Genomic DNA, 72089 nt, shown 5'->3' with positions numbered 1-72089 from the left:
CATGAACCATATTGTAAAACTCCCTCAGACAGAAGGATCCTCACAGCCTGCGGACTGCAGATGAGTCTGTTGACTTTGACCTTCACTGTAGCGGGTGCCAAGCTAGCTCTGGAGTTGGGGAATGGAGGGTCATACCGGTAGTCAGGAGAACTGTGTTCCTGGGGAAAGCCACTTCACTCTCAGGGCCGAAATGGCCTTGAATGCCCAGGGGATCTCTGAGCTGTAAGGGCTCTCTGGTTTTGGGATTCTGCAAATTTTCTCCCTGCAGATTACCAAAGTAGTCATGATTTTATCTTTTGCAAGAGATCTTTAGCCCTAAAATGAAAACCAATTTAAGAAAATTCTCAAATTTGGGGAACATTTTTTATGTTAGTAAATTCTCGTTTCAGCAAATTAAGTTTAAAAAATTCTCTCTCCCCGGTGGTTTATTAACCAGGAAAAAAAGCCGAGAAGGGGGTCTTGGATCGATCACTGGACAACTGCACTTTCCCCTCTGTAATCCACTCAGGTTAACCTTTGCAAATGCCGCTTTAGAAATACATTGTTTGACTTGACATTTACCCCCTCCCCCACCGCCAAATATTATTAAGGTTTAAAGTTTAGGCATAAGCTAAGCTTTTAGTGATGTTGGGATGTTGACAGCTGGTGAAATTCTTTTTCAAAAAAATTTTTTTGGTAACTGGAAAAAAAAGTTAAATTTTATACCAATTTTTATTTTTTTACTTCAGTACTTCTCTCAGATAATGAAATTAGCATTTTTTTAGCACTTCTGGAGGGCAAGTAGAGGAAATTAATGAATCTTAGTATTTAATGAAAAGTACGCAGCTTTCTCATTTAAAAAAAATGCTATTATATAACTTTCCAAAGGGTTATTTAAAAATATAGCACTTTCTAACTATCCTAAAACTTAAACATGTAGGTACATCATGTATTTTACTTTATTTTAAATGATTGCAATGGTGATTTGTTTATTTATTTTTAAAGATTTTATTGTTTCAAGTAATCTACCCACAAATTGGGGCTCCAACTCAGGACCCAGGGATAAAGAGTTGCATACTTTACTGACTAAGCCAGCCAGGTGCCCTTAAACTGTATATTTTAAATATTTTTAAAAGCTATCTTAACAGTGGACTATCCCCCTCCAACCCGAAAAACAAAAAACAAAAACGAAAACCAGCCAATCAACCAAACAAAATACCACCCAAGTTATATGCAAAATCATTTAAAAGAGAATCAGTCAATAATTTGCCATTTCCAGAAGGAGTATCTGTTTTTCATATTTGAAGTATTAAGATGAACAAATATCATTGATGGAAAATCTCATGTTGCCAGTTATGTCCCCCCAAATTGTTGGCATTGATGGAAGCATGATTCCTTTCAGCTTATTCCAGGGTAACTGAAATTTTTACTGCGGCTTTTGATTTGGAGTTTTAGAGGAAAAAAAATGATTTTTGCACAATTTTTCCAGGTCATGATGTGCTTCTGAGAAATCTCTACAGTTCCCTGAAGTAGTAATTGATTCCACTGAAGTATAGCAGTAATTTCATTAAATGGATCTCTAGTGGCCTAGAGGTGTTAACACATTTTTTTTTCTTTGAAGTTACTGTACAATTGAGTAACTTTAGAATCGTAGCTCCCAAAGTGTGGAACTCCAAGCGCTAGTCCCTCAAGATGTTCCTACAGTAATTCATTCACTGCAGAAAAATTTATTGAGCTCCTACTATATCCCCTGGCTGGGGCCCTAGAAATAATGGTGAAGAACACAGATATATATGTCCTGTTAGAATTTAGTTTGGTTGGGAAAATAAGTTACTAAGCAATTGCAAATAAGATTTATACAAATTTGTTTATGCAAGTAAAATAATATAAATCATGATGAAAACAAAAGACTTTGAGATAAATAATAATAATGTTTTCATTTTAGAGATTCATGATTAATATTAATGGTTTAGAGCCGCAGAATTTCTACTGTAAATACATTTACTTAATTTATTCCCCTAAACCCTCAAATTTGTTTTGAGCAATGAAATTCTGTGAAGAATACTTATTCATAAATTAGAACCATTTTTCGTGAAACTGCTTTTTTGAAACCAAGAGATCCAAAGAAAATACATTTGTCAATGCAGATTCATATATTTTAATAGATTAATAAATATACATAAATGTGTTTGAAATAGGTTTTGTTTGAAGACAAATGATATAGAAACACAAGTATATTCATATATTTTAATAGATTTATAAGAATAAATATATTTTTATGGATATTGTCTGAAAAAAAGAAATTCTTATAAATCTATTAAAGTATATGAATGTGCATCCGTATAAAACAGGTATTTTTGAGTTAACATGGTTTTATAAACATATTTCTATATATCAACATGATCTAGATACTTGTAATTCTTAATCACTCTGTGGTCCATAATATTAATATACAATAATTTTCTATCTTAAGCTTTAGGAAAATACATTTTCTGATGCTTTTACTAGTAAAACTAACACTGCTTTAGTTTCTTTGAATGATTTACTTTTGGGGGTAATAAGTGGAGGGGAGATTTCCTTATTAAACATTTAAAATATGTAATTTTTAAAAAAGATTTTAAAAAAATTTTAAATGATTTTAGTTATTTATTTGAGAGAGAGAGAGAGAGAATGAGAGGAGAGAGGTCAGTGGGAGAAGCAGACTCCCTGCAAAGCAGGGAGTCTGATGTGGGACTCAATCCCAGGACTCCAGGATCATGACCTGAGCCGAAGGCAGTTGATCAACAAACTGAGCCACCCAGGCGCCCCTAAAAAAGATTTTTAAAATTATTTTAAACTTTAAATAAACCTGCCCCAGGGTACAGGTCTGTGAATCATCAGGCTTACACATTTCATAACACTCACCATAGCACATATCCTCCCCAATGTCCATAACCCAACCACCCTACCTCTACCCCTCCATGCCCCAGCAACCCTCAGTTTGTTTTGTGAGCTTAAGAGCCTGTTATGGTTTGTCTCCTCCCGATACCATCTTGTTTCATTTTTTCCTTACCTATTCCCCACAACCCCCCACTCTGCCTCTCAAATTCCATACATCAGGGAGATCATATGATAATTGTCTTTCTCTGATTGCTTTATTTTGCTCAGCGTAATACCCTCTAGTTCCATCCACATCGTTGCAAATGATAAGATTTCATTTCTTTTGGTGGCTGCCTAATATTCCATTGTGTGTGTATGTGTGTGTGTGTATGTATATGTGTGTGTGTGTGTGTGTGTGTGTGTGTACACTCACATATACCACATCTTCTTTATCCATTCATCTGTTGATGGACATCTAGGTCCTTTCTGTAGTTTGGCTGTTGTGGACATTGCTGCTAAACATTTGGGTGCACGTGCCCCTTTGGATCACTACGTTTGTATCGTTAGGGTAAATACACAGTAGTGCGAAAGCTGGGTTGTAAGGTAAGTCTATTTTCAACTTTTTGAGGAACTTCCATACTGTTTTCCAGAGTGGCTGCCCCAGCTTGCATTTCCACCAACAGTGTAGAAGGGTTCCCCTTTCTCCACAACCTTGCTGACATCTGTCATTTTTTGACTTGTTAATTTTAGCCATTCTGACTGGTGTGAGGTGGTATCTCATTATGGTTTTGATTTGTATTTCCCTGATGCTGAGTAATGTGGAGCATTTTTTCATGTGTCTGTTGGCCATCTGGATGTCTTCTTTGCAGAAATGTCTGTTCATGTCTTCTGCCCATATCTTTGATTGGATTATTTGTTCTTTGGGTATTGAGTTTGATAGTTCTTTATAGATTTTGGATACTAGCCCTTTATCTGATATGTCATTAGCAAATATCTTCTCCCATTCTGTCAGTTGTCTTTTTTTGTTTGTTTGTTTGTTTTTAATGTTATTTATTTATTTGACAGAGAGAGAGAAATCACAAGTAGGCAGAGAGACAGGCAGAGAGAGGAGGGGGGAAGCAGTTTCCATGCTGAGCAGAGAACCCGATGTGGGACTCGATCCCAGGACCCTGGGATCATGACCCAAGCCGAAGGCAGAGGTTTAACCCTCTGAGCCACCCAGGCGCCCCTGTCTTTTGGTTTTGTTGACAGTTTCCTTTGCTGTGCAAAAGCTTTTGATCTTGTTGCAGTCCCAATAGTTCATTTTTGCCCTTGCTTCCCTTGCCTTTGGTGATGTTTCTAGGAAGAAGTTGCTGTGGTTGAAGTCAAAGAGGTCACTGCCTGTGTTCTCCCCAAGGATTTTGATGGATTCCTGTCTCACATTGAGGTCTTTCATACATTTTGAGTCTATTTTTGTGTGTGGTGGAAGGAAATGGTCCAGTTTCATTCTTCTGTATGTGGATGTCTATTTTCCCAACACGATTTGTTGAAGAGGCTGTCTTTTTCCCATTGGATATTCTTTCTTGCTTTGTCGAAGACTAGGTGACCATAGAGTTGAGGGTCTATTTCTGGGCTCTCTATTCTGTTCCATTGATCTATGTACCTGTTTTTGTGCTGGAACCATACTGTCTTGATGATGACAGCTTTGTAATGTAGCTTAAAGTCTGGAATTCTGATGCCACCAACTTTGGCTTTCTTTTTCAACATTCCTCTGGCTATTTTGGGTCTTTTCTGGTTCCATATAAATTTTAGGATTATTTGTATTATTTCTTTGAAAAACATTGATGGCATTTTGATAGGGATTGCATTAAATGTGTAGATTGCTTTAGGTAGCATAGAAATTTTCACAGTATTTATTCTTCCAATCCATGAGCATGGAACGTTTTTCCATTTCTTTGTGTCTTCCTCAATTTCTTTCATGAGTACAGTTTCTTTGCCTCTTTGGTTAGGTTTATTCCTAGGGTATCTTATGGTTTGGGGTGCAATTATAAATGGGATCAACTCCTTAATTTCTCTTTCTTCTGTCTTGCTGTTTGTGTATAGAAGTGCAACTGCTTTCTGAGCATTGGTTTTATATCCTGACACTTTATTGAATTTCTGTATGAGTTCTAACAGTTTTGGAGTAGAATCTTTTGGAATTTCCACATTAAGTATCATATCATCTGCAAAGAGTGAGAGTTTGACTTCTTTGCTGATTCAGATGCCTTTTTTGTCTTTTTGTTTTCTGATTGCTGAGGCCAGAACTTCTAGTAGTATGTTGAATAGCAGTGGTGATAGTGGACATCCCTGCTCTGTTCCTGACCTTAGGGGAAAGCTCTCAGTTTTTCTCTATTGAGAATGGTATTCGCTGTGTGTTTTTTTATAGATGGCTTGATGATATTGATGTATGTACCCTCTGTCCCTGCACTTTGAAGAGTTTTGATCATGAAAGGATGCTATGCTTTTTCAGCATCTATTGAGAGTATCATATGGTTCTTGTACTTTCTTTTATTAATATATTGTATCACATTGATTGATCTGCAGATGTTGAACCAACCTTGCAGCCCGGGAATAAATCCCACAGATTGGTTGTGATGAATAATCCTTTTAAGGTACTGTTGTATCCTATTGGCTAGTATTTTGGTGAGAATTTTCACATCCATGTTCATCAAGGGTATTGGTCTGTAATTCTCCTTTTTGGTGGGGTCTTTGTCTGGTTTGGGGATCAAGGTAATGCTGGCCTCATTGAATGAGTTTGGAATTTTCCTTCCATTTCTATTTTTTGGAACAGTTTTAGGAGAATAGGTATTAATTCTTCTTTAACTGTTTGGTAGAATTTTCCTGGGAAGCTGTCTGGCCCAGGGCTCTTGTTTGTTGGGAGATTTTTGATGACTGCTTCAATCTCCTTACTGGTTATGGGTCTGTTCAGGTTTTCTATTTCTTCCTGGTTCAATTGTGTTAGTTTGTGTATCTCTAGAAATGCATCTATTTCTGGCAGATCGCCTAATTTGTTGGCAATGTTGCTCATTGTATGTTCTTATAATTGTTTGTATTTCTTTGGTGTTGGTTGTGATCTCTCCTCTTTCATTCATGATTTTATTTATTTGGGTCCTTTCTCTTTTCTTTTTGATAAGTCGGGCCAGGGGTTTATCAATTTGATTAATTCTTTCAAAAAATTTGATAAATCTGACCAGGGGTTTATCAATCTTATTAATTCTTTCAAAGAACCAGCTCCTAGTTTCATTGATTTGTTCTACTGTTCTTTTTGTTTCTATTTCATTGATTTCTGCTCTGATCTTTATGATTTCTCTTCTCCTGCTAGGTTTAGGCTTTCTTTGCTGTTCTTTCTCTAGCTCCTTTAGGTGTAGGGTTAGGTTATTGTGTACTTGAGACCTTTCTTATTCCTTGAGAAAGGCTTATATCACTATGTACTTTCCTTTCAGGACCACCTTTTCTGTGTCCCAAAGATTCTAAATAGTTATGTTTTCTTTTTCATCCACTTCCATGAATTTTTCAAATTTCCTGGTTGACCCATTCATTCTTTAGTAGGATGCTCTTTAGCCTCCATATATTTGAGTTCTTTTCAACATTCCTCTTGTGGTCGAGTTCTAGTTTCAGAGCATTGTGGTCTGGAAATATGCAGGGAATGAACCCAATATTTTGGTACTGGTTGAGACCTGGTTTGTGACCCAGGATGTGATCTATTCTGGAAAATGTTCCATGTGCGCTAGAGAAGAATTTGTATTCTGTTGCTTTGGGATGGAATGTTCTGAATATATATATCTGTGATGTCCATCTGGTCCAGTGAGTCATTTAAAGCCTTTATTTCCTTGTTAATCTTTTGCTTAGGTAATCTGTCCATTTCAGTGAGGGGGGTGTTAAAGTCCCCTGCTATTATTGTATTATTGTTGATGTGTTTCTTTGATTTTTTTATTATTTGGTTTATATAATTGGCTGCTCCCATGTTAGGGGTATAGGTATTTAAAATTATTAGATCTTCCTGTTGGACAGACCCTTTAAGTATGATATAGTGTCCTTCCTTATCTCTTATTATGGTCTTTGGCTTAAAATCTTATTAATCTGATGTAAGGATTGCCACCCCATCTTTCTTTTGATGTCCATTAGCAAGGAAAAATTGTTTTCCAACTCCTCACTTTAAATCTGGAGGTGTCTTTGGGTCTAAAATGATTTTCTTATTGACAGCATATTGATGGGTTTTGGTTTTTTTGCCCATTCTGATACCCTGTGTTTTTTGATTGGGGCATTTAGCCCATTTATATTCAGGGTAACTATTGAAAGATATGAATTTAGTGCCATTGTATTGCCTGTAAGGTGACTGTTACTGTATATTTTCTCTGTTCCTTTCTGGTCTATTACTTTTAGTCTCTCTCTTTGCTTAGAGGACCCCTTTCAATATTTCCTGTAGGGATGGTTTCATATTTGCAAATTCTTTTAATTTTTGTTTGTCCTGGAAGCTTTTTATCTCTCCTATTTTCAATGACAGCCTAGCTAGATATAGTATTCTTTTTATATAGTATTCATTTTATTCATTTCATATTCATATATAATATTCATTTTTTTCTTGTTTAGTGCTCTGAATATATCATGTCAGTCCATTCTGGACTGCCAGGTCTCTGTGGATAAGACTGATGCCAATCTAATACTTCTACCATTGCATGTTATAGACCTCTTGTCCTGAGCTGCTTTCAGGATTTTCTCTTTGTTACCAAGACTTGTAAGTTTTACTATTATATGACAGGTGTGGACATATTTTTATTGATTTTGTGGTGGTTCTCTGTGTTTCCTGGATTTTGATGCTTGTTCCTTTTCCCATATTGGGAAATTCTCTATTATAATTTGCTCCAATATACCTTCTGCCCCCCTCTCTCTTTCCTCTTGTTCTGGGATCCCAATTATTCTAATATTGTTTTATCTTATGGTATCACTTATCTCTTGAATTCTCCCCTCATTGTCCAGTAGTTGTTTATCTCTCTTTTGCTCAGCTTCTTCATTCTCCATTATTTGGTCTTCTATATCACTAATTCTCTCTTCTGCCTCATTTATCCTAGCAATAAGAGCCTCCATTATTTATTGCACCTCATTACTAGCTTTTTTGATTTCAACTTGGTTAGAGTTTAGTTCTTTTATTTCTCCAGAAAGGAATTCTTTACTATCTTCCGTGCCTTTTTTGAGCCCAGCTAGCACCTTGGTAATTGTCATTCTTTTTTTTTTTTTTTTTTAAGATTTTATTTATTCACTTTACAGACAGAGATCACAAGTAGGCAGACAGGCAGGCAGAGAGAGAGGAAGGGAAGCAGGCTCCCTGCCGAGCAGAGAGCCTGACATGGGCCTTGATCCCAGGACCCTGAGATCTTGACCTGAGCCAAAGGCAGAGGCTCTAACCTACTGAGCCACCCAGGCACCCCGATACTCATCATTATGAACTCTAGTTCTGACATTTAACAAATGACCATATTGATTAGGTACCTAACCATCACTACTGCCTCTAGTTCTTTTATTTTTTAATGAGGAGTTTTTCTACCTTGTCATTTTATCCAGATAAGAATATATAAATGATAGAGTAAAATACTAAAAGGGTAGCAAAGACCTGAGAAAAATACACTCTAACCAAATCAGAAGAGACCCGAAACCAGGGGGAGAAGAAAGGGGAAAAAAATATATATATATATTAGATTAGTGAATAGAACAGGGCCACCCACTTATGGGTGTATTCTGGTTTCTTAGAAGAAACTACCTCCCAAAATTTTAAAGAAATAAAAACTTAAATATATAAAAAAATAAGGGTAAACATGATGAAGGATTGGAATATGACTGTAAATATGGAAATTAAAAAAGATTCTAAAAAAGGAATTGATAAGAGAAGTTGATTGGAAAAAGAAGAAAAAGAGGAGAGAATGTGATCAGGCTGGAGCTAGATTTAGGGTATATTTTGATCTATTTGAAGAAAATATATCCCAAAATTTTAAAGAAAACAAAACTATATGTATACAAAAAATAAGATTAAATACAATGAAAGGATAAAATATAACTATAACAATGAAAATTTAAAAGTATTCTGAAAAGGGTATTGATAAGATAAAATAGTTTAAAAATGTTAAGAGGAAAGAGGAAAAGTTAAAAAAATAGAATAAGAAAAAAATAAAATTAAAAAAATTTAACTTTGCAAGACTAAAGGGTCATGGAGAGAAAGCCATGAGTTCTATGTGTTGCTTTCCCCAGCTCTGGAGTTCCACAGTTCTGGTTGATCAGTGAACTTGGTCTTGGCTGGATGTTTTTGCTGATCTTCTGGGGGAGGGGCTTGTTGCCATGATTCTCAAATGTCTTTGCCCTAGGTGAAATTGCCCCCCTTAACAGGGGGCCGGCTAAGTAATCTGCTTGGGTTTGTTCTCGAGAACTTTTGTTCCCTGAATGCTTTCTGTAGATCTTTGGAGGACTAGAATGAAAATGGCGGCCTCCCAGTCTCCGGCCTAGAGGAGGCAAGAACTTGGGGCCACACTCCTCAGTGCACCCTCAGAGAAAAGCAGTTAATCCCTCCTGTCTCCCGGGTCTCCAGCTGCACTTGGAGCTCACTCAGCCTGTGACCAAGCATTTCTATCTCTGGTGCACAGACGCATTTGGAGTCTCCAAACCCAGGAGATTTCTGCCACAAGCTCCTGCGCCACTCCTTCCAGAGAAGGAAGGAGGGGGTCTCTACGGATCTGCCACTTGTGGGGTCCCTGCATGAAGAGCAGTGGCTTGGATCACAGCTTAAGGTAAGCCCAAGCTGAGAGCCCCCACCTCGGTTCTGTCTCTGTAGCCAGCTTTCCCCCTGGGAAGAAGAGCTCTGGGAGCTCTACTGCACTCAGGCACCCCTGATCTTTCTGTGACCCCATGTCCTGAGATGACACTGTCGCTGTGACGGCTCCACACCTGCTTACCCACTCAAATGACATCCCTCAGTGAAGCAGACTTCTAAAAGTTCGGTTTTTGTGCTCTGCTGCTCCACTGCTTGCCAGGAGCCAATCCCTCCCCGCACAGTTTATCTTCCCATGGCTTTGGATTCACTTTTCTGAATGTCCTACCTTCCCAAAAGTGGTCAATTTTCTGTTCCTAGAACTGCTGCTCTTCTATCTCTGTTGAGTTTATAGGTATTCGGAATGTTTTGATAACTATCTAGCTGAACTCTTGCGACCTAGTGCTATTTTAGTTTCCTACTACTCCCATCTTGCTTCCTTGGCTCCAAAGATTTTATTTTTAAGTAATCTCTGCCCCCAACATAGGGCTTGAACTTATAAGATCAAGAGTTGCATGTTCTACTGACAGATCCAGCCAGGCTCCTCTAAAAATGTGTATTTTTTTAGAAAATGATAAAAAGTTAAGTGTAAGCAGATTTGATTCTGGATCTCATGGATGACCACCTTATAACTGAGTATAGTCATGCAATTTCCAAGTCCATGTTTTCTGCATTTATTATTGCATTAGCATTAGCATCTAGCAATATCACCCTGTCAAACCTTAGTGGGAGAGCTCTCACAGCTGATGAAAAAAGGACAAAAACCCCAATTATAAAATGGATGAAGGATTTCAATATATATTTCTCCAAAGAAGATATGCAAATGACCAAATAAGACCATAGAAAGATGCTCCACATCACTAGTCCTTAGAGAAATACAAATCAAAAGAGATATCATTTCACATCCACTAGGATGGGTATCATAAAAAAAGTCAGTATCACAATATCAAGTGTTGGTGAGGAAGTGGAGAATTTTGAACCCTCTTACATTGCTGGGGGAAATGTAAAATGGTACAGTTATTTTGGAAAACAGTTTGACAACTCCACTTTTTGGTATAGAAAACATGTCTATAGAAACACTTGCATGAGGGGTACCTGAGTCCCTCAGTCCATTAAACATCTGCTTTGGCTCAGGTCATGATCCCACAGTCCTGGGATCAAGTCCTGCATTGGGCTCCCCGCTCGGCGGAGAGCCTGCTTCTCCCACTTCCACTGCCTGCCACTCCACCTGCTTGTGCTCTCTTTCTGTCAAATAAATAAATGAAATCTTAAAAAAAAAAAACACTTGCACACAAATATTTATTTCAGCATTATTTATAATGCTCAAAAGTAGGAACAACACAATGTCTATTAGTTCTATAAATTAAGGAATGTATAAATGAAAGGTAGTATATCCATATAAGGAATGTGATTCAACTGTTATTATAAAAAGGAATGAAGTACTGATACAGACAACATGGATGAATCTTGGAAAAAGTATGCTAAATGAAAGCTGCCAGACATAGAAGCCCAAATGTTTTATGATTCTATTATATAAGATGTCCAGAATAGGCAAATCCATACAAACTGAAAGTAAATTAGCAGTTTCTAAACTTCTGCTTGGTCAGAGTGGGGATGGGGAATTACTGCTTAGTGAGTGAGGGTTTCTTTTTGAAGTGATGAAAATACACTGCAATTAGATAGTAGTGATGGTTGTACAGCTGTGAGAATATACTAAAAACTACTGGATTGTACACTTTATGAGACTGATCCGCTGCCTACTGCACTAAGGAGGCACATTGGATTGTACACTTTATTTTATTTATTTATTTTTAAAGATTTTATTTATTTATTTGACAGACAGAGATCGCAGTAGGCAGAGAGAGAGAAGGAAGCAGGCTCCCCGCTGAGCAGAGAGCCCGATGTGGGGCTCGATACCCAGGACCCTGAGATCATGACCTGAGCTGAAGGCAGAGGCTTTAAGCCACTGAGCCACCCAGGTGCCCCAGATTGTACACTTTAAAAGAGAGGACTTTATGGTATGTGAATTATATGTCAATAATAAAGAAAACAGAGTAATCAGGGATTGTCTCAAAAAAAACCACCCCAAAACCCAAACCTCAATGAATGAGTAAATGTAGACAATTTCTAACAAGCACCCCCTTCAAGTGAAGCCCAAATAATGTTAATCTGTGCACTGCCGTGGTGTATTTCTCAGTTGTCAGAAGAAAAAAAAGTAATGGGAAAAATTAGTCACTTTTCAGCTTATTTTCATGCAGGTATGTTAAAACCTAAAATTCTATAATGTTACTGTCAGTACCATGCCCACATTACAAAGAGTAATTTAATTCCCATCAAATAATATTGTTCTTCATATTCACTTAATTATCTTTGAGCTTTCAGTGAAACCCACTTTTCCCACTTACCAGCTGTGAAACATGGGACACATTGCTCAGTCTGCGGCTGACTGTTACCTCAGTTTGCTCATCTAGTAATGTGTATATTAATAGTGTGCACTTAATATTGGTTGTTGTGAATATTAGAAGAGTCAGTATATGTAAAGAGCCTAGTATTTATTAACTAGGATAAATGCTGGGTATTACTGAACAATTTGCAATTTGTTTTATTTTATCGTTGTGTACATCCTCTAAGCATAAGAAATTTATACCAAGTTTTATGTTTGAATATATTCTTATACTTTTAATAAAAAGCTTAAGTCAACAATAAGGTTATTGAGGGATTTTCCCCCTTCTTTTTTCTTTAAAAAGATTTCATACTTCAAATTTGGAGAACACTGACTGGTCTAGGATAAACTTTAGCATTTTTTCTCTCCATACTTTATCCGCTAGTCTTCCCTATCTTGGTTATTGCTTTTTATTTATTTTTATTTTTAAACAAAGATTTTATTTATTTATTTATTCTTTCATTCATTTAAAGCACACAAGCGGGAGAAGGAACAGAGGGAGAGAGAGAATCTCAAGCAGAGATTCTGTGTTGAGCACAAAACCCAACATTGGGCTCAATCTCACAACCCTGAGATCTTGACCTCAACCAAAATCAAGAGTCATTCCTTAACTGACTGAGCCACCCAGGTTCCCCACAGCTTTTTAAGTCTTAAAATTTGTAAAGGATCAACCATACCCACGTCCAGTTGCCTTGTTCATAACCTAGTGTTTTGATTGTAATACTACCGGATAAGTGAAAATGTCAGCATGTTGCAGTTCAAATTTGTGGACCAGAAGTTAGAATGTCTTCAGTGATTTATGTGAACTTTTGGTAAGTTGCTTAACCACTCTAAGTGTTAGGTAGAGTGTCTTGAAAATAAAGACTGATCCTCAAATCTCCTCAAGGTCTCAAATTCTATGACATTTTTCAGTACTAGCTACTGTTTTGTGATAAATTATCATGCACACCTAGAACTTAATACAGGGATGTGCCTTTCAAAGTGCCTGACTTTCTTGTGGTATCACCCTGTTGGGAGCTGATGGGTGCTCGGCCCTATTCTCATTCTTTGGTATCAGTTTGAATACACAGGTAAATTCTCCAAAGTAGCAGAAGGGAAAATGGTGACAAGTAGGGACTATATGGATTATCTAAAGATTGAAAAATTAACTGGAAAATTCACATTTAGCTGCACAGTAATTAAAGAATCATTTCTGATATTTTTCTATCTTGTTTAACCCATCATATTCTTTTGATGTCATTTTGGGTACCATCTTTACAAGCCGCTGTGTAAAATGTTATAGAACGCCTTTGTGGTAGCTCGTCTCCAAAGATGGCCTCCCAGTGAATTACACCTTCCAGTATTCATGCCTTGGCGTAGTCTTTCCCCACACTGAATCTGGGCTGGCTCCACATAACAAATAGACCTCAGAAGCGGTGATGCTTTGTGATTTCTAAGCATAGAACACAAGAAGCCTTGTAGCTTCCACCCTGGTCTCTTAGAACTCTTGTTCTGGGGGAATCAAGTAGCCATTTGAAATTTACCTTGAGACCACCATGCTATGAGGAAACCCAACCCAGACTCAAAGAGAGCCCATGTGCAGAGATTCATGCCTGACCAGACCACCCATTTGAAATGTAAATCATGATTTTTTCTTAAAGATTTTTAAAATTTATTTGACACAGAGAGAGAAAGCACAAGCAGGGGGAGCAGTAGCGGCAGGAGAGGGAGAAGTGGGCTCCCCGCTAAGCAGAGAGCCTGACACTGGGCTTAATCCCAGGACTTTGGGTTCATGACCTGAGCTGAAGGCAGACGCTTTACCAACTGAGGCACCCAGGTGCCCCGAGGTATAAATCATATGAGTGAAGAAACTATCTTGGATTTCCAACATAAACCTTCCGATGACATCAGCCCCGGCTACCATGTGATGACAAAAGCCTGAAAGACTCCAAATGACAATCACCAAGATGAGGTCAGTGAACTCACAGAACTGTGAAAGGTAGTCAGTTGTTGTTTTAAACCATCAATATTGGGGCAATGTGTTATGCAGGGGTGGATAAACTTGTTTATAGACCAAAATATGTTTACTTTCTTTTTCAATTAATAACACCTATTTCCTGAATCTCTCCTAAGAGCTTTAAAAATACAGCCATTAACAGGGGCACCTCAGTGGCACAGTGGGTTAAGCCTCTGCCTTCGGCTCAGGTCATGATCTCAGGTCCTGGCATCAGGTCCTGGCATCGAGCCCAACAACGAGCCTCACATCAAGCCCCGCATCGGGCTCTCTGCTCAGCAGGGAGCCTGCTTCCTCCCCACCACCCTCCCCCCCACCTCCCCCCCACTCTGCCTACTTGTGATCAGTCTGTCAAATAAATGAATAAAATCTTAAAAAAAAAAAATACAGCCATTAACATTTTTCTTTCCAGGAGACCATTTCCTTTTTTGTTTTATTATTAAAAAAAAAAAAAAAAGTCACAGAGGGACATCTGGGTGGCTCAGTCATTAAGGGACTGCCTTTGGCTCAGGTCATGATCCCAGGGTCCTGGGATGGAGCTCCAAATTGGGCTCCCTGCTCAGCAGGGACCCTGCTTCTCCTTCTCCCTCTGCCACTCCCCCTGCTTGTGTTCCCTTTCTTGCTGTCTCTGAGTCAAATAAATAAATAAATAAATATCTTAAAAAAAAAAGTCACAAAGACATTATTTCATGTCATTTCATCATTTTTTAAATGCCTGGTTTAAGATGTAGTTTCCAGGAATAAATGAATCATCAACATTACAAATCCTGTTGCTAATACCCATGAAAGAAATCAGCTTTAAGACACAAAACCCAAGGGGCGCCTGGGTGGCTCAGTCCCTTAAGCGGTTAAGTGGCTAAGCTTCTGCCTTTGGCTCAGGTCATGATCTCAGGGTCCTGCAATAGAACTCCCTGCTCAGTGGGAAGTCTGCTTCTTCCTCTCCTTCTGCCTCTCCCCTCTGCTCGCTTGTGCACGCTCTCTCTCACTCTCTCTCTCAAATAAATAAATAAGATTTAAAAAAACAAACACACCGAGTGCTAGTTCTATAAACATAATGTTTGACACTATGACTGTAAAGGGATTAGAGAAAATTAGAAAAGGAAGAGATATAAAATAGGAGTCTATTTTAATCAATTTTATTATTTCTAAAGTTATATTTAACCTATTTGATTTATTTTAAAACACATTTAAGTAAAATTGAAATGTTCTACAAAATGGTAAAATTTTATGACTCTAAATCCAACTATCTCTAAAAAAGATATTACCACTCAATTTTATACAAATGTTATCAAAACTGATCAAAACATTTATAAGTAAAGATTATTTTATACTTAATTTCTTACCTACTCCAAAATAAGTTCTGTTTAGGTCAAAAGGTTAAAATTTAAGTCATATGATAAAGACTAAGATAAAAAAAATCAAATAAAACCAAGGGGAATATTTCTAGTCATATTTCTAGTGGGGAAAGGACTTTTAAAGTTTGAATAAATGGAAGCAATCCCAAAATAAGGACAAAAATAAGGATAAAGGTAAGGAATTAAAGTTTTAACCAAATAAAAGTTAAAGGTCTATGTGTTTTAAAAGCATAAACTGAGGGGAAGTATTTCCTGTAAACTTAACAAAAAATTAACATCAAATATTTAAATAGCTCACATAAATTCGGAAGAGAAGCAAAACTCAGGCTCCAAGAAGTGTGCAAAAGAATTAAATGGACATTTTAATAAAGAAGATATAAAATTGTTAATAAACAGAGACAGTGGGAAAGATTCCATCTACAGGCTCTCTGTAATCTCCTTATTCTTTTCCTGTGGGTTAATTTTGAGCAGGATGAGTATTAAGCAAATCACCAAAGGTTTTACCACTTAAAAGAGCTCTTTAAAATTTGCAGGGAATCTTTGTGAAGGCAAAAAGTAAGAATTAGGCCATTGGTTTAAGAATGCTGGGGACAACATTTCTTTTGTTCTAATCTTTATCATGAAATTATATCATAGAGGAGTTCCCAGGCTTTCTAGTCTTCTATGTATATACTGGGCCTTTTTATTTTCCTAAGTTGTTTTACTGTAGTAAATACAGTGTAGTAAATTTGCTGCTGGAAATATACCCATTTTCGGGTGTTATTACTGTTTTGAGGCTATATTTTTCAGGATTATGTCATTTAGTTAAGACATAAATTATATAAATTAATCCTATTCCAGGTGTATTCACTTAGTTAAGAGGGCTCGTGTTTTATTTTAAAACAGTAACTAATAACTTTTACTTTGCGTGTTTTTTTTCCAAACTGTTAATTTATTCTACAAATATTTATTGAGTGTTCTGTGTGTGCCGCTCTAAGGGGCTGGGACATGACAAGAAAAACAGATTTCTGTTTTCCTGAAACACATTGGTACTTGGGGCTGTCAATCCAGTGTGTGATAATGCACTGTTCAAAGACACCTGGCTAAGGGATGCCTGGTCGGCTCAGTTGGTTAAGCCACTGCCTTTGGCAAAGGGCATGATCCCAGCGTCTTGGGATGAGCACTGAGTTGGGCTCCCTGCTCAGTAGGGGATGTGACTTTCCCTCTGTCCCTTTCCCTTGCTTGTGCTCTCTGTTTCTCTCAAATAAATAAATAAAATCTTAGGAAAAAAAAAAAGAGGATACCTGGCTGAGCTCTTGAATGGACAAAAGGCAGAGGAGGGGAGTAAGTAAAATTCTCATTTGCACCAATGTGTTAAAAGCGAGACCCTAATTATACTGGGAGAAAAATGGAAAATAAGATACAAAAAGTCATGTCTGCTGATAGTAAGAGCCAAAGGAAAAACAAAATAAGAAAGGGAAATATGGATTGTGGTCAAGAAGGTCTCCAAGGCAACATTATAATAGTGAAAGAGATGAGTAAGAAAGCCATCCAGCCAGCAAGGGAAAAGTGTCCCAACAAGGAGAAATCAAGTAGAAAGACCCTGAGGACTGACACAGGAGCCATGTCCTGAGAGTGGGCCTGCTAGGCTAGAGCATACTGAATGAAATCAGCAGTGGGTGGTGAGGTCAGAGATCTCCAACAGAGAGTGGGATGTGGGGATGTGGGTGGACCTAGACCATGTAGGTCTTTAAAGGCTAATGAAAGAAACTTGGTTTTTATGAGGAGTGAGGTGAGAAAGCTTGGACTATTTTAACGTACTAACTGTGGCTACCATGTTGAAAATTGACTAAAGGGAGACAAGGATGGAAGTTGGGAAACCAGATGGGGGTTACTGTCATAATCCAGGTGAGAGGTGTTGTTGGTACAGACAGTGATAGGAGAGGAGCTGGGAGAATTGTAGGATTCTTGGTAAAGCAAAAGAATTTGACTGCAGATTGGATGTGGGGTCTGAAAGAAGAAAGATGTCTAGGATAATGCCAAGGATCTAGGCCTAATCAACAGGATCAACAGAGTCACCATTCAGTGACAAGGGTGGGGGGACTGTGTCTAGATCAGATTAGGAAGGGTACAAGATCAGGAGTTCAGTCTGGGAGTGTTACAGGAGGGAGGTCTGGCCTAGAGATATTAACTTGGTAGTTATTGGCAGACAAAATATTTAAACCACGAAGTCACTGATGGAGTAAGTGTTGTTAAAAAGGGAAAGACTTCCAAGGATTGAGCTTTAGCACATTCCAATGTTTGGTGGTGAGAAAGATAAGGAGTAAAGGACAAAGGAATTAAGATGCCTAATGAGGTCAGAGAACAAGGGGGACAGCTGAAAGTCTTGGAAGCCAAGTGGACAGAATAGTTCAAGGAAGGGGGAATACTCTGCTGTGTCAAATGCATTTGTATAATCAAGTAGGATGAGAAATGAGAACAAGATTTAAAACATGATGTCAAAGGTAACTTAGCTCATGTTAATTGGTTCAGAGAATGGGAGAACAGGATCTAGAGGCAACAAGTATGCACAACTTTTTTTTTTTTTTAAAGATTTTATTTATTTTTTTGACAGAGAAAGATCACAGGTAGGCAGAGATGCAGGCAGAGAGAGAAAGAAGCAGGCTCCCTGCTGAGCAAAGAGCCCGATGCAGGGCTTGATCCCAGAACCTCAAGATCATGACCTGAACTGAAGGCAGCGGCTTAACCCACTGAGCCACCCAGGTGCCCCAGGATACACAACTCTTAAGAGTTTTGCTGTGAAATGAAGAAGAGAAGTGGAGTAGGAGCTGGAGGAGGACCTAACGTCCAGAAATAGGAATATTTTAAGATGGGAAAAGAAATCGTGCATACGATTATGGGAAAGATCCTAGAAAGAGCAGAAGATGGATGATATAGGACAGAGTGGAGGATTGCCAGAGCAAAGTCACTGAGAAGGCAAGAAGGGAGGGGATTCAGTCTGTACATGATGGGGCTGGTCTTTGCTCAGAGAATGAACAGTTTATACCAGGTAGAAGAAAAGGCCCATAGATGGGTTCAGATGCATGGAAGTGACTAGAAGCCACGGAAGGCTTGTAGAGGTTCTCTGCTTATTTTTCTCAGTACAGTAGGAAGCAAGATTGTCTGCTGAGAATGAGAATGAGGGAGAAGAGAAATTTGAGGAAAAAGGAAAAGCCATGAAAAATGGACAAATAGAAAATACAGGATAAGAAGCACAATGAAATTTGAATCTACCAGTTATCACCACAGCTTTGAATGGGAGAAACTTTGCAGTCAAAGAGCAGAACTTTCAGACTGTATTGAAACAAATATTTATGCAAGAGTCAGGTGTAAAACACAAGGACATAGAAAAATTAAAAATCAAGGATCCAAAACAGGTACTAGGCAAATATCAAATAAGGAAGACATAATCTAAGTATATTACTACCAGACAAAATGACTTTAAAGAGGGTTATTACACATGATAAGCATTCAGTTCACCAAGAATATAACTCTAAATTTGCATGCCTCCAATACATAGTTTCAAAGCATAATATCACAGAACTACAAGTATACTTTTAAAAACTACCACCACAGTAAGAGATTTTAACACATTTTTTTAAAGTTAGAAATTGAGTCTTTAATAGAAATCTTTCAATAAAGTAAAAACATAAGCTACAAACAAACAAAATCAGACCTCGGAGGCTTTAGTGATGAATTAGTCAAACATTCAAAGAACAGACCAAACCAGTATAACACTAAATCTTGCAGAAAACAGAATGAGAAAGAGTGTTCCTCAATTCATTTTATGAGGTACACACAACCTGGGAGGCAAAATTAGACAACAATAGTACAATTTTGTTTTTGAACATAAAAGCAAAAATAAAAATTTAACAAACTGAATCTAACAGATTAAAAAATGTAATACATTATGGTTAAGTTCATTATAAGAATGTTAGATGATTTAATATTAGCAAATATATTCTGTAATTCATGATAGTAACAATTTAAGGGAGATAATCTATATCTCAAGGGATACAGAGAAAACACCCTGCATGTCTCTATTCATGAAAAAACTCTTAGCAAACATATAATACAAGGGAATTTTCTTAACCTGCCATCAAGTCTGCACAAAAACCCTACAGCACTTCCGAATGTAATGGGGAAAGCATGTCCTTCAATGAAGAACAAGACATAGATGTCTTCTGTTACCATCACTGTTCAATCCTGTTGAACCTATAGTCCTAGATCCTGTAGGAAGGAAGGAAGAAAAAAATAAAAGATATAATGATTAAAAAGGAGGAAACAGAATTGTCATTATTCACAGAAGAACTGACTTTATATAGAAATCCTGAGTTCAAAGATAAATTACAAGATTTAATACGAGAGTTTAGCAAGGTTGTTAAATAAAAACATTGCTATACAAAAGGCAAGTGCGTATGTCTACAGCAGCAACGAGCAGGTAAAATAATGCGATTAGGGCAGATACCTCTGTCACAGAAATCTTACCACCCAGGACCTACTGATAGAGCTAACAAAAGATATGGAGACTCTTTTTAGAGAAAATCACAAGGCATATTGAGAAAATATTAAAGAATATCTAAGTGAGTGTAAAGGTCTTCCATAATCTTGGGTAGAAAGACTGACTCAGTATTGTGAAAATGCAATTGTGCCCAAATCTATCTATAGAGTCATTGTGATTCCAGTGGGTGTCCTGTCAGGGTTTTTCATGGAACTAGACACATTAATTTTAAAATTGTTACAGAAGAGCAAGAGATCAAGAATAGTCATGAAATTCCCAGAAAAGAGGAATATAAGATGGTTTGCGCTTCCAGATACAAGGCTAATATAAAGCTGTGAAAATTGTTTAATGCAGGGTTAAATAAACAGGTCAAGGGAATAGAAAAGACAACATTAAAACTGACCCAGGCACAGAGGAAAAAACAAAACAAAACATGATTTATGACAGAGCAGGTCTTGTATGTCAGTGGGAAGGAAGGGCTCTTGTTTCTATTAACTTATAAAAAACCATTTTGTGGGAAAAAAAAAGAAGTTGTACTTTAGCCCACAAAAATCAGTTCTAGAGGGGACGCCTGGGTGGCTCAGTGGGTTAAAGCCTCTCCCTTTGGCTCAGGTCATGATCCCAGGGTAGGGCTCTCTGCTCAGCAGGGAGCCTGCTTCCTCCCCTCTCTCTTCCTGCTGCTCTGTGACCTCCATCTTTCAAATAAATAAATAAAATCTTAAAAAAAAAATCAGTTCTAGGAAAACAGAACTTACTACAAAATGAAAACTTGAAAACCTAGGAAAATATCTTTACATAAGAAAACACAGGAAAATGTGACCTTTCAGTAGGCTAGATCAATTAAATAAAATGCACATACAAGAATGTGAACCAAAAGAGGAAAAGATCCATCCTTTTGATGCAAAAATTGATCAAAAGAACCATTAAAGGACTGAAAATTACTAGTCACGTTGTAAAAACACACATGCTACACATATAAGCAAATCACTAGCGTCCAAAAATGAAGACTGTACAAATTTTTAAGAGCAACAGCAATCCAAAAGAAAAATGGTCAAAAATGTATGCATAGTACTCAACCTAGCAGCATTATTCCTGTTACCTCCCTCAAATACTTTTGTCTCAGAACCTATTTGTACTCTTAAAAATTATTGAAGAACCTCTAAAAGTTTTGTTTCTGTGGGTCATGTATGTCAATATTTATCAAATTAAAATTGAGAAATTAAATAATGTATTTTTAAATATAAGTAAGCTACAAAAAGTCATGTCTTTCCCCCCCCCCCAATTTTTTATTTAAATTCTAGTTAGTTAACACATAATGCAATATTGGTTTCAGGGGTAGAATTTAGTGATTCCTCACCTACATACAACACCCAGGGCGCATCACAGCAAGTGCCTCCCTTAATCTCTATCCCCCATTTAGCCCTACCCACCCCCAGCCCACCTCCCTCTGTCAACCCTCAGTTTGTTCTCTTGTATATATAGTTAAGAGTCTGTTTTCTGTGGAAAGAACCAAGATGCCCTTCAACGGATGAATGGATAAGGAAGATGTGGTCCATATACACTATGGAGTATTATGCCTCCATCAGAAAGGATGAATACCCAACTTTTGTAGCAACATGGACGGGACTGGAAGAGATTATGCTGTGTGAAATAAGTCAAGCAGAGAGAGTCAATTATCATATGGTTTCACTTATTTGTGGAGCATAACAAATAACATGGAGGACATGGGGAAATGGAGAGGAGAACAGAGTTGAGGGCAATTGGAAGGGGAGGTGAACCATGAGAGACTATGGACTCTGAAAAACCACCTGAGGGTTTTGAAGGGGCGGGGGGGTGGGAGGATGGGGGAATCAGGTGGTGGGTATTAGGGAGGGCATGTATTGCATGGAGCACTGGGTGTGGTGCAAAAACAATGAATACTGATACGCTGAAAAGAAATGAAAAAAAAAAAAGTCTTTTCTGGTTTGCCTCTCTTTTTTTCCCCATGTGTGTTCATCTGTTTTGTTTGTTAAGTTCCACAGGCATGAAATCATATGGTTATTTTTCTTTCTCTGACTGACTTCTTTCACTTAGTGTAATACCCTCTCGTTCCATCCATGTTGTTGCAAAATAACAATACTAGACAAATTACATGTTAACATAAATAACAGATCTTGAAAAATAACCATATTTTCCAAAACAAAGCATGAGAAAAGCGGCATGGTTTTATATATTTTGAAAATTTCTTTGATGCCTGGCTTAATAGGCAACTGGATTGTTACTTGTTTCTGTGTTCAGTCTGTTGCAGTATCAAAGATCATGTAGCCTCTGGAGAACTCCACTGTTCACTTGTGAGAGAATGAAAGTAAAAAAGAAACAATATCTTAGTATTATTTTGAAAGTGGTTTTGATAGGGGTATATACATTGGAGCTAAAATGATAAAGGAAAACAAGGGAATGATTAACCAAAAAATGCAGGTTAGTGTCTATCTCTGAGGGTGGGAGTGGGGAGCCAGCTATAATAAGGAAGGGCACTCGGGGAGCTTCTGAGACACTAATATTTTATTTCTTAAGTGGGATGTCTGCCACATGAGTGTTCATAATCATTATTATTATTATTTTTTAAGATTTTTATTTATTTGAGAGAGAGAGAGAGAGCATGAGCAACTGGTGGTGGGGGTGGGGTGGGAAGGGCGGGGGAAAGGGAGAAGCAGACTTCCCAATGAATAGGGACCCCTGATTCAGGGCTCAATCTCAAGACTAGATCATGACCCATAGAGCTGAAGGCAGACGCTTAACCAACTGAGCCACCCAGGGAAGAGGTCACTTTCCTTCAGAGCACATAGACTCCATTGGGAAAGGTTGAATGCCAAAAGGTTGAATGCCAAAGGTTTGAATGCCAAAAAGAATTACTGGAAAAGAAATTTAAGCAGGAAAAATTAGAATGTGTAGAGCCACAAAATATAAAATAGGTGTGATAAATATTTTAGTTAGTATTTCTCGTCTTACACCAACTTTTAAAATCCTTGTTTTTCCTGTTTGACTTTTGCTAACCTGAATTTCTAGCTGTAACGAACCTATTAAGAAGCATAATGATTTTATTAAATCCCTCAATTATTTTGTATCCATAACATTCTAACCTATGCTTTAACTTTTGGCTGAAAAGAGATTAGGATTCAGTAGGAAGCACTCCTCTTAAGTGGGATGGCATTCTGACTGAGAAGTACTGTTAAAAACTTCTTGCAATAGTGACTTCTGTACCTGTGTCCTTGTATTCCAACGTTTCCACAGGTCATTCTTAGAATCATAGTGACTCTTAATGTAATTGCACTTTCCATGTTATCTTATCATTTACTTTAATATTTTATCTTTTTCTAATTGTTAAAATGTTGTAATAGACAACTTTCCCAAGCTATTATTATCATCACAGCTTATCATTTTAAGGAATTATGAAATTATTTCAGTAATTGGAAATTTCTCTTTTAAGTCCAAAAGTTCTTAAAAAAATTATGCTTGATAGTCATCTCTTGAACTGTAGTAAACATATTAAGTGCTATGTAATTTTACATTTTCTTCATGATGCAAGGTCATTAGGAATGTAAATTACTTTGTTATAATTACAATAATTTTAGACGCAAGTAGCTGTTTGTTTTATACTTAAGGGGACCATGCTATCAAGTTAGTGTAAATTTTTCATGTTTTTTTAATCTCTATTCTCAACATGAGTTTTAATTTTCTGATGTTATTAATACATTAATGCACCCAGCAGTAAAACTCCTCTAAGTTGTTGTTGTTTTAAATATTTAATTAATTTATTTATTTGATGGAGAGAGAGAGAGGGAGAGAGCACAAGCAGTGGGAGTGGCATGCAGAGGGAGAGGGAGAAACAGACTCTGATCTGGGCAAGAGTCCAATACAGGTCTCGATCCTAGGACCCTGGGATCATTACTTGAGCTAAAGGCAGATGCTTAGCTGATTGAGCCACCCAGGCACACTTCCTTTAAGCTGTATCCAAAGTGCTATAAACAGATAAGACTTTGATATAACCATGTCAAAAGTATCTGTAAATAGGTTTTGAATGAAGTTCTCCCAAAAAACAATGTATTTGCGTTTTAGAGCAAAGATTTTTGATACATCCCTTTTATATCACAGAGCTTTTAAATTTTTCCTTTAAATTTTCATTCTTACCAAGTTTCCAGGTATATATTACAGAGTTTAAATGTCCAAGAAATTTTTCTAGGGCATGAATATGGATTGTTTTATAACCAGGAAAAAGCACTAAATGTGAATGAAAGTGCTAAATTATTTAAGTTACATAAAATTATTACTTTTATGGTCCAAACCCTATAATGTTAGAATCTATGCTTCCTACTTATCATGCAGACTCTGACATTTATTATTTTTTTCTAACCTCTCTGTGATTTTTATTTAAAAAGATTCTGTTTTTAGTTATTTCTTTTTCTTCTAAAATTATTTCAGTGATTTAATTATTTCTCACTTTGATATATATATATATATATTTTTAAAGATTTTATTTATTTATTTGACAGACAGAGATCCCAAGTAGGCAGAGAGGCAGGCAGAGAGAGGAGGAAGCAGGCTCCTCGCCAAGCAGAGAGCCCGATGCGGGGCTCTATCCCAGGACCCTGGGACCATGACCTGAGCTGAAGGCAGAGGCTTTAACCCACTGAGCCACCCAGGCGCCCCCTCACTTTGATATTGAAACACTATTTTGCAGGTGCTCCAAAACTTTCAATAATTTCCATATAGGAAATTTCCATATAGGATAAACATAGACCATCAGAACTTCTCTGGCATCCTTCCAAATTCCCTAGCTTCTTTTACTTATTATGCCCTTGTGTAAGCTCTCGTTTTACATCTTCTTGGCCTCATTTGCAGTTCTATCCACTGGTGAGACTCTACTAAATGACCTACCTCTACTAATGATTCACTAGATTGATCCCTTTCCTTTATGAAATCTCTCTTGAGTTCTCCCAGCCCACACAAAATTCTCTTCTCCTCTAATTATGTATGGCACTTATCCTATCACTGATGTAGACCATGCTCGTTATTTGGTATTGCTTCTCTTTCTGGAGTGAGCTTTGGATGACTTTGTAGATCTGCAAACACCTAGCACAGTGTTTGGTGTAATACCTAGAAGAGTGTTTGTCTTTTTTTTTTTTTCTTTAAGATTTATTTATTTATTTGACAGAGAGAGAGAGACAGCAAGTGAGGGAACACAAGCTGGGGTAGTGGGAGAGTCCCACATCGGGTTTTCTGCTCAGCGGGAGAGGAAGAAGCAGGCTTCCTGCGGAATAGAGAGCCCGATACGGGGCTCAATCCCAGCACCCTGGGATCATGACCTGAGCCAAAGGCGGATGCTTAACCAGCTGAACCACCCAGGTACCCCAAGAGTGTCTTGTCTTCTTGTTAGACACTTACTTGGGAAGGATGAAATGAAGAGTAGGTCCACGGCATTTAGAGTTTGTGCCAAAAGTCTACCTGGGAGAGCTCTTGTCCTTTCATGAAGGAGTGCCCGTTTTCTTTTGGTGAGGCATCCTTGGATCCAGGATGCTGTAAGTACATGTTTCTATGGGAAAAGCAAAATAGAGACTGCAAGCCAAAACTCAAATAATTCTGGCCCAAGACATAAACAGACAAATTCCTCCAGAAATGGTTTCCTGGAAGCAATATGCATTGACTGTGCTCTCGTCCAAAGAGGCTCCTTGAAAGGTGATGTAGCAGTATGTAGTAAATCTTATCATTGAAGATAGCTAGATTGGCATAGCAGTATGTGACTGTTCGTTAAAATCATCTAGATTATTGCATCAGTAATTCAATTTGTTTGGGGAAGTTGGGATTCATTTTCTGTAGATATCTAGCAGAAAGTACACATCTTTTAAGAATGCAGTACCTTCCTAATTACTGAACAGCTTTTCTGGGTGTGGACTTTGAAGCTAATGTGTTGAATGGAATATATATAAAAAAATACAAATGAGTGTCAGTGTATGGTAACTGAAGATTCTTGGCACTTTTCCTTAATGTGTACATTGATCAGAGAGTCAAATTCCTAAACTGGGTTAGAGACCTTAATATCTACAAATAGGCAGTGTTATAAGATCAAAATCAAATAAATACAAGCTTATTAATTGTAAGCTAAGCCTTACATTCACTGAAAAGAAATACAAATCATAATCATTGCCTTTAAGAAGTTTGCGATCTAGATAGGTAGATATAGGTAGGTAGTATGTGTTATTTATTGAAATATGAATTCATGATAGAATAAAGCAGTACATCACATTTGTCATACAATAATACAACAAAAATATTATCATGAGAAAGGATAGAGGAGTTACTCTGTACTAGGATGACTATGGAAAACTATATGGAAGTAAGCTTTGAGTTGTACTTTAGAATGAATGGTCTTTGAATAATGGAAGAAGGGAGAAAAAGGCTTTCTTGGATAATAAAAGATGTGAACACTGTGAGCAAGACCATGGAGACAAAGCCATTTTTGGAGGAGAGTGAGTACATTGGTTTTACCAAGAGGTGAAAAATTATAGATTAGACTAAAAAGGAGTTTGGGATAAGATGGTGGAAGACTGTGAATGCCAGATCAAGGATAAGGATTGGTTTTATAAGCAGTGAAGAGCTATTGGGGAAGATTTTGGTAAAAGAAAAAGCTTGATCCAAGTTGAGTTTTAGAAAGAGTGTTTTGTCAGTCTTGTGCCATTTGAAAAGGAGGGCAAAGAGGCAAGGTGGTATGAGAATATTTAGAAGACTTAGTGAAGCATCAGGTGTGAAGTAGAACAGAGGACATAATGATGTTTTTCTGTTTGGCATTCCTTCCTTTCTGATTCAGTGGATCAGGTGGAGATGGCACCATTTTCCCTCAAGAGCCATAGATAGGGACATGACCCTGATCTACTCAAGTAGGAGTCTATTCCAGGTCATAATTATTGGTTCATGGAAGGGCACATGATCTAAATTGAACCAATTAGTGTTATTGCTGGAGTTTTTTCTGCTAGACTTTCCAGGAAAGTTACCTTCTTCCCCAGAGATCCTATTTTTGTCAGTGGTCATTTTTCCTGTCATATTATATGTTAGCTGGATTCCAAGATGGTTCTCAATGTTCCCTCTTGATATTCATATCCTTGTGCAGTCTCCTCCATATTGTATTGGGGTTGGTCTTTGTGATACGTGAGTATACAGCAGCTGTGATGGTGTTTGTTTGTTTGTTTGTTTTGTGGTGGTATTTGATACCTGAAGCTGAAAGCTACCAATTCCAAAATGGAATCAACAAGACTTGGTAATTGATTGGATTTTTAGTTGTAAGAGAACACAAAGTTTTTAAGTGGGACAAAATGGTTATATCATTAACAGATGTAACAGTGTCTGAAAGGAGGATTTGTTATTTTGCAAGACAAAGAGGAGGAGATATGGAACTTATGTCAGGTTGAAAATCCAAATAGCAGTTTTAGGCACAATCACTGGTATTTAGAAAAACAAAGTAGACTGTCTCACAAAATAGTGAGTTCTCTGTCACTGTTTGATTCCTTATTAAGAATGTTGGAGACTGGACTTATTATAATAATACAACATCTACAATCACTTCTTTTTTTTTTTTTCTTTTTTTGAGAGAGAGAGCGAGAGAGCGCAAGTGAGTGCAAACGTGCACTTGAGTTAGTGGGGAGAGGCAGGCAGGGAGGGAGAGGGAGAGACTCTCCAGCAGACTCCCTGGAGGCGGGGCTTGATCTCACGGTCCTAAGATCATAACCTGAGCCCAAATCAAGAGATGATGCTTAACTGAGCTTCTACCATAGAGCGCTTAACAATTTTCTCCTTGTTTTCCACTGTTGCTTCAGGTGAATTACAATCTCTGTTGGAGAACCTACCCAGTTTAGTAGACAGGCTAGAACCAGGATCAGGGGGCTCATGGTCACACCTCTTAACTTGGCAAAATACATTATTTAGCTCTATTCTTGATTCTATGCTGTATAAAATTGGCCTTCTTACAAAATAATAATAATAATAATAAAAGAGGAAACCAAAATGTACTCCAGCAAACTGACAACCTCATATGTATTCTTTCCATCAGAAATGATTTTATGCCCTGTAAGTATCTTTCCTGTAGCATGCAATATGCTTAAATTCCCTTCTCCCTTAATTTTCTTTTCCCTTAAAAAAGATTTATCATCTAGTCCTTGTTTCCAAAAGCATTTCTCCTTTTCTCTAACATAATCCTGAAGCAAATACAATACGTGGCTTGGGGGAAATGAAACAGGAATGTAGAACAAGGAAGTTAGAACTAGACAATTGCTAAGATTCCTCTTAGCTTATAAATTTAAATAGTAAATCCTATGGGCTTTGTATGCAGGATCGCTGAGCAACTTTAGTATAGAAGTATTTGTAGTGATACGATTTAGGCAAGCCTCATTTTTTTCATGCTTTTTCATCAAATTGTTGTAAAATTCTGTGAACATTTATAAACCATTTATGGGCTTGAAAGGGCTAATGTGGTTCTTTATTAAGTGTCTTATTCAGGAGAAGCCAAATCTTGATATTTAATAATGTTTGTGCAGCACAGAAAACAAGGAAGTGGGACAATGCAAAGAAAGCAGGTCCATCAGATTCTTGCCTGCTTCTCCCGTCTCCCTTCACCCACACCTTGGAGTCGCTGAGTGCCTTTTTTCTTCCAGTTCTGGAAAAATCTCTTCTGCTTGAATGATTTGGTAGATGGCCGGCCCTAGAGATTTATTATGTACTTTCCCTACATCTAGTTGAATGTTTGAATGAAAAAGAGAGCCTTTCTTTAAAAATATTTGTTCTGGCAAGCATAGAAGGATTAGCAAAAGCATTGATAATTTCAATGATTTTTCTAAAACCACACAGGAGAATTGTTCGTCACTAGAAACACACTTAACATTTTAAGTTTTTTTTTAATGCCATCTAGGAATATTAAAAAGACCAAGCTAATGCAATATTCATTCATCAATTGTTTAATGAAAGCGGGGGCGCAGGGAGTGGGGGCAGAATTCCTAGTCAGCCATTTTGAACTACACCATACCTGGCTAACAGGGCTATTTGACTTTTTAATTCTATTTGTATTAATAAATGCCAGCCGAGAGAGTATTGTGACTCAGGTGGGTTCATAATTTTCCCTTCCCTCTGTCTCTCCAGCCTCCCTCCTTTTTGTTGACAGTTTGTCTTACCATCAGCTATTATAACACAAAGATATTATCTTTCAGGATAAAGGCAGAATGCCAAACTGGGAGGCAGAATTTTGGCTGTGTTCTGGATGTTCTTAAAGACGAGATGCATTTTTCCTTCTCTATCCCCTCAGAAGTGAGAAATAGATCCCACCAGCTTTTATGGAACAAATTTAGCTTGGCCCTCCACAGACAAAATGTTCTTTTTTTCTATAGTTACCTCAAGGAGAAGATTCCTGAGCATTCATTGTAAGACTTTTAAAAATATTTTGCTGTTTCTTTTGGTAGGATTTGCAGTTTCCTGGTGTCATTTAATAATAAAATTCCAGTTTTCCTGTTGCAAATCTGGTTGTCCTAGTTTAAAATTATTTGTTGAATTATGAAAATCAGGCATTTGGTTGCCAAGGAGGAAAGTGATTTCTATCTTGGAATTGTTTAACTCTACAGGGTTGGTGTATTTCCGACTCATATTTTCTTTCCAGAAAATTGTCTGGAAAGCCATTCCTCTTCTACTGGTGATATTGCACAAATGTAGTGTAAACTTGAAATAACTTTGGTTTTCAGCGACATCTCCTTATAAATTAGTCACAGTTTTTGTCTTATTCTCCAAAAAGAACAAAATGATAGGTTGGTTGTTTTTTTGTTTTGTTTTGCCTTTTCCCCTCAAAGGACTGTTATGAAGAAGGGAACATGGCTTGGGATTGACTAACAGAGATGGGAAGAGCAGGTAAAATACTGGTCTATATTAAAACAATTGGCCTCAAAGAAAATTCAAAAGACTTGTTTAGATAAAGACAAGATGTCATTTTATAGCCTGTGTAATATAGATTTAGGAAACGCTAGTAGGTATTGAAAAGTTAGACATAAATAGGCTATTTTATATTTGAATTTTAGGTTTTTGAAATAGTATTTACTAAATTTCATATTAGATTTGCTTTTTGGAAGATTAGAAAAAACAGATCTTATTTATTTATTTATTTATTTATTGAAGATTTTACTTCTTTATTTGACAGAGGGAGAGAGAGCGAGCACAGCAGGGGGAGCAGCAGGCAGAGGGAGAGGGAGAAGGAGGCTCGCACAGCACTGAGTCCCATGCGGGCCTCTATCCCAGGACCCTGGGATCATGACTTGAGCTGAAGGCAGACGCTTAATGACTGAGCCACCCAGGCACCCCAAAAACGCTTTTTTAAAAGGAAGAAATGGTGCCTCTTAATTTAAACGCATATCTCCCTATTGTGACTAGTCCATGGAATTTTACTATTGATTATTCTAGTTACTTTTGAGGAGGAATGATTGCCAAAGTTATTGTTTAAATTTTACCTACAAGGCCCAGGGATCTGAAAAACCATGATGAGTCAGGAAGTTATGGTGGTGATTAATGGGGGTGTCAGACTGTTTCTAGCCTTCTGTCTCAATAGAAAGAAGAATTTTGCTGCAAAGTATTTATTAGTAGTCCTTGAACAATGCCTGAACATGGGTTTTCAGGTGGGTATTTTCCCAGCACTATTAATGCAACTTGCTCATCTGGTAACCTGAGGGAAACACAGATTTCCTGCCTCTGAGTGGTGAGCTTTGCTGAGCTTTGCTAAGCTTTGCAAAAGACGGAGAAATTTGCTTTGTTTTGAGTTTCTGGACTCTTTGGCAACCCAGTGACACAAATGCCCATCCTTTATCCCAAAGGAGACCAAACACAAGAGTGTAGAAGGATCAGTGCTAAGCTCTTCACATGACCCAGCAGTTACAACGTCAGGAACTCTGGGTGGCAGGCCTTATACAAGCATGTGACTCTGGGAGGGTCTCTTCTCTCTGTCCTCAATGTCATCTGCAAAATGGGGAACTTCATGGAGGATTTATACATGAAATAACGCTGCTTATTAGAATTTATGGAAATTATTTTGGATTGTGGATATGTAGAAATTAGAATGTGATCTTATAAACTACACACTTCTTATGTGAGATGGATGTTGGGCCAAATTTATATAAAAAGTGGGGTGACGGTGCATTGATATTTTGGCACCAGTTCATTTATAGAAGGAACCAGAATTATAATTGTCTTTTTCCTGTCAAAACATGAGACTTTATGAGGAAAGTAATAATTTTAGTATTCTTAGCTCATTATTAATGATACCCCTTCTAGTAATACCATCTACTATCCAGCTTTTGTCTAGAGCCAAATTTTAGGAATGCACATAACCACCTACTCTCTGCTCAATTACTTGGAACTTAGACATGTTTTTTTTCTAAAGTGAATAATCTGTGTGTGTGGTTTCCCCCCCCCCCCCATGGAATTTATTTGGATTTTTTTCCCCCTTATCCTTGGTAGCTTGAAATTTCACCAAGATCATATAGGTGTGCATTCCCATACTCTCCCACCTCCTAATTCTCCTTAACTTAGGGAGCCCTTTGATCTGAAGTCTAGTGCCTTTCTGTAGCTCCAGAAAACTTTCTTTTATTATTTATTTTCTTTTGAATTGTTTCCATGCCATCCTTCTGACACTTACACAAGAAGTATTTGAAATCACCTAGATCCCTTTTCCAAGTCCCTTAACTTTTCTTAAACATTCTCCATTCCATGAAGTTTTTCTTCTGAGCTGCATTCTGGAGAAATTTCTTCAGTTTAGTCGTTTAGTCCTATAAATTAATCTTCAACCATACCTATTTTGGAATCCCGTTTTTCCATTAACATCTAATTCTTTTCCTTTTTGAATCCCTAGTGTAAAGAGTTGGCTTAATTATAACACCTTAGTTCACAGCAAAACATTATCGTTTTTTCATGGAAGTCTTATTTCATTTCTTTTTCAAAATTCCTCTCTGATTTGCATTTCCCTCTCCCCACCACTGTTTCCATTTAAGATGTTTGATATATGTTCTTAACTGTGCATATATTTTTGCATGCCAAAATGTATTTTATTGTCTTCTCTGCATGCTTTCCTTTCCTTACCTGATAAATATACAGTATTGTGCTATGCAGCATATAATTTTTAAAAAATTTTGCAATGAAGATCTGATTCCCAAGAGCATCAGTTGTTTGTTTAGCAGTCATGTTTTTGCTAATAAATGTAGTATCTTCTTAGATCTCACCAAAAATATTACTTATACTTATTTTAAAGCCATATTCTGTTGTCTCTATTAATTTTCTGTAGGTTTGATTTGTTCTGTTATTTAAATCAGATGATCATTTCTACTGGTATTAATTTTCCTCAAATATTTGGTGATGATTGTCTGTTTTTATTGTTGGTGAGGGTCTGTGTCCTTGGCCTGAGACGCCCTGCTTACTTGTCTGTGAATGCAGGTTCCATTTTTGGTGACAAATGGGAAGCACGGTGGAATGTGTGGCCCAGAGGGCTGGAAATTTAGTTTCCTGAGGCTCCCCTAACAAAGTACCACAAATTGAGTGGTTTTTAAAAATGGATTTTTTTTTCTCCACAGTTCTGGAGACTAAACATCCAAAATTAAGGTGTTGGCAAGGCCATGCAATTTCCAAAGCCCCTCCGGGAGAATCTGTCTTTATGTCTTCTGTCTCTGGTGACCCCAGGAGTGTTTTGGCTTATAGTTGTATAACTCTAGTCTCTGTCCCTGTCTTCACATGATGGTCTTCCCCTCTATGTCCAAGTATCTTTATGTCTTCACATGGCCTTCTCGTCTTTGTCTCTCTTCTCTTCTTTAAGGACACTAATCATATTGGATTAAAGGCCCCACCATAGTCCATTACAATTGAATCTTAACTAATTATATCTGCCATGATCTATTTCTAAGTAAGGTCACATTCTGAACTAGTAGGGTCTAGGACCTCAACGTATCTTTTTGAGACACACAATTTAACCTACAACAATAAGTATGTGTCTTGTCCACTTAGTAAAAGTGGACTTCCCCTCTTTACCTTGAATATAGTCCTACTTCTTCAGTGCCAGAAACTACTCTGGGAGTCTCTGATTCCAGAAATCCCAATTTGAAGTTCTGTGCCTGACAATCCCGATACAAAGGCTCAAGTTAAGATGTCTTTTTCTTTCTGTCCTCTGCTGGGATTGTGGATGTCTTGCTGGACTCTGCTTGTCAGGCCCCAGCACTGAAGCCAGGAGCCTTTCCCAGGAAGTCTCCTGAAGCTAGGAGTCTTTTAGTTTTGTTTATAAATGAGGACTACAGCCAGCTGTTTAGATCTTTGGGTGAAAGGGTCACTGGCCAGATTCTCTGATTGGTCTTTCAATGACTCATCCAGTGATTTCTCCAGGACTGATTTGGTTTGGTTAGCTTTGAACATAAAACTCATCTAGGGTTCTCTTAAGAACTTTTGCTTCCTTTTGGAATAGCTTTTATTTGAATCTTGTATTACAGTTTTTCCCACTTGTTTCTCTGTTAATCTGATTTTATCTGCTTCCCCATAATCTCCCCAAAATGTTGCTTGTATTTTGCAAATTCCTTAAATTTCTGCTTCACTGATACCACCTTTTTCTTGTTTTTTTTTGTTATGGATCCTCCTTTAATCGTAGCTTTTCTTTAATTTCAGTGACATTTAGGTGGAAAGGAGCTAGGTATATAGGTAAATGAGTTTACATGGCTATCATTACACATTTAAGGTGCTGATTTAAACTGGAGGTCATCAAACTTTTTCTGGAAAGGGCCAGATAGTAAATATTATAGGTATTTTGGGCAATAAGGTCTCTTTTGCCACTATTTATTACTGCTCTTTTTGTTCAAAATCAGCCTAGACAATATGTAAACATATAGGAGAGACTATGTTTCAATACAACTTTACTCTTAAGAACAGGGAGTGGGCCAGGCTTGGCCTACCCCTGAAATTAGTGGTTCTCACACTGATCACGCAATAGAATCCCTGGAAGGGATTGCTCTCCTCACCTCCAGTTTCTCTCTCAATGGGCTATGGGTTGGAGGGGGTGTCCCAAAATTTGCAGTCTTAATAAACTCCCCAGTGATGGTGATAATATTGGCCTATGGGCCATACTTTGAGAACCACTCTTCTAAATAATTTTTATTTCCTAAGCACCACCATCTCAACCATTTATTGATAATACAACTGTGTTCCTTAGCCATGCATTCATTTGTTAGTTCGTTTAGCAAGTATGTGCCAAGGTCTGTTCTAGGTCATGAGAATATTGTTATGAACAAGACACAATCTCTGTGCTCATGAGTGGGGGAACCAGATGACCAGACAAACACAAGTATTTCTATAAAAGATATAATGTTGGATAGTGAGAAGAACTACACAAATAAAGCCAAACAAAAGGAGAGAGTGGCATGGGGAGAGAAGTACATTCGGCAGGATAGTCAGGGAAGGTCACTCTAAAGAGATGACATAGCAACATAGATGCAATGATATAAAAGAACTAATTACGGGAAAGGGAGAGAATTCCAGGAAGAGGAAAGAGCAAGTGTGACTATAGTGGCTTGGACCGATATGATTTGGTAATGAGACACAGCTGGATGCAGAACATATCTTGATGGTTGAGCCAGTAGAATTTGCTGAAAAATTGCATGTGGAATGTGAGGTAAAGAGCAGTCTTTTTTTGTTTATTTATTTTTTTTATTTTTTAAGATTTTATTTATTCATTTGACAGATGGAAATCACAAGTAGGTGGAGAAGCAGGCAGAGAGAGAGAGGAGGAAGCAGGCTCCCCGCCAAGCAGAGAGCCCAATGCGGGGCTTGATCCCAGGACTCTGGGACCATGACCTGAGCTGAAGGCAGAGGCCTCAACCCACTGAGCCACCCAGGCGCCCCGGTAAAGAGCAGTCTTAAAGATAACTCCTGAGTGTCTATCTTGAGTAAGTGGGTGGAGATGGGGAAGAACTTAAGATTTTACTTTTAGGATTTTATGTTTGAGATGCTTTTTTGAGGTATGAATAAAGTTGTCAAGTAAGTAGTTAGATGTAATAAGTTGGGGATCAGGGAAAAGGTGAAGGCTGGAAATAAAATATAAGTTTGGGACATAGCAACATACATTCAATGTCTTATTGTAAGGCCACAAGTCTGAAGGCCCACATTGTGGGTGTAGATAGAGAGGCGGGCCAAGGAGTTAACCTTGCTAACTGAGATGATGGGGAAAAGAAGAGGAACCAGCCAAATTAACAGAGAAAGCATGTAAGAGAGAGAATATGGTTGCTCAGAAGCCAAGTAAAGAAAATGTTTCAAGAAAGAGAGTCACCAGGGGCGCCTGGGTGGCTCAGTGGGTTAAGCCGCTGCCTTCGGCTCAGGTCATGATCTCGGAGTCCTGGGATCGAGTCCCACATCGGGCTCTCTGCTCAGCAGGGAGCCTGCTTCCTCCTCTCTCTCTGCCTGCCTTGTGATCTCTCTCTCTGTCAAATAAATAAATAAATCTTAAAAAAAAAAAAAAAAAGAAAGAAAGAGAGTCACCAACATCAAACTTGTCAAATGTTACTGGGCGAGTAAATGAGATGAAGACTGAAACTTGGTCATGTGGTGATCTTGACAAGAGAGGATGCAGTGGAACAGTGAGGGATAAAGCCATTCAGAATAAAAGAAAATGAAAGAAGAGGATACAGAAACAGTAAACAATCAACTCTCTCTAGGAATTTCTGCTTCCCGTAGTGCTAGCCTAAGTTATATGTGCCAATCATGAGAACCAGTAGAAAAACAAGTCTCATTATAAAAACTCTTTGCCTGAAGGTATTGGGTATCTAACAAGGTGTTGAAGAATAATAAGTTTTGGAAGTAGAAAGAAGCCCAACAAGTCAATCTCAGCACCAAAGTTGTTATTGCTTGTTTGTTTGTTTTTGAGAATAGGTAGCTGAGAGGTTGAGAAACTCAACAGGATTATTAACAGCCTCAAGAGATTATTTGAACAAAATAGGTAATCCAGAGTATGCTAAGGGAGAGAGCTAGGTAGTCACCCTCCACCAGGCTTTGTGTTGAAATCCCAAAGAACTGACTCTGTGGAAGAAATGTGAATCAGAAATAATCCAAGTCTGGCAGAGAGTGAAAGTCCAGCTTCAAATAAACACAATTATTAAAATAAAATTAAGGAAACCTTGCATTGTTTGTGTCTCTGACTAGTTGCAAGAGGAAACACAAATTTGTTCTGGAATAAGATAACATCAGTTAAGGCCTCAAATTATTTCCATAATGTCTTAACATACCGTGCCTGGCACTCAATAAAATAACCAGTCACATGAGGAGATAAAATGACATGAGTGAAAACCAAGGGGGAAAAACTTCTAAAAATAAAAACATACTCATAGGAGCCTCATGAATTTGTCTTTAGGATTCTTACTTCCCTCAAGGGGATTTGGGACAGATTAGGAAATTTGACAGAAAATTGTAAGCCATGAGAACAAACCAAATTGAAATTCTAAAACTGAATGTACATGGTGACAGAAATGAAAAACTCAGTGGATAGGGGGTGCCTTGCTGCCTCAGTCAGAAAAGCATGTGATTCTTGATCTCAGGGCTGGGAGTTCAAGCTCCATGTTGGGTGTAGGGGTGATTTAAACAAACAAACAAACAAACAAACAAACAAAATAACTAATTAATTAATTTTTAAAAACCTCAAAACTCAATGGAAGGACCTAATAACTAGTTAGAGTTGAAGAGAGAACTAGTAAGCGAGGAGATAGGTAAAAGTGATTACCAGAATAAAGTACAGAGAAAAAAAGGAATGCAAGAAGGTTATGAAATCGGAGATACAGTGAAAACATTGGCTGAGTCACTGGAGCCCAGGAAGAAGTGGAGGAGAGAGAAAATGGGATATAAGAAATATTTGAAAAGATGATGACTAAGAATTTTCCAATCTACTGACGAATATCAAACCACAGTTTGAAGAAGCACTACCAACCTCAACAAAGAGAACTATAAGGAATACCACACTTAGCTTAATTTTAGTACAAGTACTGAAAACTGAGACCAAAAGAAAAAATCATAAAGTAGCCACAGGAACCTCATAAAGCAACAGTTAGAATGAGATTTCCCTTCTGTCATGAGAACAATGGAACATTCTACGAAGTTCTGAAAGAAAATAAATTCCCAACCTAGATTTCTAAACATTAACAATAGAGCCTTCAATAATGAAGATGGTAATCAAGATATTTTCAGACCAAAACTTATAAAAAAATTTTTTTTCTTCCTGTAGGCACGCATTACTAGAAGTAACACTGAAGATTTTTTTTTTTCCGGTGATGGGAAAATGAAATCAAATGGAACCCTGGAGATGCGGGAAAGAATAAAGAGCAACTAAAAAAGGTAAATGCTTATACATCTAAATTACTGTATAAAACAATAGTTATAATTCTTGGTGGGCCTAAATATATATAGAATTAAAATATACAACAGCAATGTCAAGAGAGGGTTAAATGAAGATAAAAAGTTCTAAGTTTCGGGTGCCTGGGTGGCTCAGTGGGTTAAATCCTCTGCCTTCGGCTCAGGTCATGATCCCAGGGTCCTGGAATCGAGCCCCGTATCAGGCTGTCTGCTCAGCAGGGAGCCTGCTTCCTCCTCTCTCTCCCCGCCTGCCTCTTTGCCTACTCTGATCTCTCTCTGTCGAATAAATAAATAAAATCTTAAAAAAAAAAAAAAGGGTTAAGTTTCATACATTGTACAAGAAGAGGTAAAAGTGCCAAGTAATGTTAGATTTTGCAGTAAAAAAAGGCATAACTGCTATAGAGGGGAAAACTGGACTAATGAATAATCTCAGTCTGAAGGAAAGTAATATAATAAAGAAATTTAGAACATAGAACTGGTATGGAAATGGGAGTAAAATGGGAGAACTTCAAATGTTTTAATAAATACATTACATGTATACAGCCTGAATGCCATAGGTTACCAGACTGGATTAAAAAACAGCAATTATGTGTTGCCCTCAAAAGACACAACTAAAAATATGGGAAAACAGAAAAGGTGCAAATCATAGGTTGAGAAAATATATGTCGTACAAATAGTAATCAAAAGAAGAGATAACCTGCTATCAAGCAGGCAAGTCTTTTGAGGAGTTTTAAGTTTGCTGAGGGATGGGTCAAGAGCTAGAGGAGGACGTTGGTTCAAACCACTTTATTTATTTGTTTTTTAATACTGTGTCCTGACAGGAGTACTACAGCAGAGACAGGTAAACTGATGACACAGGAAAGATGTGTATAAGCTCTTTGAGTAGAAAAACGGATGAGATTTGACGCCACAACAGAGGAGTTGGCCTTAGGGACAGGAACAAGGCTTTAACAAGCAGAGGATAAAGGCACCACGTGTGTGTACGTTGGCAGACAGATTTCTTAGAAGATGAGACAGCTGTCTTCTCTGAGTACATCTATTTCCAAAATAAAAGGTACCAGTGGAATGTAGGAGGAGAGGTTATTATTGGTTGCAGCAGAGGGATGGTGTGATACAGTTTTCACAAGAGGAAAAACAGCCTTCCTATGGAAATATACAAAGGTGATAGGCTCAGAGCAGGGTTGAGAGTTCACATAATATTTATCATGATCCACATCAAGCAGGGTTAGTCAGTGTGACCGTTGTGTGTCTCTTCCAGCCAAGTCCAAGTGCGTTGAGGATGCTGAGTAGGTGAGGAGCTTAATCTGTGCTCTGGTGAAGTGAGGTGAGACGTGTGCATAGTTTCCCTTTAGAAACCCACATTTCCCAGACCTAAGGAGACCCTCACCCCTCCCTCTGTCCTGAGAGTTATTGGTGGCACGCTACTGAGGGGTCGAAGGGCTGGTTCTGCTGAAAAGCAAAACCGTCTCGGCAAACCCTATCTGACCAGCTGCTTGTCCACTGAAAGGAGAAGGAGGACCACTTAGCCCTTTTGGTTCTTAGTTGTGGGCCTCGTTGCCGAATTTGAGACAAAAGGAAAGAACCTGCTTTTAACTTCACAATATTGAGACATCTGTCTTCAGAGATGGAGCGAGCAGAGGCACTTAGATCTTGTCTTGTGGGACCAGCTCTAGGGTTGGGAAGGGCAGTTGTCCCCTCTACCTGTGGGTTAGATCAGCGTCCCCTTTATGTTAGCATTATTTTCTTCCTTTACCTGAGCGACTTTGAGTAGGTTTCTGTGCTTTGCAGATAAGTGATCTTCCACAAAAAGATAACTTCCCCTATGTGTATAAATGGGGAGTGGTTTTCAAACTGTGCTCTTGGAACCCAATTTGTCACAGAGGCTCGTGAACCTAATGGAAGAAGAAACAAAAAAGCAGTTTCTGGTCCTACTCTCCGCCTTCAAATCTGACCCCATTACAGGCTGGACTTTTGTGAGGGATTTTGCTTTAAAAATGTTGTATTAAAGAAGCATCTGGGGGCTCAGTAGTGTTAAGCATCCGACTCTTGATTTTGGTTTGGGTCGTGATATCAGGGTCGTGAGATTGAGCCCCACATGGGTCTCTGGGCTGGGCAGGGAGTTGGCTTGGGATTCTCTCTCTCCCTCTCCCTCTGCTCCTCTTTTGCTCTCTCTCTCTCTCTCTAAAAAAAAAAAGTTATATTACAAAAAATGAAAATAGAACCTACTCTTCCGACTCTTACACTGTGAAAACCCTTTATTTATCTTTCGTGGTCACAACTTCAGGTTACAAAACAGGGAAGGTCTGAAGTCATTTCCCATGTTATGGGCCAAGGCATCAGTAATCCCTGAGTTTAGCTTCCTGGTTCTCTGACTCTCAGATCTTGCCCAACCAGCCACTCCTTGATCTGGCTGAGGTGCAGGGGAGCGCTGGTTCTGGGAAGATCAACAGCTTCTTCACATTACAATACCGGTACCCGTGTTTGCTTTCCCTCCTCTCTCTTTAGTATTATCCAGAAATAACTAACATTTTGCTAAGGAAGCCTCATTTCAGTGGGGGTCATGCCTCTGGGCAGGGGATTAGCAGCTCAGGTGATCTCACTGGTCTCTTTCAGGTCAATAATTTTACAGCTACATGAACTGGCAACTTGTTCTTGGCACAGTTAAAATGGGCATCCATTAATAATTCTGGGAATCTCACTACTGAGAAATGTGAGGACCCCCTGACCAGCTGAAGAAGTAGAATTAGCTGAGAAGAAAGGACTGAACTTTAGCCTTGGGTCATGTGTCATGGTCACAAGTCAGTGATTCATTAATTTCTTCCAGTATAGGATTATTTTCTACAAATGGATCAAATAATTTATTACCTCTTCCGAGGGCCACTTGAAAACACCTGGAAAAATTGGCATGAAGAAAGAGAACTAATTAACCAAGGAAAACTTAACATTAAATCCAAGCTGGAACATTTCTAATACTTGTACTTTGAAGACCAGTTTCAGGAAAGGAGCTACAACTTGTTCATTTTCTTGGAAGAAAATTCCAGAGTCCATGTTACCAATGCAAATCACCTATTTTTGTTATTAATTTATATGTTTAATTTTACAGATCTTGTGTTGGCTTTCCCAGATGTGTGGTCTACGGTCTGAAAATCAGATCAGAATCACATATTTCTTTTTTATGGTCTTAAAACATTATTATTTTTAAAACATTATTTTTATTACTATTATTACATCATTTAAATTTTTTTCTTTAATGAAATACTGTAAGATTCCTATAGAGCAAGCAAATGCTTAAAGAAAATAAACTCTACACAAACTTCATTTTAAGTAAAAAAGGAAGCCCCTCGGGAAGGAAGGCTCTGGGCTCCTGGCCGGCAGCTCTCCTAGGTGCTGTTTTTTGTGCTCCAGTGAGAGACCCTGTGTATCCTCCACAATCACATTAATTGTATTAGTAGTTTCATTAAAAATATCACCTTATCAAAGGACCTGAGAAATGCCTATCTTTTTGTTCCCCATTCTATCTGAAGGACTCTTACTTTTGCTTTATTTTAGGTAGTTTTTTGTTTTGTTTTGTTTTGCATCAACCTCACAACTTTCTGACTTTGCCATACTAGGCAGAGCTGGTCATTTCCTCCTGAAGGATACCAGTAAGCCTAGAATCCAATGCTGACCTAAAATTTGTCTTTCCTCTGAGACTGTAGGTGGGACTGGTCCTTCCTTCCTTTCTTTTATTCTTTCTTTCTTTCTTTTTTTTTTTTTTTTAAAGATTTTATTTATGTATTTGACAGACAGAGATCACAAGTAGGCAGAGAGGCAGGCAGAGAGAGAGAGGGGGAAGCAGACTCCCTGCTGAGCAGAGAACCCGATGTGGGGCTTGATCCCAGGACCCTGAGATCATGACCCGAGCTGAAGGCAGCGGCTTAACCCACTGAGCCACCCCAGCGCCTCTTTCTTTTTAAAAAAGATTTTATTTATTTATTTGACACAGGAGAGAGACAGTGGGAGAGGGAACACAAGCAGGGGGAGTGGGGAGGGAGAAGCAGGCTTCCCGCTAAGCAGAGAGCCAGATGGCTGGATTCCAGGACCTGAAGGCAGATGTTTAATGACTGAGCCACCCAGGTGCCCTGGCACTGCTCATTTCTTTCTTGATATATCATCTGTCTAGCATTGGGCCTTATATAGGGAGGTGCTCTCTAAATCCATTGCAAGGAGCTCTAGGTCCTACAGGTAAACAAGGAACCATGGAACATTACATCAAAAACTAATGAGGTTGCGTATGGCGATTAACATAATTTTTAAAAATCCATTGAATAAAAGGAAATCCAAGCTCATATCAGAATATGATATTTGTTCTTTTAAAGACAACTTTTGTTGTTTTCTTCTAATAACAATACTATCCAATCATTGTAAAAAATTCAGAAAAATCACCCAAGTGTGAATGGTCTTGTTTCCAAAACCCTATGAGTGCCAATTGAATCTATATCTTTTTGTGCCTTACTTCTAAGGTCTCATAGACTCTTTTCCTTCTACCATTAGGAATTCCCTAAAGGATACATTCTGTATTTCAAATAGGCCTGTTGTTGTGTATTATCATGGTTAACAGAGACGGGACCCCAGTAACCAAGCCAGAACTCCACTGCTGTCCTTACAGCTTCATGGAAATGCTGCTTGGGGTTGGAACCCTGTTCCCAAGCTGCAGCCTCCATGGTCTTGGTGCCAGGAAGGCTGGAACTTGATCTCTCCCTCTTAGTCCTGGAGATGTTGCCACTCTGCATCATGCAATGCAGCTGAGAGGGCAGGTACTTGACCGAGGCATCTCAGGGCTGGTTGGTAAGGGCACGATACACATCACATGGTTAGTAAAGAAGTACCATTGCTATATCTTCCTGAAGAATCTGCTTTGTAATTTAAGAGCCCTGGATTCCTTCTCTAATGGTGAATTATTTCTCCAGGCACCATTGTCTGCTCTTTCCAATTATGCTACTTGGAACTCTTCACTATCTCCAGACATAGATCTTTCTCTGTAACTCTGAATCTCAATAGTGTGTAGAGCCCAAATTTATACTCCAAAAGGCTCCTTAGCTCCCCCATGTAATAATGAATTGTCATTCATCCATTCATTCATTTAAGAGAGAAAGTCTCGGGAGGAAGGTATGGAAAGAAAGAGAGAGAGAGAGAATCTTTTTTTTTTTTTTTAAGATTTTATTTATTTATTTGACAGAGAGAGATCACAAGCAGACGGAGAAGCAGGCAGAGAGAGAGAGAGAGGGAAGCAGGCTCCCCGCTGAGCAGAGTCCGATGCGGGACTCGATCCCAGGACCCCGAGATCATGACCTGAGCCGAAGGCATCGGCTTAATCCACTGAGCCACCCAGGTGCCCCGGGAGAGAGAGAATCTTAAGCAGGTTCCACACCAATGAGGGGCTCGATCTCACAACCCTGAGCCAAAGTCAAGAGTTGGGACACTTAAGCGACTGAGCCACCCAGGCCTCCCAAAAATGGTCCTTTTTTAACAGAATAAAAAAATTTTTAAAAATGAACACATAATGAATATACTATTTTTCCTTATTTGTATCATTAGCATTAGCTCTATTGTTTTAAATCATAATAAATGGTTTACCTATACAGAAGATATGGTCTGCAGTCAGTTTTGTGAATTATAAGAAACCTCTGAAGTATATAGTCTATTGGGTTAGCGAGTCCTGACAACAGATGTCTACTCGCTCTTTGAAGAAATGGTTCAAGGTATGCTTTCACCAATATATTATTTCCAACTGAGTTGTATGTAACTCATACAGAGAAAAGTGAATTTACTTTTTCTCTTGGATAGCTTGAGTTTTATTTTGCCTGGACATATATCTGATTTTATTCTGTTGCTTTACTCGTGTAGACACAATCTGTGTTTTTTGCAATTGGTGTTTCACGAATAGCACCCAGTTACAGGAAAAGGAAACCCATCTTTAACAACAATCATAAATAATGGATATACTTGAATGGTAGAACCAGATAATGTATTTTTTCATGCTTCCTTATACCTTTTAATGAGTTGTAAGGATGGGGACTACAAGGCATTTTATTTATAATGCTATACAGTCTGACGAATCAGATGTGATTGTTTTGTTATGCTTAGTTCTACTGAACATAGGGGATGTGCTAAAGATTGCTTTGTTTATTGCTTTGAATCAAATCTACAGAGAACCACACATACTTCAAACTCATGACTCAGCTGCAAAGATATGTTAAGACCCTCAAGTGGTCATTTTATTAAACGAATACAAATCTGAAACATTTATGGTAAAATATATCAATCTTGAACCAAAATGCGTGTAAACAACTGATTCTACAACTGGGAAGACATGTCAGTTCTATTAATTTTGGTGACATCTTCCCAACCATGTCTAATCTTCAGAATCTTCTTCCTCAAGCATGGCAGGAATAGTATGGCTTCACAAAACAGGACAATAATCGGAAGGAAAACTGCTATCATAAAAGTTGGAGGTGTATACCATACAAATTGTTTTATATCTACCCATTTATTCCAGGCAAAAATCAATGCGTGTATCGTGCCCAGCAGAAGGGAAACAGTTCCTAGTTTGCTCTGCAAAAGAAAAAAAAAAATTGATCTTGTTGGGATTGGTTGAATAAGAATTTATTCCATCCTATCTCTTCTGTTCTGTTGCTTGGAAATTCCTTCATACATCTGTAATCATTTCCCTATCATATTTCTCAACATTGTCCACTCACATCTTTCCATTTTCCTCACACATTCCCCACCTCCCCTTCCTTACTTTGGGTGGTATTTTGCCCCCAGTTTATTTAAGTTGAGAAAATTCACAATCAGTCTTTCAACCTCAGCTAATCAGTAACACCATCTTTCTTTTCTCCATACTTTGTTCATCTGTCTTATGATGTTTAATTTATGGTGCTTTAGGGGTGCCTGGGTGGCTCAGTGGGTTAAAGCCTCTGCCTTTGGCTCAGGTCGTGATCTCAGGGTCCTGGGATTGAGCCCCGCATCGGGCTCTCTGCTCGGCGGGGAGCCTGCTTCCTCCTCTCTCTGCCTGCCTCTCTGCCTACTTGTGATTTCTGTCAAATAAATAAATAAAATCTTCAAAAAAAAATTATGTTGCTTTGTCTCTTGAGCATTTGCCTTCATTCTGCCTATCAAGAGACATCTAAAATCGGGGACTTTTACTCATCACAGATCCCCTGCAGAATAAACACAATGATTTGTGCATTTTAGGTGCTCAGTAAATATTAGCAGGTTGACGATTAGTGCAAAAATCAATTTGATGTCAGTGATCTTTATCAACTATGAAAGCAACCAAAGTAAGTGACTCTGATTTTGGTACATGAATACTAAGGTGAATGAGCTTGGCCTATGTTAAAAATCAAACATCCTGATAAGGTGGGAAAATGCCAACAGCTATTTCCACTCTTGAAACAACACACAGAGACAGGAAGATGTGAAGAACAACTTCAACATGTACTGGGATACTTGGCATTGTCCAGAAAAAGTTGCTCAAAAATAGTTGTTCACCTGTGTAATTTTATAGCATTCTGACAATGGCTCTTCTAGGTAAGTTTTTACTTCTATTCGCTTTACTGGAAATGGTCATTAGTCTGCCAGAATGAATCCAACTCACAATTATTCAGCAGTAAGCACTCTTAAGCCCCAATGAATACAACCAAACAGCTAAGTTTACATTTTCAAATATCAGTCTCCAAGGTAAATCACAGAACAACTAGTTCTCAGATTGTAAAGGAAAAGTTTCTAGGTTATTAATTGAAAAATCCACATGCTTGGTTGAATATTCCTCTTACCAAATGTTTCCTGTATACTTACTATGGACTAGGTCTTGTGTACATAGCAGCATGGCTGGGTGGTCAAGATGCAGTGCCTGAATTCCTAATTAAATCTAAAAAGTGGTGCTCAGGGGTGCCTGGATGGCTCAGTGGGTTAAGCCTCTGCCTTCAGCTCAGGTCATGATCTCCCAGGGTCCTGGGATCGAGCTCCACATCAGGCTCTCTGCTAGGCAGGGAGCCTGCTTCCCCCCTTCTCTCTCTGCCTGCCTTTCTACTTACTTGTGATCTCGGGCTGTCAAATAAATAAATAAAATCTTTAAAAAAAAAAGTGGTACTCAGCATACATGTGACAGGCAGAGCAAACGTACAAAGAAAGTTATTTAATGAGGAACAGAGAACTCGGCTATCCAGCTAAACCTACACAATCAGCAAGTACTGTGCTTGGAAAATGTGGCACCATTTCCAAGCTCTATTGTAACAATTCAGATGGAGACAGGTTTTCCTGCTTAATCAGATGTCCTGATAAAGAGCCTGTAGGAGGACATGTATAGACGTGTAGAAGGGATAGTGCAGAAATGTCTGACTGTGTGGGAACTTCCAAAAATGTCCACCCGTAGCTAAGGCTAAATGTCCACATAGCTAAGGCTATGTGCTTTAAAAAATCTCAGCAGTGCTTATGATGAAATTAAATTTAGTCCTCTGCCTCCTGCTGTTCTTAGGCTGTAATCTACCATGAGAAGATGAACCTCAGTAAATCTGAGATAATTTTGAATCCCAAGAATACTGAGAAGTCAGTAGGCTACATAAAATACAAGTTGGAAAAAGCAGTCTTTAAAATTAAATATTAGAAAAACTTTGGTAGTCAAAACTCCAAATTTCAAGAAGAGTTGCTTTTTTAAAGGGAGTATACAGCTGTGTAATGTAAAAGGCATTAAGTAAAATCAGAGGCAGGCAGAAGAATATGTTTATTTGGGAACGAATAAACCATGACTATTAAATTCCTAAAATATCACCCATGTTGTTATTAGGTGGCTAGAAAATTGTCTAACAACATTCAAATGTTAGAAATTGTGGGAGATGGAGAAGCCGGCTCTCTGCTGAGCAAGGAGCCCAATGCGGGGCTCCATCCCAAGGATCCTGGGATCATGACCTGAGCCGAAGGCAGCTGCTTAACGGACTGAGCCACCCGGGTGCCCCCAAATGTTAGATATATTTTTCTTTGAGTAATGCTTTTTATTTATGTCTGGAAAACACTTCTACTTAGAAGTGATAGGGAAAAATTATTGGAGAGCACATTATTGTTTGGAACAAGTGTGGGATCTTTGCAACCGGAAAACCATTTGTTATTTTTTATGGGGCAAAGTCAATATACTTGATGATATTATAAGCGCAGAAAAGGTTGGCCTTTTTGAGGGACCAGAGTTATTTGATATATAATTTACCTGAATATAGTGAAATTCTCTCCATGTCAAAGAGTTGCTCACAGATGGAACAGAGGTCACAGCTAATAGAGCCAATATTGCAAGTGCCACAATTCCCAGAGACACATAAATTTCCATTCTCCACACATCATGCTCAATCCAGGCATCTTCTTTATTTTTTTGGACCTACCAGAGGGTGAAAGGGGGAGAGAAGGAATGCAAACAATATTTGTTCCTGGCAGATCAGTCTCCTCCTACGTTCCCTCTGTCTACGATGGAGGGCCTGATAACTAGGAGCCTCCGCAAATTTGTGGCTTTGTTTGTGCATTCTTCTGTGAGAAATGAGTTGGAGCTATCAATCTCTTTCCTGGAAAAAAAATATATATGTAGAATAATATATATATAAAATATATATAAATTATATATATAACTTGTTTACTAATTTATATCATAGTTACTTGATGTTAGGATTGTAATGTGCATGCTTGTGTGGTAGATAAGAACAATGAACATTAAAAAGTCATCTCATGAGGGGGAAGAAGGTTGCTGTGTAACCCTGTCCAGGAACAAAATATGTGTTTAAGTTGTTAAAGTTATAGTTTACTATTTTCAACTTAAAAAAAAATTCTTCCATGTGAAATTATATACAACCAAGCTCCAAAGGAGAATTATACTAAAACACTGAAAAATGCAGATTACCTTCCCGACACAGAGTTTCAAAAGAGGTTTGGGGTATTGATATTAAAATAAGAAAGCCTTAATTTGTTGGAAGATTTAGACATTTTAGTTCAGCGATGTAGGCAGTATGGTCATCCTACCTGTTGATATGCCCAGTTGAGCAACTTGTATCTGTAGGATCGCCTCATTGGATAGGATAAACTATAAATTGCATGCAGCACAGCAAAAAAGAAACTGAGAAGCCCTAGTTGTTTTCTTGTTAACATCCATCTATCCAACCAACGTGGAAATTTCTTATATTTGGTTCCATTACGAAGCTGTACCATGGCTGCTATGACCCCGGGCAAATAGACCAGTGCCAGGAGGGTGATGGACACCATTGGCAAGACTTTGTTGATGACCAGGATTGGGATTTTATAAAAATACTGTTGGTGGGAAGTTACAAAAGGGTGAATTACTTCCCTCAGAAGAGTGTACAGAAAAGTCAGAGATGACACGATAGCAGCGATTTTAACTGGCCAGCGCCACATTGGAAAGAGTTCTTGTTTGTGCTGAAGCTCGGCGGGGCAATCAAATCCATCAATGTGGGTTGTTGGGTGCATGTGAGAAAACACAGTTCTTTTCAGCGTGCTGGTCTCCCCCGAGTCCTTATCCTACAAAGCAAAGAAAATCAACATCTTAGACAAATAATGGGATTTCTCTTCAACACATTACCTACTCTGTTCATGGTGCTTACCAGTAAAAAAGGGCATTCAGAACCTTGTTTTTGGATACTGGTTAGCTGAAGTCACCGTCTATGTAGCACTGATTGAATATGGATTTAGCTATGTTGGGATTCTCCATTAATTTCTGTTATTTGATTTTCTTTTAGACAGAGGAATACACGCTTTTTTCTAAAGACAGAAGATTATCTATTAAAGCTGAGACCATTGTGTTTCTACCTTGAGGCATGAAACAACAGAATAATGTAAGTGGGAAACTAAAATTGAAAACGTAAAAAATAATCCAGTAATCTTTGGCAGAAATAATAAAACTTGTATTTGTAATGGTTGAATTTGTTTTATAATATTCTTATTGGTAATTGGGCAACTCTCCACAAAGAACTGAAGAGCGAATTCTTCATTAATTCAAGTACGAAGGGTCAGGAATAATATACTCAATACAATTATAAAAATATATAATTTCTATCATGCTGTACTTTGATTTTGTATTTCTAAAATATCTCATTTGTGTAAGTAATGATTGACAAACACTCTATCAGAAGGTACAAAAGTTATATACATAGTTAAATCCCATAGAGATGATCTATTTCCCAAGAACATTATACTTCTTTACCCAGTTGCATTTCTGAGCAGTTAACAATTCAAAAAAGGTTACATTGAATATTTTGTCATTTCCCTAGCTGACTGATATACCAGAAAATTAAAAAAAAAAAACCTTCTTAATAAGAACTTAGGATGTTTCATATTCTGATGATTTAATGATTTACTTTTTTACCAACTACCTTTTTAAAAAATAATTTAAAAACATTTTTTAATAAACATATAATGTATTATTAGCCCCAGGCATACATGTCTGTGAATCGCCAGATTTACACACTTCACAGCACTCACCATATCACATACCCTCCCCAATGTCCATAACCCAACCTCTCTCTCCCTACCCCCTTCCCCACTGCCACACTGTTTTGTGACATTAAGAGTCTCTTATGGTTTGTCTCCTTCCCGATCCCATCTTGTTTCATTTATTCTTTTCCTAACCCCCAAGCACCCCATGTTGCATCTCTGCCTCCTCACATCAGGGAGAACATATGATAGTTGTCTTTCTCTGGTTGACTTATTTCGCTAAGCATAATAACCTCTAGTTCCATCCATGTCCTCACAAATGGCAAGATTTCATTTCTTTTAATGGCTGCATAGTATTCCATTGTATATATACCACTTCTTTATCCATTCATCTATTGATGGACATCTAGGTTCTTTCCATAGTTTGGCTATTGTGGACATTGCTGCTATAAACATTCGGGTGCATGTGCCCCTTCGGATCACTACATTTGTATCTTTAGGGTAAATACCCAGTAGTGCAATTGCTGGGTCGTAGGGTAGTTCTATTTCCAACTTTTTGAGGAACCTCCATGTTGTTTTCCCAAGTGGTTGCACCAGCTTGCATTCCCACCAAGAGTGTAGGAGGGCTCCTCTTTCTCCACATCCTCACCAGCATCTGTCATTTCCTTGCTTGTTAATTGTAGCCATTCTGATTGGTGTGAGCTGGTATCTCACAGTGGTTTTGATTTGTATTTCCCTGATGCTCAGTGATTTCAACAACTATCTTATTCTTCATTTCTTACAGCTCTCTATGTAAAAACCATAACATTTTAAAGTTTAATGTGATATATTATATTGTTGATTTCCTCATTTTATGCAGAGTAACCTTAACTCACATAGTTCTTTATAATTTTTAGTGTTCAAAAGTCACCTCTTGCCCTTTGACTTTTACTTTCAGTGATAAATCACTGTTACATCTTTTTTCAGTTGCTCCATTTAGAAGGGAGTTGAGCATGATACAGCTTCTGTCATCTCTACATGTTGAAATAATCTAAGTACAATCAACTGAGATCAATTTTCTGGTTAATGATGAAAAATTATGGAAAAGCAATTATGATGGTTAACTTGAAAAATGAAAATGTTTTTATTTTATGCACAATTATTTTAAAGAATATGTATGTATCATATCTTCTTATTCCTTTTAAAATAATTCAGAAAAATAATTTTAAAAAGTGATGTTATATAAAATTATTGTATAGACTATCTTTCCTATTAAAATAACTAAGATAAAATACTTTCAGTAAGAACTGCAGTTGATATCATTTAGAAAGGCAAAAAGAGTTTGGAACCAAACATTTCTACCAATTTTTCAGTCAAATTATATAAGTAAGAAACATTTAATCTCCTGGTGGCATAAAAGTGGGACAAATGATTCTTATTCCAAAATTGAATTTATTTGTTTAAATGGTGAATCATCAATTAACTTGATGATCTCTTGTTAAGCTGCCATATTGCCTATGGAAAAAATGTATGCTTACATTGTTATATGGGCACTGATGATTCTCTTAAGAAACTTAGACCACAGAGTGTTAGAGGGAATTGGAAGGGCCTTGGAGCTGATCTGGTCCACTTTCTCATTTTATAGATAGACCAAGACCTGGAATTTTCAGTGACTTATTCGAGGTTATTCAGCCAAGTCCATGACCATCATCAAGGTACAATTTCTCTTATCTACCACCCTGAACCTTTCTTTGCCCATCGAGATATCAGTGATAGGAATCAGAGTGAAGATACCTGTTGACTAGGGTGAAAAATCATTGTTTCAACCCTAGGAGATACAGGACAGCACTGAAATTCTGTTTCTAGATTTCAATGAAGTATTATTAACATATTACCAAATAATCATCTTCTTCTGGATTTCTCCTAGGCTTCATTGTCCAAAGTTCTTGGTTTGTAATGTCTTGTCTGCTCTCCATTAGTTCTGTAAAATAGGATAGCGTCAGCCACCGAAGAAAATAAACATCATTATCTTCCTCATGTCTGTACTATTTAAGACATTAATGTTTGATAGGGCAATAGAAGAATTTACTCACACAAGGACTAGAGTGGCCTACAAAGTGCAATTAAAATAGTGACTGATTTACCATTTAACCTCACATAATCTGTCAGAATCTCAAACCAGTGTCCTTGTGTCAATAACAGCTTTGTTTTGTCCAGCTATTGGTGCAATGAATGACAAACATGTCTATAGGGAATTCAAAGGGTCAGATGTTACCTTTTATAAGTTAACTCCAGGTGCCATTTAGAGGAAAGCCAGCTCTGCACAAAGGTAAAATAGAATTAGGAAAGATTTTTTTTTTTTAAGTGGAGTTAGCTGATATAAGATTATACTTTAGGAAGTTATATTTGATAGACTTTTGGGGTTGATACTGGAATCTGAAATACTAATTAAATGATTTTATGGGGAAGTGCATTCTGAGGTTCAGACAATAAACAGAATAGACACTCTCGGTAAAGTGAACCCTGATAGTGGCACAAAGGACCAAAAGGCTGTATATTCAGAGTGTCATTTTCTCATCAGAGTAACAGGCTGGTTTTTGTTGATAAGCAAGAATTTTTAGTATATTTCCAATGGAATTATTGAGTTGTGTTCAGTCACTGATATGCCTATTCTCCTAGTCAAAGCTGTGGAAATTAGTTTTGTCAAATTTACTACCTGACAAAGGAATTTTTGCCTTAACACCCTTCACAGATCCTCCTCAGGCTTGGTGTAGCATTTTTTTTTTTTTTTTTAAAGGAAGGGAACACATGGTATCATAATACTATTTGTTGTTTTTATTAGTTCTAAATTTATTTCTAGAGGAATACCTCGCCAATTTGCACTTTATGAAATTCAATGAGAAAAACACATTAGATATATAACAACTTGATTATGAGAAACATGTGTTTCTTAATTTCAGAACACCTGTAACACTTTACTAAGTGGAGAGTTGTTTCCAGGAGTGGCTTCAAATACTTAAAACATTCTCTAAATTTAAAGGCTTGATTTTCTCAAAAAATAAAGAGAAGCCATCTTTCTGTCATGCCAATCATTTACCTTTGTTCAAGCGCTCTGAGGACATTTGCTATATATTATGTATTTTGACATTTTGCAACATTCATGCTGAGGATATTTGTATTGGTCTGCCCATATTCCCCCCTACTTTTTTTTTTTTTTAAGATTTTATTTATTTATTTGACAAAGAGTGAGATCACAAAAAGGCAGAGAGGCAGGCAGAGAGAGAGGAGGAAGCAGGCTCCCTGCTGAGCAGAAAGCCCAATGCGGGGCTCCATCCCAGGACCCTGAGATCATGACCTGAGCTGAAGGCAGAGGCTTAACCCACTGAGCCACCCAGGCGCCCCTCCCCCCTACTTTTTAATGATCTGAAACATTTCCTCCATTTGGAGAATGGACCCTCCTTTGGCATATGACTCAGTCTTGGCTAATCAGAATTCTCTGTTCCCTTGATGGCACTGACTGGCTTAGGGATGGCATAACCCTCGTTGAACCAATTAGAGTCTTTCTCTAATATTTATATAGAGGAGTGGAAGATAAAGAGATGTCTAACTCTTTGTTAAGTTGGTATGATAGAAGCCTACTGTGCTTTCTTCTACATGCTCTAAGGAGGAAGATGTCTTCAAGAGAACAAAAACAAGCCACCACACTAAAGTACAAGCAAGAGATGAGGAAAGACATAGAAGAGTGCTGGTGGTAATATTTTAAGTATTTACAGTTCCTGAGACCAGATCATGACATTTTCAGTTACACAAGTGAATGTACATTCCCCTTTTTTGCTTGAGTTTGATTTTTGTATCTATCATTGGCATGCAAAAGAGCTCTGAGTAAAGCAAATGCCAATCATCAGGTATTTATGGAGCTCAACTCGAAGACAGACACAGAGGAGGAAAGAGAAATGAGACTATGTGTCTGTTCTGGAGAAGCTTACACTCTATTTCCTTAATAAGTATAATTCCAAATCATTTAGTGATTTAACCAACATTATAAATACAGTAATCTGGGAGGTATGTATGTGTCTAGGAATAGGAATAGAAGGCTTTTTTCCCCCTAAGATTTTATTTATTTGATAGAGAGAGAAAGAGCGTGGTGCATGTACCAGCAGGGGGAGGAGCAGAGGGAGAGGGAGAAGCAGGCTCCTTGCTGAGCAGGGAGCCTGACGAGAGGCTCCATCCCAGGACTCTGGGATCATGACCTGAGCCAGAGGCAGACACTTAATCAACTGAGCCCCCCGAGGGGCCCCAGGAATAGAAATTTTATTTACTGCAACCAAACAAGAAATAATTCTCTATGTTTAGATGGTTTCACTCTGAGTTGTAGCACGGCAAAGATGTTAACATGCAAATCTACACTTATTCAATATTAACTCATTAACTATATTGTGAACAACAGTATCACACAGTGAGAATACGAAGTTAAATGGGATGGAGCCTCTGCTCTCACAAACTCAAAGTCTAGGGGAAAAGGCAGAAATTTCAACAACTAACTGTGTGGTAGTGCAATGGATTCTAAAGAAAAAGTTTTATAGGCAGACTGTGGCATGGAAAGGGTAAGGGTTCTCTTGTAGACCTGGTCCTGGGGCCTCAAGCAAGTTGGCAGTGTTTGCTGATTGAGGGCCACTTTGTACAGAAACTGGGTGAAAAGGCTAAGAGGCCTTGGAGAAGTATCCACCCATTCATCTGCGTGGTAGGGAGACCATGCTAGAGAGCAAGGCCATGGAAGAACCCAGAGCAGTGAGAGAGCCTGTTGGCTCTGTGGTCCGCAGTCCAATTTGTGCCAGAAGGTGAGAAAATAAAATATCCGTCAAATAAAATATGTTGGTTTCCATCAGACATTAACCAAATATATAATTTAAATTCCACAGTAACATCTTTTCATGAAAAAAAAAAGAAAGAAAGAAAGAAAGAAACAACACAGTGTTCAGATTTTAGGAACTCCAGATTTGACCCAAAGTTCTCTAACTCTCATCCCTTTAAAAAAAGCAAAACATATTTCTGATGTGACTGTTCCGTTTTGTTGAATGAGGATGGCTGACCTGATGTTCCTGCTAAATATTGACACGGCCCAAGTGACTCATATTTTTGTCAGAGAGTTTCGAATATGAAGAAACTCAATGACCGGAGCACAATATGGATTGCACTGCATTTCCAAACCTTCTACACTTCAAAGTGTATACTCGCTTCCCCACATTTAACTATGTATATATAGGTTAAGATGTTTTTCTTCACTGGGCTGTTTTTTTGTTTTGTTTTGTTTTTAAAGCATTGCTTAATATCTGTGTTAAATCTAAGTAATTGTCAGGATGTCGTGGGGATTTTTTTTTTTTTTTTAAAGACCAAGAAATTTAGAAGTGTTTGTAAATTTTGTGTCTACAAACCCATGACATATACGAAGCCTTCCTTGATCGCCTGTTTGGAGAGAACTTGAACCCCAAACCCGAGCCTGAAAGAGCAGGACTAACGTTCCCAGAACTTAAAACGAAAACTCCCTGTTACTAGGAAACCCGAAGGCAAGTCACACGATTTTAAGCACTGTGTACCAATCATTCCTCAATGCTATGCAAACTCGCTGCGATTGCTGCCAAGTTGGAAAAACCTGCCGGCAGAATCCAACCGAAGGGCAAACTTAACAACCCATCCTATCCACCGGGCTCCCAGCGAAAAGACTTCCTTAGGAGTCCCTGGCTCCCAGCCCCTGGACCGGCCACAACGGAGCAGTGTGCTTGGGCCGAGAACTGGGCTGGAGGGCAGCGCGCGCTGGAGCCGCGCATAAGGGGCGAATTGAGCTGCTCTCGCCTCGGAACGCCGCCGCCCCGGGACTGGGGAGGCTTGCAAGCCGCTCCACCCCTCCCGCGGCTGCGAGCCCGCGCCCGCTCTCGCAGGGGCACACCGAGGCGGGGAGCAAGCAGCGAGCCGGGACGATTCAAGGGACTCACCCGCTCCTCGACGCGACCAGACGGTAAGTTGCGGCACAGCTTCTGCGAAGACGCGCCAGCCCCACGCGGCGTCTGAGCCCCGGAGCGCGGAGCCTGCTCCCCCGCGGCAGACCCCGCCTCTTGGTCAAGGGCCTGTCCAGCGCCACCTGCAGGTGCCGGGCGTCCTCAGGGCTCCTGCCTCAGAGGGGCAGCCCTCGGGGCGTCCCAGCGGCCAAACCGAGCGTTTCCCCACATCGCAAGCAGGTGTTCTTTCGGATGGCCCTGTCTCCCCCGGAGGCCTGCCCCTCCCGCTTTCGCTAATCTCCCGAGGAGCGAACGTTCGTGCAATTCCTCGGAGCGGTGGTTCTCAAACTTGAACGTGTACCACCTGTGGGCCTTATTAAACTAACGGATTGGTGGTCTTCCCCCTCACGGTTTCCTGATCCTCAAGTCTGGGCCTGAGATTCTGCATTTCTAGCAAGTTCCCGGTGATGCTGGAGCACCCTCAGATCACACTTTGAGACGGACTGCTTTAGAGCTTCGCCAGCCCGCTTTACACTGAGCAGTAACTCGATGAAGTGACTGCTGTTTACAGTTGAGGAATCCGAATGTGAAGATCTGAGAGTGACTTGCCCCCTGAATGGTACAAATCTTGTACCCTAAACCGCATGAACCCTGTCCCCTGGCTGAACAGGCCCTTCAACCCCACGTTGCCTTTGCCTCTTCCTTGCCTCTGATATACTAAAGCCAGCTTCCCGTACCCTAGCCCATTACGCAGTCCAACCTGAAAATAAAGCTACTGTCGCTATTTCAGAGTTTTTTTTTTTTTTTTTTGGGGGGGGGGTGTCTTTAAAGCATAAGGGGTACGGAGAAAGAGAACGTATGCGCGGGTGCGGGTGGGGGTGGGGAAGTGGGGTGGGGTGGGTCTTACTCCTCAGAGTTGGAACCAGCCTCAGGGTAGAGAGAGTCTGAGACCTGAATTGCAAGAGGGTTTTGCAACATCCTCAGAGCTAATCTGATTAGAAAAACAAAGGAAAATGCTCGCTCAACCGCAATTTCTGTGATTGTTCTTTAATCAAAGCTAAGGCAACTAGGGACTGTTCATGTTTTAACATGTATTTTTTGGTGTAGTCATTGACTTTGCGCAGGGTCGCATAAAGCCTTTTGAAGATTAACTTACCATGGCCTGACGCCTTGTGGTAGAAACAGAATCTTACACTTTTTAATTCTAGTGAAACTAGAAAATAATCATTTTAAAAAGTTTTAGGGAGTCTGCTTCTCCCTCTCATTCTCCCTCTGTGCTTCCCCCCCAAATAAATAACTGAATAAAATCTTTAAAAAAAAGTTTTAGAAAAAATAGTCTGTGTTTATAGCACAAACCACAAAGAATTAAGAGAGATTTTTAAATGAGTCTAAGCATTGTTGAATTTTTAAAATGACCTTGGGTCTTAAAGGATCCAACAAAGCAATATGCTTTCATATTTTAAGCTTTCGTAGAACAAAGGACATTTTCTTTTTCATAATCTATTTGGCTCATGAAGAGCGCAAGGTCATGATTATATTAATGTAAGTTGGTTAATTTTAGCCAACTCCAATTAAGACTGTTTTTCTTCTTCTAATTAACATTTAAAATCAAGGCCCAGATATTTTGTTTTATAATTAAACTAAGAATTTTATTTCTTCATTTCTTCTGAAAATTTTTTTGTTCAGTATTTTAGTGTGGTGAATAAAGTATGTTTCTAAGTAAAAAGATTGAAAATATGAGGCTGTTTACAAATTAGTTTGTAGATATTTTAAAGGCAGCATAATATTGGATTAAAAACTGTGGTATTAAAGAACTTTTATTAAGTTGTCAGGAGTTAATATTACAGATGAAATTTCTGCAATTTTGCATGCAGATGGCCAAAATGACCTGCGCTTTGGATATGACCAGATTTTTTTCTTTTTTCTTTTTTTTTCCTTCTTCTTCTTCTTCTTCTTATTTTATTATTATTATTTTTTTAGAAACACAAAGCCAAAGCATCTAAAAATGTTCTGAGTCATCTTTTCAAAACCAGTATGATTTGTGGAAAACAGTGTTAGACTATTACACATTTTGAAAACCAGATTGCTGGTTTTGTCATGACTCATAAGAACTACAGGATTTTAAAAGAGGAATTCAACAGTGAGCTACAAGATACAGAGTATTTTGTAACAAACTTAAAGTATAGTGAGAGAGCATATTAACAAAACAGTTCTTCAATGTTATTTGGGATCAGATTCTGAACTAGTGATTTCACATGAACACAGCACAGGGGAAATATAATAATTTAGAATCTATGAATACCTCTCCCTGACCAATAAGCAACCTAATCTTAGAACTCGATGGGACTGCCATTTAAGAAGAATGGAGTATGATGGTGTAAAACATAAGATAAAAATGATCATACCATGAAAAAATAATCACAATGAGCAAAACATAGCAAATTATAAGTTGATGACAGGAACTTTAGTTTATCTCCTTGGGAAATCAAACTAACTCCTAAGGGCACAGTAATTCAAATTATGATCAACATAATTGCGAGTCTACTTCTTACCCTGTAAGAATAGCCAGGTCTATTTTATTATTTTATTTTATTTTTTTAAAGATTTTATTATTTATTTGACAGAGAGAGACAAGGTGAGAGAGGGAACACAAGCAGGGGGAGTGGGAGAGGGAGGAACAGGCTTCCCACTGAGCAGGGAACCCAATGTGGGTTCTGTCCCAGGACCCTGGGATCATGACCTGAGCTGAAGGCAGTTGCTTAATGACTGAGCCACTCAAGGGCCCCAGTCAGGTTTATTTTAAGATGAGGAAAAAATTATACCCAAAGTTCATGGAGAAATATTTTGTCAAAATGATCATTTTAGTGCAGACACGGTAAAGCTGAACTGGCCTAGTTTTCTGATTCTATGAGCTTCATATGATAAATTCTCTTTACTCACTCAAGATCACCTGGTACTGATCAGAGTATGGTATGTGGTCAGTTTATCCCCAATTCTGTAAATTGAAGTAGTTGGGTGTAGAGAGAAGACCTAACCTTGGGGTGGGAGGTTTAAAAAATTCTTCCATGTGTTTCCCCCAATGCAATTTATTGCTCATTCACCAACACTGTTAACAGTCAACATCCATTCTAGATATGTTTTAAGAATAGGTGGTTTATTTTGATACAGATCCATCTCTGCCCAAATACTGCTTAATGATGCTCAAAAGTCCATAATAAAATATATTATATTGTCTTTATCTCTGTTGTAATTCATCAAAGGGCTAAAGTCCCTGGAAATGGTACCATGCTAAACCTTACAAGTTATTCACATCCTACTAAAATAAATACTTAAGCATTTTTTTGAAAATATATTCTAGCATAGGGGGCGATATACCAGGATATTGAAGACTTACACTGCAGAGGTTGTAAAGTGGTGTATCTTTGAAGAAAAAGGAGCACTGGGACCAAGAGGATGGATTTCACCACTTTCCTAATATTACTTAAACTAGGCAGTTCCTCTTTTTATCACATATGCATATCAAACATTTCATGATAGTGAAATAAATCTCTTGTTTAAACCACTCTATTTTGGTCCTCTCTGTTATGGTAGCTAAGCCCATACCCTAACTTGTTTGATATATCATAACACTTTTTAGAGTCTGTCTGTATTGAAGATTTTTATATGTGTTTCTGTTACCCTCATTAAATTGGGGGTTTTAAGAGAGCTGAGACCTTGCCTTTTAAAAAATTAATCAACTAACTTTTTATTTTTTAAATAGGTTCCATGCTAAGCATGGAGCCCAACATGGGGCTTGAACTCACAACCCTGAGATCAAACCCTGAGCTGAGATCAGGAGTCAGATGCTTAACTGACTAAGCCACCCAGGTGCTCCTGAGGCCTTGCCATTTTTAATGCTTATATCTCTTGTAACTTAGAGATTGATGGAATAGAGTCTTTGTAAATGTTTGTGGAATGTGATTTTAGCCCTTGGTCTCAAGAGAGTTGTATCGGGCACATAAATATGGAGTTCATGAATGTTTGGACATCATTTAGACCCAAACTGTGGGCACATATCCACTGTTGTTTATTTCATACAGAACACACTCTTACCCACCTTCCTTAGTGTGTTTATCTTTCTTGTTTTCTGCTACAGGAGCATGTAGGTTCAGAGTTGCCATTGTCACAGGAATTACAGACCTTATGCGTCTTGGGTGGTAGGAGATGGGGGAGTAAGAGTGTTAGGTAGGGAGAGCTGCTTCAACAGAGAGCTAAGAAGGCTAATTGGGAGAATTGGACCCAAAATTTCTGGTAATAGACTCTGCTTTGTAAAGTCCTCGGCATAGAGAACCATGCCTACCAATTCCTGGATCTGAGCTTCCAGAAGAGAGGATACTATCAGTTATGAAATGCCTAGTCTTTCCCAGAACTGTGTTTGGTTGTCTCAGTATCCCTACTATATTGTTATTATCCTCTTTAGAGGTGAACTGAAGCTTAGAAAGTCTAAGTAATTCAATAAAGTTGTACAGTTTTTAGAGGTCATGCTGGGGCTTCAACCAAAATCTACACTATCCCAGTTCTCTTTCCGTTGTACTATACCACCTCTGCCACCACCATATACGCAGCCAAAATTTCCTCAGGTTGCATCAGGTTGGGGGGATTCAAGAGAGTAACAGTTAACAGAAACCATCCCACAATTTGGTTTTCCTGAGGTATCAGTTAGCGCATTGGCTAAGCTACTCTGACACAGAGGACCACATATGGTGTTTAAATAAGTGGTTTCATGGTCAGGTAATAGTCCTGCAATGAGTATTCCAAGTTGGTTGTTCTCTCCACGAGGTCATTCAGGCACCCTGACTGCTTCCATCTGGTTGCCCTGCTTTCTCCTAGGGCACTGTTCTTGGCATCATAGTTGAAGGATGGCCTAGGAATATCCATCATCCAGTTGCAGAAAGGGAAAGAGTGCAAGTCCAAAGCAATGGTTTGCTACTAGGAATTGAGGCAGAAGTTGCCCAGTCACTTCCACTCACATTCTATTGATGATTATTTACCCAGATGGCAAGGTAGGCAGGAAGATGCAGGCTCTGGCTGCATGCAGCTGGGTGGCCGCATGTTAAGATGTATTAGCATGGGAAAGGGCAGCAAATTTTGGTGAACAACCGGAAGTCTCCACTACCTTCTTGCCTCCAACTCTGATCTTTATGTTCATACCAGACTTGGGAACTTTGATTTCTTCTTTCATTGGGCTTACTGTCTTCCACATTCTGAAGCCTGTCTGAAGGTTCAGGGTAAACTTGTTACTCACAGCTCAGTCTTACACTGGAGGCTGTTAGAACCAAAGAGAGCTCTTGTGTGTCTCGACCATGAGCAGCCTTGTGTAGAAGTTCTCTCACGTGGTCTTCTTATTGGACCTCCAGGTATGCTGGACATGGGGAATACTCAGTGGGAACACCACTTGGTTCCACCATGGGACTCCCTACTACCCTAGAATTGATTTTTCTTTTTAATTAAAAAAATTACCCGGGTGCCATAACTGAAAACCAATACTCAAGGTACCAAGAAGGCAAATTTATATGATGTATGTCATTTATATTTCTAAGAGTGGAGTATTTGTGCACAATGATCCAGAACCACTTCTTAGCAGCTTTTCCAGTTTCTCACAGCATCTTGTGCTGAATTCTATAATATAAAGTCTAACTTAAATGGTCACTTAAAAGATTTTTGTAAAGAGGACATCTGGCTGGCTCAGTCAGTAGGGCATCCTACTCTTGATTTCAGGGTTGTGAGTACAAACCAACACTGGCTATAGAGATTACTTAAAAAAAAAAGATTCTTGCCAAGAAATTGCGGTTAGAAGATGAATATCCATAAGGAAAGCCTAAACCGACAAAAAGAAGGTGAAAGAGCTGGCGTGTTTTGTTGCTGTCTTTTATTTTTACTTTTCCCAGCTTCATTGAGATATAATTCACATATAACATGCAGTTATATGAGATGTACAATGTAATGATATAAGATGTATATACATATATACATATATTTTTTTCACATGAACTTATATTAACATTTTTTTTCGTGGTGAGAATTTTCAAGATCTATTCTCTTAGCAACATTCAAATATATAATACAGTAATACAGTGTTTTTTAAAAGATTTTATTTATTTATTTGATAGACAGAGATCACAAGTAGGCAGAGAGGCAGGCGGGGTGGGGTGGGGGGACAGGCTCACTGCTGAGCAGAGCCTGATGTGGAGCTCAATCCCAGGACCCTGAGATCATGACCTGAGCCAGAGGCAGTGCCTTAACCCACTGAGCCACCCAGGTGCCCCTATAATACAGTATTGTTAAGTACAGTTACCATGCTGTACATTACATTCCCAGGACTTTATTCATCTTATAACTGGAAGTTTGTGTTTTTGACGACTTTCATCCATTCCACACCTCCCCACCCCTGCACTGATACTTGGCAACCACCAGTCTATTCTCTGTTTCTATGACTTCAGTTTTTTCAGATTCGACATGTAAGTGAGATCTTGCTCAGTATTTGTCTTTCTCTCTCTTACTTATTTCACTTAGCCTAATGCTCTCAAGTTTCATATATGTTGTCATAAATGGCAGTTTCCTTCTTTTTAATCCCTGAATAATATTCCAGTTTGTGTATTTGTGTGTATACAAGTCTATATATCAAATACATAACATATAATATAATCATGTAATTAATACTATATATTATGTATGTATATATATATAATATATATGATATATATCACATTTTCTTTATTCATCTTTCAACAGACACTTAGGTTGTTTCCCTGTCTTGACTATTATAAATAATACTGAAATGAGCATGGGGTACAGATAGCTCTTCAAGATGATGACTTTAGGGGTGCCTGGGTGCCCTAGTGGATTAAAGCCTGTGCTTTCAGCTAAGGTCATGATCTCAGGGTCCTGGGATCGAGCCCCACATTGGGCTCCTTGCTCAAGCAGGGAGCCTGCTTCCCCCCCTCTCTCTGCCTGCCTCTCTGCCTACTTGTCATCTCTGTCAAACAAATAAATAAAATCTTAAAAAAAAAAGATGGTGACTTTATTTCCTTCAGATATATACCCAGATGTGCAATTGCCGAATCATATGGTAGCTCTATTCTGAATTTGTTTAGGAATTCACCATATTGTTTTTTATAGAAGCTGCACCAGTGAACATTCCCAGCAGTGTATAAGGGTTCCATTTTCTCCACTTCCTTGAGCTGGCATCTTTTCTTACTCCAAGTTAAATCTTGTCAGTTTCATTTCAAAGTAATTTTTAAGAAGCTATCCAGAAGACTATTTGAAATGTGAATGTATGTCCAGCATAGATAATGACAAATTTCACCTTATTATCTTGAGATATTATCCTCTGATTGTATGTATGTGCTTATATCTATAAGTATATGAGGGATATATATATATATATATATATTGATATTTATATCAATATATATATTGATGTGTGTGTGATCAAAAACTGGAGAAACCTTTATTATAGGGAAGGGAGAACATGGAAAAGTTCAATAGGAGAACCAGGAGACAAAGAAACTTCTTGTGCACTTTCTTTACTTCCTACTCAACTTTCTCTGCTAGACCATAATCTGTTGGGAGCCAGGACCATTTCTTTTCACTTGACTTCTCAGGCTCCGTAAAGAACATAGTATATAGTGAAGAGCTGATAAACTGCTTTTCCTTGGAGAGAGCTTAAGAAGCATGTCATCAACAGTGGAAGTGCTATGAAAAAAAAAGTTGGGAGGGGGGAGGCACCTGGGTGGCTCAGTGAGTTAAAGCCTCTGCCTTCATCTCAGATCATGGTCCCAGGGTCCTGGAATCGAGCCCCACATCAGGCTCTCTGCTCGGCGGGGAGCCTACTTCCTCCTCTCTCTCTCTGCCTGCTTCTCTGACTACTTGTGATCTCTGTCTGTCAAATAAATAAATAAAATCTTTAAGAAATAAATGTTGGATTTGACATTTGAGATGACTTTATTAACTGTATGAAATGAATTGAGGGAGGAAGCCAGACTGTGTGTATCAAGATGGAAATGGGGAACATATTGGATAAGAAAGGAAGGAGACTTAGGGCAACAGTCAGGAAACAGGGTGAGGGAGATTGGATTCTTCTTATAGGCTGAGAAGAAAGCTGTGTAAGGAGAGAGATTGACCAGCTATGATAAAAGGAGACTAATTGATGGAGTTAGGTGTTGGAGAAAAGTGAACAGAGAGGAAAAGCAGCACATGGCAGAGATTGTCTTCGAGCAGAAGTAGTGACCCTGTTTTCTTAGGGATTAGAAAAAGAGAAATGTGAGATGTACATAGCCTTGTGGAAAGAGGGGCAGAGGACAGTGAGTGAGCTTAGGTTTGATGCCGGTCAGGAAGGGAACGCAAGGAAGGGAAGGCATGCGAGGTAAGGACACTGAACCTGCAAAAATTGACAAGCTATTCTCTGTCTTCAGTGTCTAACATTTGTTTGGGTAAAATGGGATGACAAGTTTATGGATACCTGAGTTCGCTGGGAAAAGAAATCAGAGCTACTTAGAACCAAGTACAGGGTAATCAAATAAAGGCAGGGGTGCTCCAAATTCAAAGAAGGGATAAAGCAATGCTTTTGGCATTTTGTTGGTTAGGGAAGATACAATGGAGAAGTGGATCTTTTGAACTTGGCCTCCAAAGGGTGAGAGATTTTTTCCCGGGGCAAAGAAAAGGAAAGGTCTTGTTTTCTTTTCCAAATCAGAAGTGGTTTATATGGATTAAAGTTTTCTTTGGTCTAGCAGCACGTTATGTCCAGAAAAGCTTTATAAACTTAGTGGGGTTCCTTCCCTAGAGCACTGCTCTTTTGGGTAAACCAGAGAATTTCTAACATCGTATATTGGTTGTGATTCCTCTGCGCTTCAAGATTCTTCCCTCCTCACTGAGCTATGAAGGTGTTAGCTTTCTTCCTGTCTCTAGCCTTTAACGGAGAGCAATGACTCCTAGTAGCTGCCTCTCGAAAAACAAAACAACAAAAAATTGAGTTGAATTCTCCCACCCAGCCCTTGGTCAGCCTGTCAGTCCTGCTTTTGTATGCAGTTCGCTTCCTGAAAAGCCCTCCTTTCTGTCCACACACCTCTATTAGAGCTCATTTCTGATCATGCCCTCGTTCGTCACGTAACAGGCGTCTTTCCTACTGCTTGGCAGTGACAGAATCCTTCAGGACCCACCGCGAGCTTCAAGGGGAGAGCGGTCAGTTGGGATCATCCAACACAAAACACCAAAAATAGTTTCGAACAATAGAGCAAGCTCTCTGCACTGTTTCCGTCTGAGAAGGGCTAGGGTTCTTCTTCCAATCAAGGAAACTATTCATCTTCTCAGTGTGGGGGTATTGGAAAGCTCAGACCTCACAGCTTCTGTGGTGTGGATTCGGTGGTGGGCTGCTGTGCCATGTGGCCACACGGTGGCTCCAGAGCCCTTTGTAGTAAAAATGAACTCATCTATTCTGGGGTCTCGGCTGAAGCTGCTTTCTGCTTACATGGTTTCACCAGACTTCTTCATACTCGCTGTAAACAGAGAAGGATGCATTTGTGTGTGTGTGTGTGTGTGTGTGTGTGTGTGTGTGTCTGTGTGATTGTGTTTATATTATGATAGCTTGAGCATATTCCGAGGTCTAAATAATGTCCATGGGGCTGAGAGTAAGCATCAGATTCCGTCTGTTCAGCCTCCTGGATGGGAGTCGGTCTATCATCTATGTTTGCTTATGAGTATATATGTGTGTATCGTTACATCATATCCTTTACTATCTCTACCTACATCTGTATCTAATGTTTCCTGAATTAAATGGTACTAGACTCTTACCATTAACATAAATTATTATTTCTTTTAGGGAGGCAAAATTGATGTATGAAATTATACCACTTTCAGGTATACAACATGTTTCGATAGTTATATGTATTGCAAAATGATCACCACAGTAAGACCGGTTGACATCTGTCACCACATATAGTGATGAAAAATGTTTTTTCTTATGATGAGAATATTAGCAACTTTCAAGTGTACAATATAGTATTATTAACTATAGTAACCACACTATAGGTGACATGCCTGTGGCTTATGTATTTTATAATTAGAAATTTGGACCTTTTGACCCCTTACTCCCCTTTTCCACCCCCCACCAACTGCTGGCAGCCACCAATCTGTTCTCTGTATCTATGAGCTCAGTTTTTTGTTTTTGTTTTTTGTTTTTTTTTTTTTTGTTTTTTTAGATCACACATGTGAGTGAGCGCATACAGTATTTGTCTTTCTCTAACTAACTTACTTCACTTAGCATCATGCCCTCAAGATCTATCCATGTTGCTGTACATGGCAAGATTTCGTTCTTTTTCTTTTTTTTTTTAAACAAGCTCTGGACAGTTTAACTAAAGAAAAATTTTTGTGCAACTTACTTTTCACCAGTCTTTTCTGGCATGCTTCTAATGATACCAGAATTATCTGGCTTAATGATAGCCAGAGTGCATGTTATTTCCCACATGCTGTGTCCAGCTCAATATTATTGCCACTGTGGCGATGGATACCAGTTTTGGCCAACAGGGCGTATTATTCTATTTCAGATTTCCTTAAGGCTGGGCTGTTGTTGGTGAGAATGACCACTTTAGCTTGTCATTTCTAATCATTTTCAGAGTCTGCTTGTATCCCACTGAGTACTTTCCACTTTTCTTAATCAGTTGGTGCCTAGAGTTGATCAACCCCAGTGACTTTTTCACCTTCTTTATGGCCCCCATCTTCCTGCCTTAGGTGCAGGGCAGCCCCAGCCAAGAGCAGCCACCAAGATGGCCAGAGTGAGACAGGAAAGGGAGCCCACTAAGATTTCATTCCTTTATATTACTGAATAATATTGCATTGTATACACACACACACACACACACTCTGCACTTTCTTTATTCAGTCATCCTTCAATGGCCACTTAGGTTGTTCCCCTGTCTTGACCATTGTAAATAATGCTGCAATAAATATGGGGGTGCATATTTTTTTTTGAATGAGGGGCATTGTTTTCTTCAGAAGCATATCCCAGAGTGGAATTGCTGGATCACATGGTATTTCTACCTTTAATTTTTAAAAAAATTTTTTAAAGATTTTATTTATTTATTTATTTGATCAAGATCACAAGTAGGCAGAGAGGCAGGTGGAGAGAGAGGAGGAAGCATGCTCCCCCGCTGAGCAGAGAGCCTGATGTGGGGCTTGATCCCAGGACCCTGGAATCATGACCTGAGCCAAAGGCAGAGGCTTTAACCCACTGAGCCACCCAGGCGCCCTTACCTGTAATTTTTTGAGGGACTGCCATACTCTTTGCCCTAGTGGCTGCACCAATTGACATTCCCACCAACAGTGCTTACTAGTTCCCTTTGCTCCAGGACATCCTTGCCAACACTTGTTGTTTCTTGTCTTTTCTGTAATAGCCGTTCTAACAGCTGTGAGGTGATGTAAGTTATCTTGCTTAATCTGTACAAACCCCTTGAAAATAGGTACTTCTTTCATTTTACAAATCAAGAAATTGATGCTTAGAGAAAAATAACCTCTTGAAGTGTACAGAGCCTTTTTATTCTTTACAAACACAATGCGATGCTTCTGATAGTTCCTTTAACTTTCACAACATCTTAGTGATATATATGCATAGAGAAATGGGAGAGTTTATAGTCAATTGATTAAATAGGGAAGAAAGTCTCAGTGAGCAAAGTGTTTGTATCTGGTTCCTGACCTGCTGAATTTTAGTTGCTTTGAGTGTGGTGATTTTGTCCTTGGTCAAAGTAGACACCTCACACCCACTCTTCTGCTACAGTGGAAAAGTACAACTCCTGGCACAGGCTACTGTAGGATGAAAGAAATCACTCCTTTCTCCGAAGAGATTTAACATCCCCACGTAAACCTCAGGCATTACTCAAAGGATTTGCCAAAGAATCCATGAATAGCAGCCAGGAGCTGAGACATTGTGAGATCACCCATGTGATCCTTTTATTCTGATCACCATGGCCAAGGACTTCATATCAGGTGTTTAATGGCCCCTTTATTGTATATACTGGAATGTAGTGATCAGAGGTAAAGAAAAAATTGTCTAACTCAGGTTCATGGCCTATAACATGAGAAAATAATTTACCCTATTTCATAAGGTAGGTGTCAGTGTTCAATGAGGAAATGAATGTAAACTGTATGACCCATAGAAAGGTGCCATGAATTTTGCCATTATTGTTGGGGAATAATGGGTGGTGTTGTTGAATAAAGGCAAGGAACTGTCAGAAGGAGGAAGGAAAGGGCCGAGTGAAGGAAGGAAGGAAGGCCAGATATACGAGGGAATGGTGGGTTGAGAATGGGGGCCCTTGGTGGCCTCTGCAGGCTGTAGAAGCTGTTAGTTCCTCAGTCCCGGTAACAGCCAGCCCCAAAGTCATAGACTTTCTGGTAGGATACTTAGAAATCATCTAATTTAACCAGGATGCATGAAAGAAAAGTGAATTCTGGGACTCACTCAATGTCAGCTGGCAGCACCTCCTGGCCTAAGATCCAGAACTCCTGACTTTGGTTCTGGTGTTGTTTTACCACTGCTCACACTGCTTTATGTTCTGGATATTTGCAAGCATGAGACCGAGATAGATTTTGTCTCTATTATATGTGTTCCCTTCAGAGCTATGAGTTGCTGAAATAACACTATATGGAATTGGGGGAGGGCGAGGTATTATAACTTTAAATCAAAAGGACAACTCACGTGGAGACTTAGTTCTCCTTGGCATAAACTCCTCAAGTTCATGGTGTATTCATTATACCTCTTCCTACAAAGGTTACATATAACGTGATTTTTCCCTGTTAGGAGAGAATTATGATTTCTTTCGTATGTGACCTCTTCAAGATGCTTTCTATTATCTTTGCTTATGATATAACCTTATAGAGACTTATTTCTCAGTAAGATCCCCAATATGAAAAGCAGTAACTTGATTTTATGGGCTAATATATTTTCCATAGAGTTATGTTTTCTGACTCTTCCTTAGAGAAAAAAAAATTTTTTACTTATGTAGGTGTATTACCATCTCTCTTTTGTATACATGGCTACTGGACAAAAGGAAGTAGAGAGTAGTTCTTTGAATGGCTTCTCAAGTTTTAGAGGTTGTTAAAATAGAAGGACCATTTCCTTTAAAACTACATCGAAAATTTTATTTGTGGGCCCAGACATAGAACCACTGTGCCATTTTATTGGTTCATTTTTATATGTTGTTAATGAGATTTTTCATTTCACTATTCAAAGAAGTATCTTTTAGAAAAGATTATTCCTTCCCTCCCACTCTCAAATACACTTATCAATATGGGTGAAGACAAAAATTAGAACTGTGATAATGCTAAGTTAAAACATTATATTTGCTGTGGCTTCTGATGACAAAAGTACTGTTTGTTGAGGGAAATGTGGAAATTATAGAATAGAAAGAAGAAAGTTAAAATGAATGGTAATTTCATCAAGCAAGTAGAGTTATTCTTCTGTTGAGAATTTGGTGTACGCCTTTCTAGAGAAAGATTATTGTTACATGTGAGGAGGATTACAGTAGATACTGCTGTTTTTGAGTTGTATAATCATTACTCAGTTTCTTGGAATCTCAAAGCAGTATCTTATTAGAAGGAGGTGTGGTCTAAAGCGAAACAGTGGTGAGTGTAGAAAACAGAAATAGAGTAATTTCTTTCTGATGAAAAGCTCTGGACATGTGACTGTTTCTGTGGATTCCGGTGATTTTTGCTGATATGGAATTCCAAGATTTCAAAGTGTCTGAATGATTGAAACCAAGAGACAGGGCGTAAAAAAGGAAGGGGAAGGAAAATACTAGCTTTCTTGATAAGTCAACTATGGTGTTTACATGGAACGGAGTGTGTTGGTTCAGTGTTTGTGGTTTAACCTATTGAAATAGCTGTTTTCATCAGTGGTGCCCTTAAAAAACCCTTTAGGATGACAGTTTTTGCCTCTTCAAACAATGCTACAATAAATATCCTTATATTGATATTCTTATGCACTGGCCCTTTATTTCTATGTGATTGATATCCACGCAGGGGATTTCTGGGTCTGAGGCTATATGAATTTAAATTTAACTGATAATGGCAGATTGCTTCTTAAAAACACTCTTAATGACTCACATTTCTGCTAGTTATCCTGACAGCACCACCGACGTAGACTTCAGTAAAGAAAATTGTGAATCTAATTTATATACAAACTCAAATATGGCTACTCTAATTTGTTTTTCTCTAATTACCTGCAAGTTCAAGTGTATCTTCATAGATTACTTGTTATTTCTTCACTGATTTTGGTAGGGCATCTTTCACCTATATAACAATTTATTTTCATAAAGTCAAATAAATCTACCTTCTTAAAACTTATTTTTGTTATTTTTTTCTTAAACTTTTTTATCCCGTATTGTATATTTAAGTCTTTAATGTAGCTTAAATTTATTTTCATATATTGTTTAGATAGGGGTAGGATTTCATTTTCTCTCAGATGAGTGGTCATTTGCACTAAGCTCTTCTTTGCTACAGAATTTAAATATCACCTTTTTCATAATTAAGTTACTATATAGTGGGATCTACTTGGGTCTAGCTTTTTTTGTGTTTTACTAACTATTTATCCTTTCCAACACCAATGACAAATTGAGTTGAATACATTGGTTTAACAGAGACCGATTTTTGCCTAACTTAGGTAGGCAAAAATTGCTCCACATTCTAAAACTACCTCCTGTCATAAAGATACAAGAAAATCTGGAGCGCCTGGGTGGCTCTGTTGGTTAAGCATCTGACTCTTGATTTTGGCTCAGGTTATGATCTTTGGGGTGGTGGGACTGAGACCCACAATGGGCTCTGTGTTCAGCCGGGAGCTTAAAATTCTCTCTCTACTACTACCTATGCCCACTGCCCCTCTTGATCACTCTCTCTCTCTCTTATAAATAAATACATCTTAAAAAAGAAAAGATACAAGAAAATTTACTCTCCCTTTGGGGAAGGCCAATTAGCAAAAACAAGTGGCCTATAATCCCCTCACCTGTGTGTTAAAGCCTCTCCAAAAGTTGTTTCAGTGGAGTTGAGCTGGACTTAGTTCTGGTTTCTCTTGCATGTTGCCATGGCCTTGAATAAAGTCTTCTTTGTCTGGTACATTTTTCCTTTGACAGAGCTTTATCTTTTTGTTCTGGAAAATTTCCTCAACTGTTTGTTGAGAAGGAGACCTTATTCTTTCATGGTTCTACAGGAACCCAGGTTTTTTTATTGTTTGTTTGATCTTGTGTCTCTCCCTTCCCTGAGGGCCTTGGAATCCTCTGGATCTCTGAATCAAGCTAGCAGATAGGAAAAAAGAGGGAGGATCATCTTGGGAGGTTTTCATGGGTCAGGCCTAGAACTGGTATACATCATTACATTTATTTCCCATTGGCCAAACTCAGTCATGCCTAAATACAAGCAAGTTGGAAAAATGTAGTCTAGCATGTGTCCAGGAGGAGAAAAAGAGGGTTTTGTGAATATGAAGAGACTTTTTTGATCATTTTCTCTGCTGGCCACTTAGGATGTGTCTCATATTCCTCCTACACATAGAACATATCACTTCCCACACCTCCCCAGGGCAGACAGTCTATCTGGTCACTACATCCAGTTCTGAGTTTGGGATTTCTGAGTGATACGCAGTCCCCCTATGAGGGCAGGGTATGACTACTCGTGAAGCACTGACATGTACACAAGGAAGAAAAGTTGTCTGCTCTTCCTACCAGCATGGTGATGGTGGAGCAGGGATGGGATAAACAGAGAAAAAACTCTAAAACTCTACTCAGGAAAAGAAAAGCAAAAAAAAAAAAAAAAAAAGAATGGAGACATACAACAATCTCTGATCCATAGATTCTGAAGTTCTGTTAAGCAAGCATTGTAAAGGTGTCCTTGCCTCAGGATGAAGAAATTCCTTGTGTTGCTCATTTTGCTTTTGGAGAGCAATTTCCTCCATACCATTCCTCATGGCCCCTGGCGCTCCTTCCGGGAGGTTCTTTCTCCTCTATTACCTTTTATGTTCACATCAGACACAGACTTTAATGAGTCTGCCTTCTTTGGGAGTGGGTGTAGCTCTCATTGTCCCTTCCTTCTGGAGGGTTGTATGAAGATTTTTCCAAATCAGGTTTCTTTAAACCAGCCTCAGGATTTCATTGGCAGTACTACCAAAATTTTGGTGGTTTTTGATCAAAAGTTACTTTCAGTAAGCTCCAAATACTGGTGACCACTCACACAGATTTTCCTTAGAACATAATTTTCAGCCCTTCCCTGTGTATTTCTTCACTCTCACATTGCTCAACTTAAGAATGACTGCTTTGAGTTGTGGCTTGGTTGGAAGATGGCGCACTTATTTTGTATCTGCTGCAAAGCTGAATTCCCTCGCTTAGCTGAAAAGTCTCCTTGGATGTTGTTGCTTAAGGTATTTTAAAATCTTATTTCTTAATATTTGGTGAAAGAAGAGACAGATTTTCCAACCCTGTAAAGCATTCTGACTTTGGATTCTATCCTTTTCTGTTATTGCTTGAAAACCAGACAAATTCTTACCTGAGCTCATCTTCTACATATAATACCTTGCTGACAGCAGGAAATAGTAGCCGTTATATATGATCTACCACTTTCCAGCCACTTCCTCTGGAGCTCCAGACTTGTAGGCAGGGGCCTACCTTTCAAGTTATCATAGACAGCAGTTTTAGCAAATATTTTACCTGGCATTGCAAGGGTCTCTGGCCTTCCAGACTCTCATGTTTGTTTACCTGAACTTCATGTCAACCCCACACATTTTAGGGTTTTTTTTTTTTTGTAGCTTTGTTTTGTTATAAGAGCTCCCCACTTCAGGGTGATAGGTCCTGTGGAAACTAGGTTAAAGAATATTAGCTGTTATAATAGACAAATTCCCAAATCACAATGGCTTAACACAGTAAAAGTCCATACTTTGCTTACTCCAAATGTAATGTAATGTTCAGTATGTAGTTTTCTATATGGTTATTTAGGGAGCTGGAAGACTTATTTATTTAGGCCAAAATCTAGCCACATGCCACACTACATGGATACATCTTCGAGCTTTTAGATAATAGCCACTTGAGAAAAACCTGACCTCTTCCCCCATCACTCTTTCATTCAACCTGTGCCTTCATGCTGAAAAGCAAAGGAACATCCTCCTCCATGTCATCTTCTCTCCCTTACCCTTGAGGAGTTCAGTGAGGAAAACTGGCCTATCAACAGAGACATGACAATACCATATGGTGAGGACAATAAAAGTGATGGGAACAA

General features: G+C 38.6%; 1 protein-coding gene, 1 long non-coding RNA gene and 1 pseudogene across 2 annotated transcripts; 1 reads left to right on the top strand and 2 right to left on the bottom strand.

The window, feature by feature from the left end:
* The first annotated feature begins 37110 nt into the window (after positions 1–37110).
* On the top strand, positions 37111–52667 carry LOC106006712. Its single transcript, XR_001180985.2, has 4 exons — positions 37111–37356; positions 48144–48239; positions 50462–50531; positions 52481–52667. It is a non-coding gene; the product is annotated as an uncharacterized LOC106006712 (long non-coding RNA).
* Positions 43606–54913, bottom strand: STEAP1 (STEAP family member 1). Its single transcript, XM_004739687.3, has 5 exons — positions 54807–54913; positions 50712–50797; positions 47413–47925; positions 46616–46780; positions 43606–43968 (listed from the first exon to the last, which is right to left on the bottom strand). Exons 2-5 carry the CDS (start codon positions 50790–50792, stop codon positions 43711–43713), a joined length of 1017 nt encoding a protein of 338 aa, XP_004739744.1. The 5' UTR covers positions 50793–50797; positions 54807–54913; the 3' UTR covers positions 43606–43710.
* A 10307-nt stretch (positions 54914–65220) lies between these two features.
* LOC101671158 lies at positions 65221–65560 on the bottom strand (annotated as a pseudogene).
* Positions 65561–72089: the final 6529 nt, after the last annotated feature.

The sequence above is a fragment of the Mustela putorius genome, unplaced genomic scaffold (genome assembly GCF_011764305.1).
Source record: "Mustela putorius furo isolate JIRA1106 unplaced genomic scaffold, ASM1176430v1.1 tig00003845_pilon_pilon_pilon, whole genome shotgun sequence".
Classification (NCBI taxonomy): Eukaryota; Metazoa; Chordata; class Mammalia; order Carnivora; family Mustelidae; genus Mustela; species Mustela putorius.
This window is presented reverse-complemented; position numbering and strand designations above follow the sequence as displayed.

Coding starts and splice junctions, on each gene's coding strand:
- STEAP1 (XM_004739687.3), bottom strand. CDS start 50,792: ATGGAGAGCAGACAAGACATTACAAACCAAGAACTTTGGACAATGAAG. Junction 47,926..50,711: donor CAGAAGAAGATGATTATTTG/GTAATATGTTAA, acceptor TTTGCTTTGTAG/GATAAGGACTCGGGGGAGAC. Junction 46,781..47,412: donor TCAACTGGGCATATCAACAG/GTAGGATGACCA, acceptor ACCCTCTGGTAG/GTCCAAAAAAATAAAGAAGA.